This window comes from Nelumbo lutea, chromosome 2 (assembly GCF_056320005.1).
Source record: "Nelumbo lutea isolate HS-2025 chromosome 2, American lotus-T2T, whole genome shotgun sequence".
In the NCBI taxonomy this organism is placed as follows: Eukaryota; Viridiplantae; Streptophyta; class Magnoliopsida; order Proteales; family Nelumbonaceae; genus Nelumbo; species Nelumbo lutea.
In genome coordinates, this window is record NC_142685.1 from 46,017,040 (window position 1) to 46,073,955 (window position 56,916).

The 56,916-nt window shown below is 42.4% G+C and overlaps 1 protein-coding gene and 2 pseudogenes across 6 annotated transcripts; 1 reads left to right on the forward strand and 2 right to left on the reverse strand.

The window, feature by feature from the left end:
• Positions 1–18,044: 18,044 nt before the first annotated feature.
• LOC148870343 (uncharacterized) lies at positions 18,045–27,990 on the forward strand (annotated as a pseudogene).
• A 1,716-nt stretch (positions 27,991–29,706) lies between these two features.
• LOC148870344 (UDP-xylose transporter 1-like) lies at positions 29,707–32,269 on the reverse strand (annotated as a pseudogene). Its single transcript, XR_016107745.1, has 7 exons — positions 32,013–32,269; positions 31,230–31,414; positions 30,943–31,010; positions 30,721–30,850; positions 30,448–30,609; positions 30,011–30,282; positions 29,707–29,912 (listed from the first exon to the last, which is right to left on the reverse strand). The product of XR_016107745.1 is annotated as a UDP-xylose transporter 1-like (transcript).
• Positions 32,270–37,008: 4,739 nt separating this feature from the next.
• LOC148870345 (uncharacterized) lies at positions 37,009–54,574 on the reverse strand. Of its 5 annotated transcripts, none has more exons than XM_088971538.1 (16): positions 54,117–54,574; positions 50,655–50,807; positions 48,778–48,846; positions 48,489–48,600; positions 48,287–48,409; positions 45,995–46,099; positions 44,657–44,740; positions 44,459–44,574; positions 42,339–42,440; positions 42,140–42,253; positions 41,960–42,016; positions 40,270–40,336; positions 40,127–40,180; positions 39,526–39,600; positions 38,550–38,585; positions 37,009–37,325 (listed from the first exon to the last, which is right to left on the reverse strand). In XM_088971538.1, exons 3-16 carry the CDS (start codon positions 48,795–48,797, stop codon positions 37,239–37,241), a joined length of 1,152 nt encoding a protein of 383 aa, XP_088827664.1. In that variant the 5' UTR covers positions 48,798–48,846; positions 50,655–50,807; positions 54,117–54,574; the 3' UTR covers positions 37,009–37,238. The 5 variants fall into 5 exon arrangements, with proteins under 5 accessions (XP_088827664.1, XP_088827663.1, XP_088827666.1 ...); XM_088971537.1 differs by lacking the exon at positions 54,117–54,574 and adding an exon at positions 50,879–51,027; XM_088971540.1 differs by lacking the exon at positions 54,117–54,574 and adding an exon at positions 50,879–51,027 and having other exon boundaries at positions 48,778–48,965.
• Between the last annotated feature and the right edge of the window lie 2,342 nt (positions 54,575–56,916).

Genomic DNA, 56,916 nt, shown 5'->3' on the forward strand with positions numbered 1-56,916 from the left:
CTCAGTTCCTAAACAACGGCAACACAATACTTTGGTGGAGTCTTTTTTGGGCGGTGTTAGTTCGGATAGTTTGTAATTTTGCCTATCCATTCAAGATTTTATGCTTGATTGTATCAAATATCAAACGATGGAAATTAACTATTTTAAAACAGAGATCTCTCTCAAAGGGTTGATGAAAATCGATCACAGTGTTTTCAAAAACCAGATCAGACCGAACGGTGAAAATTAACTATTTTAAAACACAGATCTCTCTCAAAGCGTTGATGAATTAATCAGAGTGTTTTCAAAGCCAGACCGGATTGAACAGTCAGACTAGAAAAATGATGAACCAGTCGCCTCACCAGTTTTTAAAGCCAGACCCTAAAATCGTTTTTTTGGTCAAAAACCGTTGATTTTGGCGGTCGAACCATCGATCCAAATAATAATTTTTGACCATTTTTTGTTTTTTATTTTTATTATTAGAACGACTATCCATTCAAACCGTTCAACCTGAGAACCAGTCCCTAGGATGATTCCCTGTCAAGTTCAGTTTTAAAAACCTTGATTGATCATTATCAAGGTGTTCTAATGGATAAAGAGTTGAAGTAACCATGTTAAAGTTAGGACTTTAGAAAGCTAAGAAGGACGAAATGGTCTTAAAAAAATAATATTGGGTAACTTGGAGTTCTAAAAATATTTAAATGAAGGGTTAGACTATGTTGGAAAAACTTACAGCCAATAAACTGGTATGATAAAGAGATAACCAATCAGGTGGTATCCATTAAATTTTATAGGGTGCTTTGATTGGTGAAAACTCTTTCCATATCATATCTTTCCCCTATCATAGATTTTCCCTTAAGGCCCCGTTTGCTTTTAGATAAATTATTTACCCAGGTAAATATATTTACTCGAGTAAGTGTTTCTCAAGAAAGACTTACCCTACCCATGTTCTTTTATTTCCCATGTAAATAAAACAATGACCATCTTAACCATAAAAACCCATTATTAAAAGGGGCATCTTTGTCCCATTTAAGTATCGACAATTTTACTCTCATGTGAGAAGGTTATTTATCCAACTAGAAGATAGGTATCACTTACCTGATGATACCCAGGAAAATACAATCCAGCCAAGCTGTTTGTTTTTATCTGATTTAATTATTTTCCATTCTCTAGTATTATCTCCTAGTACTTGTAGCTTTTACATTTTCAGTTGAAAAAGTAATTCTAACAATTGCGTTGGATAAACTAGATAGCACCATCACCATGAGATCAAACAACAATTCAAAGTGTCACAGGCAATGTGGTATCTATAGTTATTATATCTTCTCTTTTCTTCTTATTTTAGATACTGATATTTTCCGCTTAAGGAAATAGATGAAAATGATGAATTAACTTGTCATATATGGTAGGTTCCTTGATATTCCCCAGATTATAACTAATTATGTCTGATACCTATAAAGTAATACTTTCTCAAAGAATTTTATATATTCATGTATATCAAAGGAATGAGAAAACCAGATTAGGTACATTAATATAGCTTGTCAAGGGCCACACTGGTTGTTTAATTCCTTTTCCTTCTAAGTTGTACCATCTCTATGACCAATCTGAGATGCCATCCAATGTGGTTTCTATCAACAAGGTTCAAAATATCGTTATGTATCAGTTGATACATATCGTATCGGGCCTTCTCGATATGCTCTTATAGGGGATGTACCGGGACAGGCCATGATTCAGAGGGTAACTGGCACTTAAACCGATCCCTCTGAACCAATTTAAAAAATATATATATAAAAAAAGCATCAATACAGGCCGGTACACCCTACCGATGTATCGGCCTGTATCAACATTTAGAACCTTGCAATCAACAATGATCATGGCTTGTGGTTTCAGTAATATAATCTACAGTTCTCATCATTATTAGACAAGGAAACTTATGGGTTAATTTTTTTATCTACTGTATTTTGATCTTTGAGGATAAGTTAGGATTTGAAGATTCTTTAGGTAATTAAACCATTGTTATTTTCATAATTCATCTAATTTAGTTTAGATTTACACATTAGATTAAGTCAAAATGTTTAGGTCTTCTAATGTATGATTCAACATTTTTTGGATAGAAATTCAACATCCAATTTGATTATTTGGGATTTGGATGTTAAAACCTTCATCTGTCAATCCCATTCCTCTTCCATTGCTCATGCATAAGTTAAAAAGAATTAGTTCTTTAAAACTTCGAAAATTCTCTTTATTTTAATGACAATAGATTTAGTTAAATCCGATCAAAATCCAACTTGATGATCACAACCTTAGATGTGTTCATTCATAGCGGGGGTAGCTTTTATGCTCAATATACTTAAAATTGGTAATGCAACGATAACAGATCTTTCTACCACCATCAGTAGTGTGGTTTCAAATCCTTTTATTATCATCTCTCTAAAAGAAAAGAAAATTGTGTAATTATTTAAAATTATTGACGTGATGTTATACTATTAAATATTACGTGTCGTATAGTTTTGTGATTCACTCCAATTTGCGCGTCAATTAAATTCCAAAATCCAAATGGGAAATGGGGCTCCTCTCTCTCAATCGCCTACTAGCCGGCTAGAAAGTACTAATGACATACATTAATTAGGTTTGCGAATGGCTTTTTTCTTACGTGCTCTTTTCTTTTCGTTTCGTATTCCAATTTCCAACTCGCGATTGCATGAGACGATATCAACCATCCACCAACAACCAAACGATGCACCATTCCTTTATGCCAAGTGGCAGGTAAGAGGCCAATGTCAAATAAGCCTATCAAAATCTTCACTTAATTATACTTAATAAATCATTATTAAGTTCAAGTAATCAATTCATTCATTGGTATGACAGGAGATACCTCTCTTCACTAACTGCACTATAAATGATTAAATGTACATGCTAAAGGCAGAGCTTTTCCTTTTGAGCTTTGGGCTCTGAACAATACAACAGAAGAAGTAATGTTTCGGATATTTGATAAGAAGTGATTTAAATACGAATCTAATATATATATGAGGAATAGCAGATTGGCAATGGAGTGGGGATCATACTCTCCGTATCATCCCCGGTTTCAGATGAAGGCAGATTTTTCATCAGGGATCCGAATTTCTAAATTTTTAAAATTAAAAGTATTTAAAAAAAAAGATTTATTTAAAATATAAAAATATTTTAAATATTGTATTATAATATATTTTAAATATCTAATATAATATACTCGGGTCAAAGCGGAGGTGGAAAATTTACGCTTTCATCCCCAATTGAGTATCTGTATCATTATCAATCCCATCTCGGACCTATCCCATCTCCGACCTAATGAGTTCGGAGAAGCAGGTAGCTGATGGGGACAGGGAAGAGCACAAAGCATAAAATTGGTCTTGATAAGCACAAATCCTGAAATTTAAACACAATCATATCTTAGTTAGCAGCTAATGGAACTCTTACATCTGAGGTTATAACTTAGAGATCGATCGAATCCATTGAATCTACAAGAGCATCAAAGGGCAGGCAGGCCAACAACCAAAAGAAAATAAAAATAAAACTATATATTTTCAGATGTCTCTTCTGAAACATTACAAACTCTAATTTGCTGGCTTCATGATTCTATGTTTTAAGAAATGATCGATGGTAGCTAATTCAAGTTACCTGTAAACGAATGCTAGCTCTTCTTACCTACCTGTCTCCATTTCTAATATAATATTTTGTTACTTGCTTCTCTGGTCCACCATATAGTCAAGTGATTACTCAAGTAAGGATTAAGTTTCCAAAATCGTCTCCATAATTATTATGTTAATAATATAATTATTAATTGCCTTTCTGCATTATACATATGACTTCCATTTCCAAGGAAGTTGAATGAGCTAACATGGTGTGGATTAAGGTTAAAAGTATCGTTACAGATAGGGCATATCAGCTTGTATCAATATTTTTTTATGTTTTATTTATTTATTTATTTTTTAAATTAATTTAAAAAATTTTGATTTAAAGTTTAAACCCTAACTATCCTTTAAACCGTGATCTGACTTGACTCAATACAACTCCCGTAAGGACGTATCAAAAAACTATCAGCACAATACGTATCCGCCCATACAACCTTAATGTGGGTGGTGGCGTGAGTGGTGAGCTACCACACCGTTTTATCCAACAGAAATAAAAAAGAGGTCGCTCACCGAATGTGCCAAACAGATTCAGTATTCTGGAATCGTGCCAAAGCTGAATTGTTCACGTAGTAGATCAAGGGTGGTGGCCCGAAGACGAGGCCGTCACCTAATGTTGGCTATGGCAACATGAGTCTAATAAAAGTGATTCTGACCTGTCACATGGCATGAACCTCTATCGTGGTCGTGGGTGACATATACAATAATCAATGATTGCCACCCGCCTTTAGAGAAAAACTTTGTAGTTGTCCAGCCTGGATCAGGTGCCAACTGATCCAATTCCAGTATTCTTATGAGGTTGATCAAACATAGGAACAGTCAAGCCGCTCAAACTCACACGCTAACGAACAACATTAATATTTTTGTTTTCATTTGTTTTTGAAATAGTTACATCAGAAAATAAACAAATAAACAAAAAAAAAAGTTCTTTAACACTTATTTTTAAAGTAAAAAACAAGTTCATTTTGTTTTAAAATAAAAACAATTGTTTTAGTATAAAAATTAGGGTAAAATAAAAAATCTTTCTCTGACAATTATAAAAACCTTCCTTATAATTTTATTTTAACAAATACCTCCCCTGAATTTTTAAAAAATTTGACAAAAGCCTCCCTTCTATCACTAACTCAGACGAAAAATGTATAAATTTACAAAGTTACCCCTAATTAATAATTAGAGGGTGCCATTTTATATTTGTTAAAGTGAAGCAAAATTTCGTCCCAATGAGGAACATTAACGAGAGGTCCAGCACAGCACAGGCTCTCCATGGTTCCACATTGAGATCACCTCCTCCCAAGCTTATCAAGTACATCTCTTTATTAAGTTCTCCTAGTAATCTAACAACTGAAGATGAAGCAAGAGTTTCTGCTATGAAGCCTGATGGAGCGCAATCCGGTTGGTCTTAGCTGTCTGCTGCCTTGCTTTCGAACGGGGTAGCAGGGAACCTGAAACGGAAGAGATGGGAAAGCTCCAGGGGGAACCCGATGTAGAGGCTCCGAAGCTCAAGTTAGAATCCTTCAAAAGCAAGGTAATACCAGATAGCGCAAAGTTTGCATACCTCCGTTGTCGGGGGGCAGGGGGCTCTTATAGTCACTTCGTGTACTCGTCCCGAGGCTCTTGTCAGGTCGGGTATGATTACCCTTGTGCTTGTCAACTCAACCGTCGTCCTTTCTGCTGAGACAGAACCGTCACTGCCTAACCGTCTAATTGGAGATAGCGGCGTCAGTGGCGGTGGTAGGTGGCTGTTTAGAGTGCTGCTGCCAAACGTCAGGTCCCAAGTCAATCAGGCGTGGTGCCCTCGGTCACGGACTTCCCTAGTGTCAGGCATGGTACGACTTGTTTGGCTTTGGTGCCCAGAAGATGATGCGAAGTGCTGAGTGAGGCGGTCTTGAGCTCGGAGGTATCTCAAACTGTTACAAGGTGGGTCAGTTCGGCGAAGTGTATCCCGAGCTGTTACAAGGGTCAGTTCGGCAAAGTGTATCCCGAGCTGTTACAAGGTGGGTCAGTTCGGTGAAGTGTATCCCGAGCTGTTACAAGGTGGGTCAGTTCGGCGAAGTGTATCCCGAGTTGTTACAAGGTGGGTCAGTTCGGCGAAGTGTATCCCGAGCTGTTACAAGGGTTAGTTCGGCGAAGTGTATCCCGAGCTGTTACAAGGTGGGTCAGTTCGGCGAAGTGTATCCCGAGCTGTTACAAGGGTCAGTTCGGCGAAGTGTATCCCGAGCTGTTACAAGGTGGGTCAGTTCGGCGAAGTGTATCCCGAGCTGTTACAAGGGTCAGTTCGGCGAAGTGTATCCCGAGCTGTTACAAGGTGGGTCAGTTCGGCGAAGTCTATCCCGAGCTGTTACAAGGTGGCAGTTCGGCGAAGTCCATCCCGAGCTGTTACAAGGTGGGTCAGTTCGGCGAAGTGTGTCCCCTTGTTCCCGCCTAGGCTTGGCCCCTTTTTCCAAGCTGTCGTTTCTGCCACGTGTCACATAATAAAGAGGTCGGGCCAAATCTTCCTTCATCAATTGCCCCCCACTCCTTGCGCCGAGGGTCTTGCCATGGCGCAGGGAGTTTTCGCGAGGTAACTGGTGGATTTGTCCCGTCCTTCAAACCTTCACTGTATGAGACGCTTTTGCTAGGGTTCTTTTGGTTTTCGAGAAGGCTGGAAACGTGCTTACTCAAGAACGCTGGTGGTTGTGACTACGCGTTTTAAATTTCAAACCAACTTGCGCTGCTGGGACGTGATAGCGGGTCATTTCAAAAAGGCACGCTACTGTTGTACGTGCGCGGTCGACTGTCAGGGAGACGTGCGGCGCGTCAATTTCGAAAAGACGTGTGTCGAAGCGATGTCGGTTTCAAAAAGATGTGCTGACGTTTCGCTTTTCTCGGAAAGACGTGCTCCCGTCACGTCTCGACCTTAAGGGTTGTGCGGTTGGTAGGAACGTGGGCCGTCGGATCGTCTTCGGTCTGCACGGTCGATTCTTGGTTACTATAGATATAAATAGTGGGGGACCCCGGTTGGTGTCACTTCTGCGGTTTGTCTATTGAGTTCGCGTCCAACCCTTCAGCTCGCGTCCAAGTCTTTTCCAGCTCGCGTCAAGGCCGGTACAGTTCACGGTTCTTTGGTATTTCTTCAAACCTTCCGGTGAGTACTTTCTTGAATTCGTCTTTTCCCCAATGTCTAGCTTTGATAGCTCAGACGACTCTTCGAGTAGGGCCGATGTAGGTTCCACCAACCGAGTCGTGTCCTCAGACTGCCTCAGTGATCCTGAGGTGGAGTTTGAGGACTACGAACCAGTAGGTCGAGTCGCTTCGGGCAGTTTGGCGTCTACCTCCCGCCGAGGTCGAATGCTAGACCGGTTTGGCCCTTCGACCATGACGCCTGAGGGGCTTCAATCCATACTTTTGTCTTACAATCTTCCTGGGGGGTACACATATTTTATTCCTTCGGGTATCTTTCCTTGGGAACATGGTCCCGACGAGATCGTGATTTTTCGAGAGCAGCTTGCTGCAGGGTTGCGACTTCCTTTCCATCCCCTTCTCGTCGAAGTCATAAACCACTTTGGTGTCACCATTGGCCAGCTTCATCCGAACTCTATTCGAAACCTGGTGGGGACAATTTCCCTTTTTTGCGAGCAGAACTTTCCCTTAGACTTAGAGATATTCTCCTCTATCTTGATGCTCAAGAGACAGGCGGGTTCTCTTCCAGGGGGGAGATGGGCGTATTACCTTACTCCTCGACAGGGTTTCAAGCTTCTGCACGATCTTCCTAATAAGGTCCCGGCTTGGAAGCGGGACTACTTCGGCGTGCGAAGTGCACAAGGATGGCCCTTTCAGACCGGGTGGGGTGAGGCCGCTCCCGATTTGGGCGTAACTCTTGATAAAGAGACGGTGAAGGGTCTCCAGCAATGGGCACGGCAAGGCTTAAAGTGCCACCACTACTTAACGGAGGCCAAGCTTTTTGCAGCCGGCCTGAGTTTGGGTAGGTTTCTGGCTATGCGGCTCTTTTTTTTTTTTTTGATGTCGAACTCGTTTCTGTAGGTGTGATGGATGCGGAGAGAACTCGTGGGGGGCGTTTGTTCCAAGGTATGAAGAGGAGGAAGCGGGTTGCCAAGCGAACTCATAACGAGCTGCCCCTGGATGAGGAGCCCCAAGCCCCAGACCATACGCCAGAGGTTCTGCCCAGGGAGCCCGAAGTGACTCCACCGGTGCACGAGACTACCGGGGCGCCTTACACTGAAACCACTCATACGGGCGCTCCTACGTACTCAAGTGCTCCTGCTCACTCTGGGTCTGCTCATACGCGGGAGCTCAAGGGGAGTTTAGGAGCGTGTTGACGCCGAACTACACTCTTCAGAAGAGTAGGGACACTACTTTCCCCGAGGAGGTCGCGACGTGGACCGATCTTCCCTTGAATCAGGTCGCTTGCCGCGCCGTAACACATGCCATGGTGGTAAGTTAGATTTTGTCTTCCTTTTTTATTTTGTTGCTTCTGCTGTCATTTTGCTCACTTGTTTCTTTTGGTAGGTGAATTCTTCGATTCATGCCTTGGCGGCCCAAGTGGAGAGGAGCTCGCGACAGGTGCGAGCTGCTGAGGCTGCCGCTCATGCGGCTGAAGAAGCCTTCCGTGCTGCAGAGGCAAATACTCGGGCTGCTGAGGCGGCTGCTTATGCTGCTGAAAAGGCTGCTCGCGTCACGATGGCCAGACAGGCGAGGTCTCAGCGTGACGCCGAGGCCATGGGGGTAGTTGTCAAGCATATGGCGGACTTGAAGTTGGATTTGCAGCATCAAGTCGAGTATCTTCAGAAGGACATTAGGGAGAGAACGCAGGTTTTTTCCCAAGGCATTGAAGACGCCTAGAAGAAGGCAGTTGAAGACTACATTGCCTCCCCGCGTTTTGACGATCTGATGGTGGACTCTTACAGGAGGGGGTTCAAGTTGAGCCGGTGGATGATTCGGAATACATACCCTGACCTCGATGTAAGTGCCATAACCACTTCGCGTATAACTCAGGAGATGGCCAATGCTGCCGATGGCGAGCCGAACTCTGAAGGAGAGGCAGGGCCTTCGAGTGTTGTTGAAGTGCCTTTCGAAGGCGAAGAAGTGGCTCCGGGCATGTAAATTTTTTTTTTTTGCTAGTGTACTGTTTCTTGCAATGGAGTGTCTTTTTCCCCTTGCCCATCTTCCCCGAGCTGTTTCTTTGCCGGGTTTTTAAATTTTTGTGGTCTTTTATGCCGCGAACTGATTTTTTGCCGAGCTGATAATGTGCTGAAGTTCCTCGGCTTGCCTTGTGGCACATGGCCTGATTTCGTCCACTTCGCTAGGTGGTTTATAGGTAGTATCGCCTCAAGTTCACGATGTTCCACGTTCGGGGTACTCATTTGCCTTCCAAGGTTTCGAGTTCGTATGCGCCCCCGAGCGCTGTTTTTACTTTATAGGGCCCTTCCCAATTAGGTCCAAGCTTGCCAACGCTGGGTTCGGGCACCATAATCTTACGGAGGACCAGGTTGCCGACTCGAAAGCTTCGTTGCTTTACTCTGCTATTGTAGTAGCGAGCTACCTGCTGCTGGTATGCCGCTGTTCGGATGTGCGCGAGGTCCCTTACCTCATCCAGTAGGTCGAGGTTGGTGCGTAACTCGTCTCCGTTTGTCTGATCGTCGTATGTTTCTAATCGCAACGTTGGTATTTTGATTTCTGCCGGGATCACCGCTTCAGTGCCGTAGGTGAGGTTGAAGGGGGTTTCTCCCGTGGCTGCTTTTTCGGTCGTTCGGTGAGCCCATAAGACACTTGGTAGCTCTTCGGCCCACAATCTCTTAGCTCGATCCAAATGTGCTTTCAGTCCGCGCAGGATGGCTCTGTTCATCACTTCCGTCTGACCGTTTGCCTGTGGGTGCGCGACTGACGTGAAATTTTTCTGAATCCCCATGTTCTGGCACCACTCTTGGAACTTGATATCCTCGAACTGTTTTCCGTTGTCGGAGATTAGAACCCGAGGTAATCCAAACCGACATACTATGTTCTTCCAAAAGAAGTTCTGTATATTTCGAGCCGTAACAGTTGCCAGAGGTTCGGCTTCTATCCACTTCGTAAAGTAATCTACTACAACAACTAAGAATTTTCTTCCGCCTGTTGCTGGTGGGAATGGCCCTAGGAGGTCGATGCCTCATTGTGCAAAGGGCCACGGGCTGGCGAGGTATTTGAGGTCGGAGGCAGGTTGATGGTGGATGTTAGCGTGCTTCTGACACTTGTCACATTTTCTGACAAGCTCGACAGCTTCTGCCTTCATCGTTGGCCAGTAGTATCCTTGTCGGAGTGCCTTTTGGGCGAGTGCTCTGCCCCCCAAGTGTCCGCCGCACAGGCCTTCATGAGTGTCGCGGAGTACGAACTCGGCTTCGGTAGGTCGCAGGCACCGCAAATAGGGGAGCGTGTACGACCGTCGGTATAACCGTTCGTCTATTATGACGTATTTGGCCGCCTGGCGCTGCACCCTCTTGGCCGCATTGCGTTCTGCAGGGAGGGTTCCGTCTATCAGGAAGCTCGCGAGTGGATCGATCCAGCTCGGCTCTGCTTCTAAGACGGGAGCGACCTCCTCTGTCCCCCCGAGAATACTAGGCTGAGATAAGTCCTCTATGTACACAGTTCTCATATTGTTGTGACTCGTGCTGGCTAACCGGGACAGGGCGTCGGCCTCAGTGTTTTCGGACCTCGGGATTTGCCTGATGATGTGTGACCGGAAGTTGAGCAGGGCTTCTTTTACTTTGGCCAAATATGCAATCATGGAGGGATCGCGTACTTCGTATTCGCTGGTAACTTGGTTTACCACGAGCTGAGAATCGCTGCAGATGACCAAGTGTTTTGCCTTAACCTTTCGCGCTAGGTCCAGCCCGGCGATCAGTGCTTCGTACTCTGCCTCGTTGTTGGATGCCGCGAACTCAAAGCGTAGTGCGTATTCTACTTTTGTGCCGCTCGGGCCGCACAAGACTATTCCAGCTTCGCTGCCTTGCCGGTTCGAGGAACCATCCACATGAAGGATCCAGGGCTCCTCATCCCAATTCGCTCTTCGCTTGACCAGGAGAGATGCCACACTGGGTGCTACTTCACGGGGTTCGGACTCTATGGGATCAGGAGCTTCGGGTTCGCCGCAACTGGGGACCTCGGGCTCGACCTGTGGGGCTTCGTGGCTGGAAGTGCACTCGGCGATAAAATCTGCCAAAGCTTGGGCCTTGATAGCGGTTCTCGGTTTGTACTAGAGGTCGTACTCACTGAGTTCGATGGCCCATTTCGTCAGTCGACCGGAGACTTCGAGTTTGAGTAAAACTTGTCTAAGAGGTTTGTCAGTTAGGACGATGATGGTGTGAGCCTGGAAGTATGGGCAGAGTTTACGAGCTGCTACTACTAGGGCATATGCTGGTTTTTCTATCTCCGGGTACCTTGCCTCTGCTCCCTGCAAAATTTTACTAACATAATATAGGGGTCGTTGGACCTGGTCTGTTTCCTTTATTAGTATCGAACTGACCGCCTCGTCTCTCGCCGAGAGGTACAGTTCTAAGACCTCGCCCACCTCGGGCCGGGCTAAGGTTGGCACACTAGCGAGGTAACCTTTTAGTTCGTCGAACGCGAACTGGCAGTCCTGGGTCCATTTGAACCCTTTGCCTTTGACTGCCTTGAAGAAGGGTAGGCAGCGGTCTGCTGACTTAGACAAGAAGCGGCTTAGAGTGGCTATGCGGCCGTTTAGCCTCTGAACCTCTTTTACTTTCCGAGGTGGTTTCATATCTAGAATGGCTTTTATTTTGTCCGGGTTGGCCTCAATACCGCGCCGATTGACAATGTAGCCTAGGAACTTGCCCGAGGTGACGCCGAAGACGCACTTGTTGGGATTCAACTTCATGCTAAACTGACGCAGGATTTGGAAAATAGAATCTATGTCTTGTATTAACTCTTGTGAAAATTGAGTCTTGACAACAATGTCATCTACATAGCATTCTATCTTCATACCAATCAGGGGCCGAAATAGCTTATTTACAAGTCTTTGAAAAGTTGTCCCGGCATTTTTTAGTCTGAAGGGCATGACTTTGTAGCAATACAGGCCGAACTCGGTCATGAAGCTGGTTTTCTCCTCATCGGATGGGTCCATCCTAACTTGGTTGTAGCCCGAGTAGGCATCCAGGAAGCTTAGCAACTCGTTTCCCGAGGTCGCATCCACTAGGAGGTCAATTCTGGGGAGGGGGAAGCAATCTTTCGGGCAAGCTCGGTTCAGGTCGGTATAGTCGACGCACATGCGCCACTTGCCGCTTGCCTTTTTTACCAAAACTGGGTTGGCCACCCAGCTCGGGTAGTGGACTTCCCTTATGAAGTTTGCTGCGAGGAGCTTCTCGACCTCCTCGTCGACCGCTCTCCAGCGTTCTGGGGCTAAGTTGCGTTTCTTCTGTCTAACGGTTCTGACTACAGGGTCAGTATTAAGTTTATGAGTTATCAGTCCGGGGCTAATGCCGGGCATGTCGGCCGCGGACCAGGCAAAAATATATAAATTTTGAAGTAAAAAACTCACTAGTTCGGCTCGTAGGGGGTCTTCGATGGAAGCTTCGATGCTTAGTGTGCGAGCTGGGTCCGAAGCTGAAATCGGGATTGCAACTGTTTCCTCCGTGGGCGAAGCTCGCTCCTCACCTTGCTCCGCCGGCCGCTCCAGTTCGAGGTCGTCGGCCGCCTTGGTTTTTCCCTTTAGGGCGGCAACGTAGCACTTGCGGGACTCGAGTTGGTCGCCCCGCGCTACCCCTATACTGAAGTCCGTAGGGAACTTCATGGCCAAATAGTAGGTGGAGACCGCCGCCCGTAGGATATGCGTGATCGGCCGCCCTATTATGGCATTGTATGGGGAGGGGGTCGCGACTACCAGGAAATCATGGTTGAGTCTGACTGCACAAGGCCATGTGCCGACTTCCACAGGGACAGTTACTTTTCTGAGGGGCCTAACTTCCTATCCGCTGAAACCTACCAGGGGAGTGTTCGTGGGCTTCAGCTCGCTCCTCTTTAACTGCAGCTGGTCAAATGTTGATTTGAAGAGGATGTCCGTTGAGCTGCCCGAATCTACGAGTACGCACCTGACCTCGAAGTCGCTGATCCTTAGCTTAATGACAGCGCGTCATCATGGGGGTAGTGGACTCCTCGCGCGTCGTCCTCCGTGAAAAAGATTGGTTCTTCGGTCTTTGGTCTCTTTGGGGGGTTCCGTTCTTCGAGTGCCGCTTCGCGAACTGAAGTCCGGGCTGCTGCCGAGGTACACCCCGCTACCACCGGACCTCCCACTATTACATGGATGGTTCCCTGAACTGGCCTCTCTTCCGGAGGCTGCTTCTGCAACGGTTCGGCAGGTCTGTTGCTAGACTCGGGGGCATCCTTTTCGTGCTCCCCTTGCCGACCTGCTTTATTGTTATTGTTGTGTTGTACAAAGTTTCTCAAGTATCCGCGATGGATGAGTCCCTCTATCTCGTCCCAGAGGTTATTACACTGTTCGGTGCTATGACCATGGTCTCTATGGAAACTACAATACAAATTCTTGTTTCTCTCATTCGGATTTCCTTTTAGGCGAGGTGGCCACTTAACGTACGGAGCGTCTTTGATCGTCATTAAGATCTCTGTCCGCCTCGTGTTTAACGACGTGTAGTCCGTCCGAACTGCTAGGGGGGCTCGGAAGGACTGGTTCGGCTTCGGCTCCCGGGTCGGGTTTTTTCTATTCACCGGGTTGGAGAGCTCGCCTTCTCTCTTTCTTTTCTCGTTCCCGCTTTCGGTTCGTTGGTTGATTTCTTCCTCTGTCCTCATGAACTTATCCGCGAGTTTGAGGAATTCGGCCACGGTCGCGGGCTGGTTGGCCACCATGTGCCATTTGAACTCTTTGTGCGTCACCCCTCTTTTGGCCGCCGCGAGCTGCACTGCGGGGTCCAACCGCGGTATTTGCAAGCATGCTTCGTTGAACCGCTTGATGTAGCCCCGAATAGATTCTCCTTCTCTTTGGACCACTCCGAAGATGCTTTCCTCTGTTCTTGGGCACCGTCGGCTGGTGATGAAGTGTGTGGTGAAGACTTGCACGAACTGGGCCCAGCACTTTATCGACCCGGGGGCCAGGTTCCTGTACCAAGTGCGGGCTACCCCCCTGAGGGTGGTGGTAAAGGCCACGCACATGCACGATTCGCTAGACCTAGCGAGGTGCATTTGGGACTGAAAGGTGTCAACGTGGTCGTTGGGGTCGAAGGACCCGTCGTACTTGTCCAGAGGTGGGAGCTTGAAGTCTCTGGGTAAGGGGACCGCCAGGAGTTCCGATGCAAGGGGGGAAGGAACAGAGAGAGCCGGGGCAGCCCCTACCTCGTCCGAGCTCGCGTCTTTGCCTTTGAATTCTGACAAGGCGCGGGTGGCAGTTTGGCGACTTCGCCGACGCCTTCGCCGTTGAGCGGGCCTTGTGCTGGCGCTGCTGGCCTCCGTGTTGCCGAGCTCGATGGGCCCGGAGTGCTGGTAGTTTGCCGCTAGGGCGCTGAATCATTTTTCGGTGAGCGGGAGCTCGGGCTTGGAGCGCCGAGGTGCCGACCTCACGGGCGAGGTTCCCGACCCGCCTGCGGGTTGCGAGGCGGGGATGACATTTTTCTCTCTTTGGCCTGGGGATGAGGCCTGACTGTTGGGGTGGTTCTGGGGCCGGGAGGCCTTGCCTGGAGGGGGCGCCCATCTTGCGGGGAGGCCTTGACCGGCCTTAGAGCGGGGTGGCGAGGTGGAAGTAGTGGTTGGTTCAGTGGCAGTTGGGGGAACTGCTGTTGATAGTGATACTGGGAGATGTTGTGCAGCACTTGGTGCTGGTGAAGCTGGTGTTGCTGGAACTATTGCATTTGGGGCTTGCATTGCCCGCATGCACTGCATCAGGTCCTCCAATCGGTTTTGGCTAGCTGCCAGGGGGACGACAGTTGGTTCAGTGAAGGTTGTCTCAATGGGGAGAGGAAAGGGGACGCTTGTGGTAGGAGGGTTTACGGGTGCCACTGCTTGTGGCGTGTTCAAGATGGGGATCCCATCCGCTGAAAGGGGGATGGTGAACTGTCCAATGCACTCTACGGGGACCTGAAATTGCTCCCCGGTGGCGTTTGTCTCCGTGCCACGTCCGGTGTTGCTAGAGGAGGCCATGAGTGTTGGGTTTTTTGAAGAAAAAAGGGGGTATCGAAGTTTGGAGGGAGGCTTTTCGAAGCATTTCTCATAGACGGCGCCAATTGATGGAGCGCGATCCGGCTGGTCTTAGCTATCCGCTGCCTTGCTTCCGAACGGGGTAGCAGGGAACCTGAAACGGAAGAGATGGGAAAGCTCCGGGGGGAACCCGATATAGAGGCTCCGAAGCTCAAGTTAGAATCCTTCAAAAGCAAGGTAATACCAGATAGCGCAAAGTTTGCATACCTCCGTTGTCGGGGGGCAGGGGGCTCTTATAGTCACTTCGTATACTCGTCCCGAGGCCCTTGTCAGGTTGGGTATGATTACCCTTGTACTTGTCAACTCGGCCGTCGTCCTTTCTACTGAGACAGAACCGTCACTGCCTAACCGTCTAACTGGAGATGGCGGCGTCAGTGGCGGTGGCAGGTGGCCGTTTAGAGTGCTGCTGCCAAATGTCAGATCCCAAGTCAGTCAAGCGTGGCGCCCTCGGTCACGGACTTCCCTAGTGTCAGGCATGGTACGACTTGTTTGGCTTTGGTGCCCAGAATATGATGCGAAGTGCTGAGCGAGGCGGTCTTGAGCTCGGAGGTATCCCGAACTGTTACAAGGTGGGTCAGTTCGGCGAAGTGTATCCCGAGCTGTTACAAGGGTCAGTTCGGCGAAGTGTATCCCGAGCTGTTACAAGGTGGGTCAGTTCGGCGAAGTGTATCCTGAGCTGTTACAAGGTGGTAGTTCGGCAAAGTGTATCCCGTGCTGTTACAAGGGTCAGTTCGGCGAAGTGTATCCCGAGCTGTTACAAGGTGGGTCAATTCGGCGAAGTCTATCTCGAGCTGTTACAAGGTGGCAGTTCGGCGAAGTCCATCCCGAGCTGTTACAAGGTGGGTCAGTTCGGCGAAGTGTGTCCCCTTGTTCCCGCCTAGGCTTGGCCCCTTTTGCCGAGCTGTCGTTTCTGCCACGTATCACATAATAAAGAGGTCGGGCCAAATCTTCCTTCATCAGAGACATTTCGCTCTGTTTTCTTTCCCCTCTCTTCTCTGTCATTTCCTCCTACCTCCATTCGCATTCAAAGAATAAAATGGTGTGTTGTGGTATCTGCAAATCTCGAGTTCAGTAAAGGTGGACAGTTGATAGAAAGAGAGAGGAGGCAGTTGAGGAACAAGCAGAGACAAAGCAAGTCCACCAATTGGAGAGAAGAAGTTGTTGGAGAAGCCCAATAAGAGGTACCCTTCTTGGACCGAATAGCTCAACCTCAAAAACCTCGCTCTCTTGGGTCCTCAATGGTGGGTCGTTTGGGTTTCCAGGGTTACTAGGTCAAGAGGTTGTGGAAAGACTATTTCGCTCCCTCGCCAGAAATTTCAAGGTATATGCTCCTTTAGTCAAGGTGAAAAGGAATTTAAAGAATGGCTCTTCTCGATCAAACCAAAGACCCTCTTTCCCGGTTGTTTCTTAACATCAGTACTAAACAAGGACATACACTATTTCATCAAAAAATATGATGGAGTTGGTGGCTTTGTTGGATCAAAAATCCTAACTGTAATCAACAAACAACACCATTTTACGAGAAAGCTATTGAAATTCATTGCAGAACTTAGAAAACAATCACTTCACCTATCTTCGAACATTCAATCGAGAAATCAGATTAAGAAATTGTTGCACTTTTGAAGCTATCTCTGCACACCATTAAACCAGCTGTTGACATAAAACCACTACTCAACCAATCAATCAGAGATAAGCTAAAAGGTTGCTTTACCGTATGAAAATCTATCCCATCTATATATACAAGATCGAGCAACAAATTTTTACACCAAAGAATCACGGACTCTTGGTGGTGAAATTCCCCCGATCAAGAGTAACAACCGGGATCCAGACCAATAAATCTGCTCCTGTGGTTATAAAATTGCTTATCTGTTTGCGTTTTTCTTGCCCACAAAAATACCATTTTATGAAACCACCTTCGCTCTAAAGAATTAGAAAACCGCTTTTTGCTGCTTCAACGGACCTCTTTAAGCGAGCTTCTATACTATCTCTCATTCCTTTTCGTTCCCTTCTGCCAATTTCCTCCAAACACTCCCGCGAGATCACCAGAGAAGGTCGTTGGGTCGTCTCTTTCGTTATCTACTTTGTAGCAGGTAGACCTGTTGGTTCGAGTAAACCTGGTAGAAATTTCTGCTTCCTTTTTTATTTTCCTCTCCCATGTGTGACGCATATAGGTGAAGGTGGAGCCGGGAATTTCATCAAAACATTAAAACATGGTTATTTCAATTATTTTGAATGTAAAATAATTTAAGAAGGGTAGAATGAGTATTTGGAAAAAAACTGATGCATCAATCTAACTTTTTCCGTCTGAGTCAGTGACGGAAGGGAAGGAAGGTTTTTGTTAAACTTTCTAAAAGTTCAGGGAAGTATTTCTTAAAATGAAACTATAAATAAGGATTTTATGATTGTCAGAAACTTCAAGAGAGGTTTTTATATTTGAATAATCAAATGAAAACAGGTTTTTGGAAGCAGATTCAAGAATATATTCTTTGTTTTCAGTTGTGAAAGCAAAAAAGTATATACAATCAAGAACACGTTTCTTGTATTTTTATTTTAAAAAATAATTATTTTTAAATAAGATCGTTTTAATTTGTTTTTTAAACTGACAATAATAAAGACAATTCACGTTATAGAACACCCTCCAAATACTACTTGGTTCACACGCCGATGACTGGACCCAGTACCTGAAAAGCCTAAGATGGTCACTCGGAATCAAGCCTGCCCACTTTAGTCTCTCAGTGGTAAGGTAGCATTGGCTCACCACTGCAGGCTCTCTATGCCGTGATGAATTCAATAGAAGTAGGACAAACATTTGAAAGTTTGGATCCAATAGGGAGCATTACTTTCGTCTTTTGCAAACTCGCGTTTTCATTGGCAAAAGGACCCTCTTAGCTTCCTTGCACTGGGTTTGTGTTACTACTCATGTAACCAACATCTAGCCTCTCAGGCCGCATTTTCTCATGTAAATTTTATTAAGGCTGCGTTTGTTTAAAATGTAAATGTGAATCGTGGTAAATTTTATACCCCGGTTATCAATGCATGTAAAAGTCCATTCTTGATTTCTTGTCAAAAAATACATCGAAAATTAGCGAAAATTATACATCGATAAAATCGATGTAAATCTACCTTCCTCTCTCCAACGCTTACCTCGCGTCTCTTCTGTCCAACGCTTCAGGTCTTTGTTCGAACCAAGAAGTGAGAACCAGTGCGATGGCGGCATCCCCAACCGGCGAGTTCTCCATACTCGAAGATGGGTCAGCCGTTCTCAGTAATCTGACTCTCTTTTTAAACGTCGTTAGAACCTGACGGTAAGCTGGCTCCGTGAGTTAGTGTGGTGCCGGAGTCGATCACGATGCCACCGTTACCCTGGTTGTCTAAGGCCCAGATGGAGGGGTTGATCGGAAATCCCACGCCGTCGATGAATACGGTCTTGATCCTTATATAGTAGAACGAGGGAGAGAAAGCAGCGGCATCCCCCACACCGTCAACGGTTACCTCGCGTCTCTTCTGTCCAACACTGCATATCTTCGTTCTAACCAAGAAGAGAGAACCAGTGCGACGACGGCATCCCCCATCAAAGAAATTAAAACAAACTACATCTCCCGCTCGATTGATCGCTGTTGAGTGTTGCCTATTGGTGATAGGAAAAATGGAACCGCAGCAACTGTTGAAGGGGCAGGAGGTGGCCATAGAATCATCCACCGTACCCACCTCTCCTCGTTATCCAATGCCACATGCAGTCAGCTTCCACCTCTCGGCTACCACCCCAGCCTCTGTCCCGCCATCAACCTCCCTCCAAACAACTCCCAACAAGCCATCATCCTCGCTCCCGTCCCTCAATCTCAAAATGTCTTTGCCATCTCTACTCCTTACTCCTTCCAAGTTCCTACCAAGAAGATAACCAACCCAGATGACATTCGCCACTTCCACGACTCTCTTTCCGGCAAGAACTTCCTGGGCTTTGTCGTCGTCCTTAGTGAGTCCATCGACGGCCACAAAATTTCCAACCGCTACCACCAATCTCAAATTGTAAATTCCATCGTCACCCTCCTCAAAACACTTCTCCGTTGGGTCAACGAGATCCCACCGGTGCAATAGTCCTCCCGAAATGGTAACTAATGAATTGGTTTTTGGTTGATGGCCAACTTTTTGGGCTAAATACCTCGTCGTTTGGTTTGCTTTCAAGTGGCCGATGACTCAGAGACCGAAGTGGAGCTGCCTGTAAGGTGCTGGGCTGACCAGGTGGAGGGCTGCCTGTGAGATGTCGAGTTGCTTAGGAGCTGAGTTGCCCAACTGGCGAGCTGGATTGATAAGCTTCGTTGATCTTTAGAGACTTACAAGGAATCAAATGTCAAAGGACCAGGGGTGGCTAACCTGGTGAGGTCGCTCTGATGCTTAAGTCAGTACTCTCATAGTAGACTGCGAGCTAAAAATCATGAAGTATGAGAACTAGACTTTTTTTACTTGCTTGCTTGCTCACCTTGCCTTCTGGGGTTGGTGCCTTTATATAGGCATTATTTGGCGTGGGCTTCACGCACCATATCAAAGATTTCTATAAGTTCGTCTAAGTGGTTCGAGATTCCTGGAGGTAACCGCCATGCACGTTGACCACCCTCCAAATCGTTCGGCACGTGGACGAACCTCCAAGGATCATGGGAGTGTGAGGATGTGCATGTCGAATTCATCGGCGAGCACGTCTTACAAGTTGCCATGTCGTGCCTGGGCCAGGCCGCTAGGTCGGTGCCTGTGGCAGGCCGCCAGGTCGTGCCTGGGCCAGGTCACCAGGTCCGTGCCTGGGCCAAGCCGCCAAGTCGTGCTTGTGCTAGGCTGCGAGCTCGGTGCCTGTGCTAGGCCACCAAGTCGTGCTTGTGCTAGGCTGCCAGCTTAGTGCTTGTGCCAAGCCACCAGGTCGTGCCTGTGCTAGGCTGCCAGCTCGTGCTAGGGCCAGGCTGCTAGGCCGCGCCAGGGCCAGGCAGCCAGGCCGCGCCTGGGCCGCCAGGTGGGACACCATCAACTTGGCAAAGGCAAGTTGATGCCAAAGTGGTTCTAGATGTCACCTAGTTGTTCTGAGGTGCCATGTGTCACAATATGTTATGGGCCCGCACGTAGGATCTTGTCATGGGTCGGTCTACCGGGAGAGACTCTTGTCTTTCCTTGCCCTTGCCCTTGCGTACAAACCCTATTGTGGCAATCGCATGGGTGATTTGTTTAAGAGATCACCTGAACTCTCCTAACACCTTTCTTGGTTGAAAACCGAATGCCTTTACTTCAATTCGTAGCTCCTTAAAAAGGAGATTACAGAAGGAAACTCCTTGTTGGATTCGGCTAGGCTAGGTAATCAAACTTAACTCAAACTCCTAATTACCTACTCCTAATGGTAACACAACTCTTACTTAAGATAAGATAAGATAAGGATAAGGGATGAGGAATGGAGTAGCTGGTGGCAAGTTGGCGAGCAAAGCTAATGTGGTAAGATAAGTGCGGACCCACCCTGATGAGCTGTCGTGTGGGTCTTGCCCTACTACTGCTGCCAATGATGCACGCGTCTCACAATGCTGCTGCCGTGCGGTGCGTGTTGTGCGCTGATGGGCGGTGCATGTTGCGCGCTGCTGGGCGGTGCGTGCTGTTGTGCGGTACTGTCAGGCGGTGCGTGCTGCTGTGTGGCCTGCTTTGCGTGCCGCTGCCTATGACTGTGTCGTAGTGTGCTGTCGGGCGGTGTGTCCATAACATCACACCCCTCCTGGACTACGAGCTTGTCCTCAAGCTCGAGTTCGGGGTAGGCGCTGTGAAGATCGGTTCAGGGGATCCAGGTGGCCTCAACTGATGGTAGTCCGTCCCATTCTACTAGAACCTCGAAGGTACCCTGATTGATGCACAACCGTACATGAGCCCGAGGTAGGAGGATGGGTCTGCCATCCTTTAGAGGTGGTAAAGGAGGCACTTGGTCCGGGGAGTCCCTGTAAAAGGCTTCAAGAGGGACACATGGAATATGTCATGGATTCTATTGTGCTCTGGTAGCTCGAGTTGATAAGCAACCTTCCCGATCTGCCTGAGAACCTTGAAGGGCCCGTAAAATTTTGGGGCTAGCTTGGGGGGTCCTCGACGCCTGAGGGAGAGCTGCCGGTAGGGTTGGAGCCTCAGCCAAACGAACTGTCCCGACTCGAAAGTGACTTCGCGGTGGTGCTGATCGTAGGCGTGCTTCATGCGTGCCTGTGCCTGCTGTAGGTGCAAGGAGACTTCGGTCAGGAGGGCATCACGACCTTGGAGGTTGTGATCTACTTCTTCCAGCCGTGTTGAGCCTGGCTTGTACGATAGGATACGGGGAGGGTCTCGGCCATATACAACCGGGAAGGGAGTCATGCCAAGGGAGGAGTGGTAGGACGTGTTATAGCAGTATTCGGCCCACGGAAGGCACTCCACCCAGCGCCCGGGCTGGTCTCCCACAAGGCAGCGGAGGTACATCTCTATTGCCCGGTTCACCACCTCTGTTTGGTCGTCCGTCTGTGGATGGTAGGCAGAGGAGAAGGCGAGGTCTGTTCCCTGCAGTCGGAAGAGCTCCTTCCAGAAGGCACTGGTGAAGATCGGCTCCCTGTCACTTACAATGGACTCGGGTAGCCCATGTAATCGGAAGATGTGGCCGAAGAAGGCGTGGGCCACTGAGACCACGTTGTAGGGGTGAGATAAGGGAAGGAAGTGGGCATACTTTGAGAAGCGGTCCACTACTACAAATATCACCGATTTCCCTCCCACCTTGGGTAAGCCTTCGATGAAGTCCATGGAAATATCTGCCCAGATCTGAGTGGGGAGGGTGAGGGGTTGGAAAAGGCCTACTGGGTGCAAGTTTTCCCACTTTTGCTACTGGCACGTTGAACAGTTCTGGATGAAGTCCCGTACTGAAGCCTTCATGCCCCGCTAGTGGAAATCTGCATGGATGCGGTGCAATGTTTTCTGGATACCCTCATGCGTGGCATTGTGTATGCTGGAGATAACGGAGGGAATTAAGGGGCAGTCGGTTGGAAGATAAATTCTGCCCTTGTACAATACCAACCCGTCTTGTATGCTCCAATCGGAGTTGGCCGTTCCCGCCTGTATTGTCCTGAGCAGATCGCTCCATTTGGGTGACTATGGTAGTTCATTCCAAATGTCTTCCAACAGGGAGGCTCGGGGCTGTGAGATTGCATTGAGTAGCATGTCGTCATCATGACGGGACAGGGCATCTGCGGCACGGTTCAAGGCCCCCGCCTTGTAGTCTACCTGGAAGTCGAATCCAAGGAGTTTGCTGACCTAATGCAGCTGTGGCGAGGTGGTGAGACGTTGTTCCAACAGATATTTGAGGCTGTAATGGTCCGTCTTGACTATGAAGGATCTGCCCCACAGGTACGGCCTCCAGTGCTGCACTGCCTTAGCTAGGCCAATAAGTTCTCGTTCGTAGGCGGGCAACTTAATGTGGCGGTCGGCCAGCTTGTGGCTGAAAAAGGCGATTGGGTGCCCTTGTTGCTGTAGTATCACGTCTCTGTCGGTGCCGGAGGCGTTGCACTCCATTGTGAACTCAAGATCAAAGTTTGGCGACTGTAGAACTGGTGTGGAGGAGAGGGCTTCTCTTAATTTTACAAAGGCTGCTTTAGGTGTACCGTCCCAGAGGAAGGCGTTTTTCTTGAGCAGACTTGTTAGCGGGGCTGCTAGCAGTCCATAATTGTGAATGAACTTGCGGTAGTAGCCGATCAGCCCTAGGAAACCACGGAGGGCCTTGGCGGATTGCGGTCTGGGCCATTCTTTGATGGTTTGAATCTTGGAGTCATCCACAGTGACCCCTTGAACGCTAATCACATGTCCTAAGTAAAGGACCCTGCATTCCCCAAAGGAGCATTTTGACCGTTTGAGGAAGAGCTGATGTTGCTGCAGGAGTTCAAGAACAATTCGCAGATGCTGCACGTGCTCTACCCAAGATTTGCTATAGACTAGGATGTCATCAAAAAATACCAAGACAAATCTGCGGAGATGGGAGTGAAACACCTCGTTCATCAGGGCCTGGAATGTGGATGGCGCGTTGCTAAGACCGAAGGGCATGACCATGAACTCGAAGTGGCCATGGTGTGTTCTGAAGGCCGTTTTCTCTACATCTTCTAGGGTCATTCGGACCTGGAAATATCCTAATCGGAGGCCTAGCTTGGAGAAGTACTGCACTCCATGGAGTTCGTCTAACAGCTCATCTACGACTGGGATGGGAAACTTATCCTTAACCATCTAGCTGTTAAGCTCTCTGTAATCCACACAGAATCTCCAAGTCCCGTATTGCTTGGGCACCAAGAGAACTAGGGAGGAGAAGGGGGAGCGGCTGGGGCGGATGATCCCTTGCTGTAACATGTCTGCGCACTGCCTTACTATTTCATCTTTATGCCCGATGTGGGTAGTGGTAGGGCCTGACAACAACGGGATCTGGTCCGGTTATCAGAGGGATTTGGTGGTCGCAAGCTCTGGGAGGGGGAATCCCCTTGGGCTCCTTGAATACTGCAGAGAAGTCCGTAAGGAGCCTTTCCATATCTGTTGCGGGTGAGTCCCCACCTTGGAGTGTATGTACCTGCGCCCTTGTTCTTATTCTGGTTCCCCGCCATGTGATTGGTTTGCCATCCAAGTGGAAGGTCATGGTCAGGGCAGCGAAGTCCCATAGAATTGGTCCAAGCATGATCAGCCATTTCACACCTAGGATGATGTCAAATTCGTCCAAGGATAGTACGAATAAATCTGCTTGGAAGGACTCTATTACAACCTGAATTCTGGTGTCTTTGCAAATTCTGGGGCTGTGAACTCTTTCCCCGTTTGCCACGGCCACCTGTAATTATGGTCTTCTTTCCATGGGCAGTTCTAACTTGCGGGCCACTTGCTCGCTGATGAAATTGTGGGTGCTACCTGAGTCTACCAGAATATGGACTGGCTGCTCTGTTATCAATGCTCTTAGTTGCATGGTTTGGGAGGTCTTGACCCCCGTAATGGCATGGAATGAGATTTCTGGTTTTGACGTTGTAGGTTCGTCCTCTTCCTCTTCGGGTTCTTCTACTAGAAGACAAAACAACTTCTTACACTTGTGGCCAGTGGAGTATAGGTCATCGCAGTTGAAGCACTGCCCCCTTGCGCGCCGTTTTGCCATCTCGGCTCAGGTCAGCCGCCTAATGGGGGGTGCAGACATGCTGCTTCCTATGCTTGACGCCGATCTGGAGAGGTTGCCCACAGGCAGCCTTGGTTCTTTGCTGGTGATCGAAGAGGGAGTCACTCATGCTGTCTTCAAAGGCGTCCATGTTGCTATCGGCCGTCCTATATTGAAGCCCCCGTGGGAGATCTGCATCTTCCTTTCGAAGGCGTGTGCGAGGTTCATAGTTGTGACTAGATTAGGGGGGTGCTGCATCTTGACGTCCACCCTTAGGGGTTCCACTAATCCTGCTGTGAACATATCGACTTGTTGGTCTGGGCGTACCGAGGCTGCTCTGGTGAGAAGAGTTTGGAACTAGCGCTGATAATCCGCCATAGTCCCAGTCTGCTTGAGGTTGATCAGTTCACCCAGCGGGTTGCTTGTCAATGGGGGTCCAAACCGGAGGAGGCAATAGGATTTGAATCGTTCCCAACTAAGCCTAGGTTCTTCCTGCTCTAGACAGTAGAACCAGAGCTGTGCCTCTTCTGTGAGGTGGAAAGCGGCTAGATTGACCTTGTCTCTGTCATCGGTGCGCTGGTTGCGGAAGAATTGTTCGCAGCGGTGCAACCATCCCAATGGGTCTCCAACGCCGTTGTAGGACGGAAATTCTAGCTGACTGTATTTGGGGATAACAGCGGCAATCGGGGTGGCCGTCTGATGTTCGCCAGGCATTTCTTCCCAGCCCGGTCTACGACTGTTGTTGGTGGCGGTTCCTTATGAGTTTCTTTCCCTATTGGCAGGGAATGTCTCCAGCAAGCGTCGAAGCTCCCGGACATCATCCTTGACCTCACGTACCTCCATGCTGGTCTCTGCAAGTTTGTGCTCCAGTTCGTGGACCTTGGAAGACAACGACTCTTGTTCCCCCATGACAGTAGACTCTGATACCAGAATGTTATGGGCCCGCGTGTAGGATCTCATCACGGATCAGTCTACCGGGAGAGACTCCTATCTTCCCTTGCCCTTTCCCTTACGTACAGACCCTATTGTGGCAATCGCGTGGGTGATTTGCCCAAGAGATCACCCGAACTCTCCTAACACCTTTCTTGGTTGAAAACTGAATGCCTTTACTTCAATTCGTAGCTCCTTAAATAGGAGATTACAGAAGGAAACTCCTTGTTGGATTCGACTAGGCTAGGTAATCCAACTTAACTCAAACTCCTAATTACCTACTCCTAATGGTAACACAACTCTTACTTAAGATAAGATAAGATAAGGATAAGGGATGATGAATGGAGTAGTTGGCGGCGAGTTGGCGAGAAGAGCTGATGTGGTAAGATAAGTGCGGACCCACCCTGATGAGTTGTCATGTGGGTCCCGCCCTACTGCTGCTGCCGGGCGGTGCGTGTTGCTGTGCGGTACTGTTGGGCGGTGTGTCCATAACACAATATCATTGGAGGGCCAAAATTCACCCTCATCATTTGCCCCCCACTCTCGAGTTGAGAGTAACTCGGTGAAGGGAGTGAATTTCTCATTTTGGCCCGGAATGGATAATTCGATGAGCTCGCAAGCGTTGATTCAATTCCTTAGGCTCTGGGAGCGACTCGCAGTTCGCTCCTTGATTTTGCTCATGCCGAAGAGGCGATTGGGTCTTATGTGGTGAGGAGGTCTTCGCTAGTTCGGTATTTTGGACCTTAGGCTCTGGGAGCGACCCGTGGTCCACTCTCCTTGATCTTGCCCATGCTGAAGAGGCGACTGGGTCTTTGTGGTGCCGAAGTCTTTGCCAGTTTGGCACCTTAGCCCTTAGGCTTTGGGAGCAAATCGTAGTCCACTCTCCTTGATTTTTCCCATGCCGAAGAGGCGACTGGGACTTGTATGCCCATGCCGAGGAGGCAACTGGGACTTATCATAGTGCCGAGGTCTTTCATCAATTCGCCAGCTCGCGCCTGTGCCAGGCCGCCAGGCCGCTAGGTCATGCCCGAGCCAGGTCACGCTTGTGCCAGGTCTCACCTATGCCAGGCCACGCCAAGGCTAGGCCGTGCCTATGCCAGGCCATGCCAAGTCAGCTCCTTAAAGCTACGGTTGCACTACATTAGCCTCGTTAGTGACGTCGGTTACCCACTCCTACAAGAAGCTACTAGGAGCTCGACCTATGGGGATAGCACTACTGACTTTAGGTCACCAGATCACACGGGAGCCTTGGAAGGCTCAACCGGCAGGGGCGTCCATGCAGTCTGTTGGCCGCCTACTCTCGTGGAAGCCACAAAGAGCTCATCTTTGTAGAGGGTGCTTCGCAAAGAGGACTGATGAGGCTTTATTCGAGTTGAAATAAAGTTGGTAGAGCTGCTTAGTTTGTTAGCCATCAACTTCCTACATATTCTTTGAGTTCACAAAAGCTGGAAACTAGAAAGTGAGAACTTAGCTTTTAGCCTTTCGGAGGATGAGAACTTAGCTTTTTATAGCATTTCCCACAGACGACTCTAATTGATGAATCACTTTTTGGTTGATGGCCAACTTTTTGGGCTAAGTACCTCATCATTTGGCCTACTTCCAAGTGGTCGATGACTCAGAGGCTGAAGTGGAGCTGCCTAGGTGCTGAGTTGCCTGTGAGGTGCTGAGCTGCCTAGGCACCGACCTGATGGCCTGGCCCAGGCGCGACCTGGCAGCCTGGCACAGGCGCGACCTGGCAGCCTGGCACAGGCGCGACCTAGCGGCCTGGCACAGGCACCAACCTGGCGGCCTGACCCAGGCGCGACTTGGCGACTTGGCACACGCATTGACTTGGTGATTTGTAAGGCGTGCTCGCCGACGAATTCGACATGCATATCCTCACACTCACACGATCCTTGGAAGTTGGCCCACGTGCCGAACGATATGGAGAGTGGTCAACGTGCATGGTGGTTACCTCCAGGAATCTCGAACCACTTAGACGACCTCGCAGAAATCTCAGATATGGTGCGTGAAGCCCACGCCAAACAATGCATATATAAAGGCACAAACTCCAGAAGGCAAGGTGAGCAAGCAAGCAAGTAAGAAAAGTCTAGCTCTCATACTTTGTGATTTTTAGCTCTAAGTCTACTATGAGAGTACTGACTTAAGCATCGCAGCGACCTCGCTGAGTGAGCCACCCCGGGTCCTTTGACATTTGGTTCTTTGCAGGTCTCTAAAGGGCAATGAATCTCATCAATCCAGCTCGCTAGCTGGACAACTCGACTCCTAGGCAGCTCGGCACCTCACAGGCAACCCTCCACCTGGTCAACCCAGCACCTCATATGCAGCTTAGCACCTAGGCAGCTCCACTTCAGCCTCTGAATCATTAGCCACTTGGAAGCAAAACAAATGACGAGGTACTTAGCCCAAAAAATTGGCCATCAACCAAAAATCGATTCATCAATAACTACTCTTATCAGGATTGGCACGACCGTATGATTGAAAATGTTGAATCCTTGATGCTTCAATTTCTCCCTGACGATCTCCAATCTGCCACTCTCGAGCTCATTCCCTACTTCACCGATAGTTTCGGTAATTCAAGCCGCATCGACTACGGCACGGGCCATGAGACCAATTTCGCTGCTTGGCTCTATTGCCTAGCTAGGCTAGGGCTTCTAAAAGAAAATGATTACCAGGCAGTTGTTTCTCGAGTATTCGTGAAGTATCTCAAGTTGATGAGAAAGTTGCAGACGGTTTAGTGTCTGGAGCCGACAGGTTCACATGGCGTTTGGGGTCTGGACAACTACCATTTCCTTCCTGCCATTCATCTTTGGCTCATCTCAGTTGATCGACCACAAGTAAGTATATGAAGCCCAAGCCCATTCATAATCAGGATATATTAGATAACTTTTCGCATGAGTATCTCAATCTCTCCTGTGTTTCCTTTGTGAAGAAGGTTAAGAAAGGGCTTTTCGCTGAGCACTCGCTATTGCTTAAGATGGCGGTATGCTTAATATGTACAAGGCGGAGGTTTTGGAGAAGGTCCCCATCATGCAGCATTTCCTATTCAAAGGGCTCATTAAATGGGACCAGGGTGATCCATGAACCAGCTTTTTCAGTTGGACATTTGCATCTGTAGTTCATCAGGCTTCAGGGATCGATCACATCAGGTCAACTCAGACATACCTGCGGAGCCAAAACTTCATCACTGATGCACAACAACAATGGATGTACAGATCGATGCATGCATGGGAGGGATTTGGTTTTGTTTCTTGTACATCAAGTAAACTCAGACATACCTGTGGAGCCAAAACTTCATCAGAGATGCAGCGGCTGTTGCTCTGTTGAGACCTAGTTTTTATGCGAAAATCAGCAGTAGTAAATTTTTTTACACCCTAGACAACCAAAGAAGATAAGCGTTCGTTTTCAAAATCAACGGGTTTTAATTACTAAATCGGTTCATCTTTTTCATGGAATAAAATTTGAATTTACACTTCAAGCAAATGCAGACTAAGGTAATCTATGTTGATGTTGTGCGATGACTGCTCCCTATTGGTGGATGACTTGGCTTCTAGCCAGATGGAGAGCTAAGTAAATCTGCAAAATAAGATCAGGGAACCCGGGGTGGCTAGCCCGGTGAGGTCGCTCTGATGCTTAAGTTAGTAAGCTGTTACGAGCTGAATAACTTTGAGAATGTAGAGAGCAGAGAAATCATGTGTACGTCATGCCATTGGGGTTAGAGCCTTTATATAGTTGAGCATTCATGGGGCACACGAAAGAGTTTCAGGATATCCGAGATGTGGAGATGGAGTTCGCTCCGCTTCCGAAGGAACAACATACAAATAAGGCTTATCTCATTCCTCCTCCGATTCCGACGGAGTGAGGATAAGTGCTTATCGTGATCCCAGAAAGGTCGGGGTTTGTTAAGTTATCGTGATCTCGAGGGATTCTGGAGTTGGTTACGTGTCGATTTGAGTTGTTGGTTCTGAACTGGTACTTCAGCCTTTTAATTTCGAACTAGTTTGAGTACCAAGGTGCCTCGATGTCGAGGTGAGACTTGCATTGAGGTGGCTCTGCTTCGAGGTGATCCTTAAGCCATGGCCTTTGCGCCGATGTGACTGAATACGCGAGCTCCATTGTTGCAAACTAAACTTGTCAGGCTGAATTGTCATCTCTTGGTCAGGTCGTGTCCACGTGTCCCCTTTTTATTAGGTAGGGCCAAATCACTCTTCATCATATATCATGCGTAGCATATATAAAAGACAAATGGCCCATTCTGATAAAAAATAAAAAATGGCCAAAACTATTAAACAGTTCAAATGGTTTGACCACTCAGATCAACAATTTACTAACCACATCAATAATTTTGACAAAATAACATCTTTGGGGTAAAATGGACCGGTTCCCAACTTTCCAGTCTGATTATCCAATCCGGTCCGATCCAGTTTTAAAATCTAATGCTATATACAAGAAACAAAATTGACCAAATGAAGTCGAATAGAGTGATTGCTGGCGTCTTACTGAGCAAAAAATTATATATTTATATTATAATCATGCATATTATACATAAGCAACGTGCTTTCATTAAGTAGGCACATTAATTCATTAGATAAGATGTCATACAAAAGAACTAAAGCAAGACATAGAATCCAAGGGTGAAGACTGAAGAGTCGAGTAAAGGTCGACGTCAACATTAACTTTTCGTTAGGTAGAACATAAGACACCCTGACGTGTTTGTCACACATTTGGCCCCAAAACAATAACTAAAAGTTATGGCACTGCGAAGAGGAAGGCCCAATGAACGAAGAATTTGAAATCTTATTTAAAGAATCATATAATCATTTACACCTACACTCTTCAAAATATCTGAAAGGCCTTTTTAACCTTTTTTTTTTTTAATATCTATTATCTTGTTTTAAAATTTAAACAAGGGAATCCTTGGAAGACTTGTTTGCCTCGTGACTTTCTTTATCTTGGAGGCCCATATTCTTACCCCCCAGCAGAGGCGCAGTTTCTTTGTCTTCGATCTGTATCAACATCAACACCAAATTCTTCAGTTCTAATTCCAGTAAAAGTTGTTCTATAATGTGTTTGTGTGTGCTTGGATAGAGAGAGAGAGAAGAACCTGAGAAACAACTGTCAATAAATGGTCAGCAATCTGTTTCTTTTTATTTTCATGTGTGCAGAAGTAGGAATACAAACCCATCCCAAAAATGACAATGAAGATGCCAATAATGTTCCTTTCAGTAAAGGGGTCATGTAGCAATGTATATCCAAAGCCGAGAACGAGACAAGTCTTTAGATGGCCAAGCACTTGGTACGTCACTGGGGATGTTTTGCCTATTACCAAGAAGGTGCTAAAGTTTCTGATATCAAGCATGAAAGGATGATGAATGTCTGCATATATATTAGAGGTTTAATTACATCATATATATATACATGCATCATGATATATCCAACAAACCCATAGGACGTACGTAAAACAGTCATCATGCATCTTCACAAATAATAAGATGCATGATCATGAGGAATATAATTAAATTAAGATATATGGGTCATTACCAAGACCAGTGGGGAGTATCCGAAGGCAAAAACATTTTGCTTAGTGAGGCACTGATCTACAAAGGGACCTGAGACGAAAAGTATAGCCGCTTGAAATGGCGCAGACTGGTAGAGCAGCTGCGTAGACGATACATTGAGCCTCTTTTGTATGGTGTTTGTTAGCTATGTACTGGTTAATGATACAATTACGTACGGGAAAAATATTGCTGGAGAAGAAAGGAAAGAAAAATTGGCGTACATATGATATATATACATGAAAATTGAAAAGGATACAATTTGACCAACACATGTTGCAATAGCCAGAATTGAAAGGGTGGATCCAAGGAGATTGAGTTGGAGATCAGTTATGGATGCAATTCCTACTCCAACAAGCAAAAGCAAAAGTGAAAACTTTATCTTCTGGCTGCAAAAATAAAATATTTATAGCATTAATAAATGAGAAACTGTTTTATTAAAACAAAAAACAAAAAACTAATTGTCTCATCAACACCCAACCTGAATTGCTTTTTTAGGAAGACAGTCTCCAATAACACAGTGAAGGGTATAATTGCAAGTTTTGTCATCTGCAAAAACAAAAATCAATTGCCCCACGCAACGCCAATTGTACGGTTACAACATACAATTAGAAATAATTGCAAATTCATTAACACTACTCTTTGCTTGTTTAAATAAAATAATGCATGTGATCATTTGTATTGTAACACCATCTGAATATATCTAATCTGATAACAGCAGCAAGTAAGAAATTAAATTGAAAGATGGATGGAATGAAGAGGGGAGACCTGGTAGAAGCCAACGTAGTTGAACCCAAGGCTTAAGTTGAGGAGTCCAATGGATACACCATTCAGAATGCCAAACAGCATCACAGTCTTCATGTCAATGGACTTGCTCTCGAACACATTGAAGCGTTGTGCCACGTGAAGAGTGCAAAACGTAACCATGAGATGCCAGCTAGTCAGGCTTGTAGCTGCAATGTAATTATTGTATATATCTACACCACAGTCAGTCAGTCGGTCACACAACACACATGTATGCATTTTATCTGGGCTTGAAAACCTGCACCTTGGCCCATGGACCTGGACGTCAAGGACCTACACTGTTTTGTTGCCTGATAGGACTCTCACTCGTCACTCCAGGTAAGCCATTTAGCTTTCTTTGACTGGGAGAGTTTAGAGACTTAGAGGTCAGGCTCGGATATTGCTCGACGTATTGCTTAACCAAACAAGTCTGGTCCACAATTATGAATTATTCGTGGATTTGAAGATTTCCACCGAGACGGTAGCACGTTCCAATCAAAATTAATTATATATCAACAGTTAAACTTTGATTGCATAAGAAATAAGAACAAATGGACAATGATAAGATTTTTTTTTTTTTTCATTTAGAAATTAGTTGTAGTTAGGTAGGTCTGTCTAACCCTAGTCAAGCCAATCCAAGATGCCAGAAAATCCTTTCTAAAATTTGAGCATTGCGATTTGGAGTTGGAAGTTAACATCTATTTCATTTAAACGGACTAATAGGACCCTTTATATATATATGAACACTGAAAGATAAAGACTACATACCAAATGGGAAACCGAGATTGCTCATCAAAGCTTTGTTGCAGATGACAATGGCCACTGATGATGCCACGGATAGAACCAGAGCTCCGATAACACCAAGTTGTAAGCTTGGTGTTTCACCCATTTTGCTAAAACCCTAAAACACAAAACAATAAAGAATAGAGAGAAGGCAGCACTGTCACAGAAGGACCCCAATGGATAAAATTCTTATTGAGGTTAAAATTAGATCTCTTTTACGGAGGACTTTCGTGGAAAAACAATGGAACTGCAAGCTACATTGAATGAATTGAAATGAAAATTTGCGGATCGAAAAGGATTTCAACTGGGGCCATAAAGACCTCTAAACCAGTGGGCATAATTAATTTGACATTTGTCCTTTATTCAGAGGATCAAGACCCAGTGACCCACCATCAAATGGATTAATGCACCATGGACATGATGGGTTGGGTCAAAAATCAGCTCCAATTGAAACAAAGGAAAAAAAAAAAAAAAAAAAAGTTCTGTGACTAGCAGTAGCAGGGGATGAGTCGTCATCTGATGGATGATGGGTCATCCTGCTATTCTAAATATGCAGCAATTTGCATTTGGGCCTAAGCTAGAACCAGCATGAATATTAACATGATCATTGATCAGATGACTAATAACAATTAATGATATCATTTGGGCATTCTCAATGGCAATATCACTCCTGTTCTGCTACAAACAAAGGCGTGTACAACGGGCTACATAACCAATCAAGAGTGGGCCCCTATATAGCCGGTAGCCCTACTACCCTAACACATTATAATGTAAACAGTAAACGGGATCTGCCTTTGTTTGTATAGCAGATCCCGGCCCGGAAGGCCGGAATCATCATTTTTATTTTAAAACCTGAACTTGATCGCCGCACGACAGAATATCAACTGGTATACTATGCCTGAGTATTTTGTGAAGAAGAAGAAGAAGCATCACATTAAGCTTTGAAATTGAAAAACGGAAAAGAAAAGTCATTAAAAGTTGAAACATATTCCAGGGAGAGAGATAGCAGCTGCAGCACTTTGAAATACTGAAATTCCTTTATATACTGTAGCTCTTACTACTCCTATACAAGTCCTTGAAGAAATTAGCTAACCAGCTGTAGTACTTATAGTCCTTCCTTACATGCTACAGCTCAATGGGATCACCCCAGCCAAAAGTACCGTGGGAGCTCCTTTCAATCACTGAACGATGTAAAAGCTACAGACCAGGCATCTCATTAACTGGACTCACTGAACCGTCGATCCCGGGTGGAAAATTGAGGGTGGATATTTGCCACTGTCCGGCGAGGATGGACGCGCGGAAGAGATGGATGGAGCTCAAAACAAAGGTTCAGAACTCAGAGAGAGAGAGAGAGAGAGAGAGAGAGAGAGAGAGAGAGGCGTGGCTTGCAGGAGAATATAGCTTTTTACTTTTGCTTTGCGCGCCCTTTTATTTTAGATTTTGTGAGGTTGGTGCTTGGTAGTGACGCCGTCAGTGTTGGAGTCTATTAGTAAAATTATTTTCTTTTTCTGCAGCTGGCAGGCGCGGCCACTTGGAGAAGGATGTGACGGAAGATGAACCGATTAGACGGCCTTTTCCTAATTTCCCCCTTTACCGTTAAAAGAATCAGTTTTACAACTTCAGTGACGATAATGCCCCTGCTACACTTCAAGAATTCCATATTGTATATGTATAATCCATCACATATCATTAAAACTAGAGCCTGTCTCCACGCATCGTGATTGGGCACCATGCTATTTGATAAATAACTACTTATGGTATTTGCTTTGTATTTTCAAACCGCCTTTGACCCACACAGTTGAACCGCTGACATAATTTATTAAAAATTTTATAATAAAAAATAATATATGCGTTCATAATTTCATGCATGGATTGCATTATAATTTGCATTGTTTTTTTATTGAAGATGGCATTTGTTAACCTAGGAATTGAAGATGGCGATTATATATCATTTGCAAGGTATCTTCTTCATCTCCTTGCGAAGTCCACTTGTTCCTTTTTCGTCCTTTCTCTCTTTTGTATAATACTAATTAGTTTCCTACAACTGTTAATTTCTTCTGTATTAGATTTTCCTATTTTCCATGAGTTATTGAAACCTCTTCCATAAAGGTAGCAGTCTAGCCGTTAACGTTCTTCAGTATATCACTGAGAAGCTTTCTGAAGAACCCATTTGCAAGCTTTGTTTGGCTTAGTTTTTGAGAAGATTTTGATTCATTAGGGAGGGGTGCTGGCTTATTTCTCTCTCTCTCTCTAGTTATTTGTCACCAGGTACACAGTGATGCCACTGCATATACAGACATCCTTCATCAAGTAGGACCTTTCAGATTAGTGAAATAATTTTTCATCAGTTTGGAGGGGAACAGAGGACACAGAAGGGTATTAAAGTCCTCATAATTCATAAAGCTGGCTTTGCATTGTGGTAATATACAAGAGCCTTAATTATTCCCTTCTTTTTTGTGAGAAAGAGCCTTGATAGTCAAGTAAGTAAGGTAGGACAGTAGGATAATGTGATAAACATTTAATTCTTTCTTTCTGGGGAGAGGTATCTAGCATTTGAAAGCAAAGTTTGCCATCCCCAAGCTCAATATTTGGTTGGTGAAGAAACTTCAATCTCACTCAAAGAACCTTTCCATGACCTCTAAACATCAGCAGTCAGGGAAAGATAGAGAAGCCCCTCTCTTATATTCCTCATCCTTTACTGACCACTCCTACAATTTGGCACACCATTGAGCCAATAAGTGATAATAAAATAATTAATTATATACATGTATACATTTTTTTTTCATTTAATTGGGAGATAATAAAGTCGACGTATATCTTAATCTTCGTTACATGACATAAAGTTGTTGAACAAAATGTCATAAAAAGGTGTGCATTAATTCTTAAATAGTTAGCAAATGGTTAATTACTTAAAAGGGAGATTGCTAACCATTCAAGATTTTTTTAATACATCAAAAGAATTTCTTAAATGTTTAGTGATGGTGCACGATCTGATGCTCCCTGTTGGCAAATAGCTGGGACGGTCGACTGGTCAAACTGCAAGAAAGTGATGATCAGAGTATTCAAGGTAGTCACTCTGATGCTTAAGTCAACAAAAAGCTTTGGAAGAGCTAAAAGCAAGAGAACTAGAGAGTTAGTGAATTGTGAGAGCTAAATCATGTGTACATTTCCTATGAATGGAGATGACTTTATATAGGCTACCTGCCGTGAGGCTCACGAAACGCGTCCGAGATCTTAAATCTGTCTGATTCAAAGGTGGTTTCATGCCCAGAGATAGACTCCGCGTAAGTAGGTAGTGTCTATCCAGTCGCATCTGAAGTGGGTGGCGTGATAACCGGCTCTTCCGATATGGCGTCGTGATACCGGGGAAATTGGAAACGATAACCTACTAAATGAGGAAGTCACCCGGCACGTTAGACAAGCCACTAGCTGAATTCAGGTTAGGTTGGTGGAAGCAGGTCGCCTCTTACGTTGACCTAATGTTTTGCCAGGCTATTCGCAGTTTGATTTGCTGAGGTCATCAGGGTGGGTGCGAGGTGTCCAAGCTGCTCCTGAAGTTTGCTTATATCTGAAATATTTTGAGATGCCACGTATCATCACATAAATGGAGGGCCAAGTTGCCCCTCATCGTTAGCAAAATCTTCATGTGGTCTCCCTAAGAGGAGTATTAAGTTGTGTTGAACCTTTCAAAACTGTCACACTGGTCTTAGAAACTTGCCCAGGTATATTTACCCAAAAAAATTAAAAAGAAATAAAAAGAAACTTGCCCACTATAGACATCAGATCATAGGCAGTCGGTTCGTAGGTAGAGAGGTAGATTCGGATTTTCCAGCTGCTAGATCCGGGACCAGGACCATCATAATGTAGACAGAGGTCGATTGATGTACTTGCCTCCAACAAACAAGTTAATTGGGGTTGTAGTTTTTTTTTTTTCCCTGTTATACCCAAATGAAGTGCACATGCAATACTGCATGTGGGAGAGTTGGATTCAAGGAGTTGAAGACTCGAAGTAAATTATTTTATATTATTTCGTAAATCTTTGAACCTAATTGTCTATTGTATGAGGCAATTAATATATGGAATGTAGATTAATTGATTGATGCATGTTTCTTATTTCTTTGGGGGCTCGCATTTTCACAAGGTAATGCTGCAACCATGGTGAGAGTAGAGTAGCAGACGTAAACCCAGAACGCTCCCAAAGGCGGAGCTGACGAGCTCTGAAGCCTCTAATTGTTTCTTTCCTATGCCGTTGTTTCTCCCACCAAGAACTCAGCTTTCGACGCTTTAGAAGAAGAATACAATACACATTGTTGACTGTGTTTCAGGGTTGCTGGATCCATCTTAACGGCAACAGTAGGGTTTTCGTTCTGAGCCTGAGGTGTATTTTGACATTTTAAGCACAATAAATAAACCGGTACCATCAAATTTTGGAAAATCGTGAATCAAAACCACCAATTTGGTTCACCAGTTTCTCGATTTTTAATATTTATAATATATTATAAATAAATAACATTGTCGGTTCGATTAACCAAAATTTGCATCTATCTGCATCTAATCATATCTTTAGATTCAAATCCTATTTCGAGCAAAAGAGGGAAGGATTAATAATTCATTTTGGATTAAATTTATACATTAACCATAGGATCTACTGAATGTACATCTTGAGTTCCTATCTGCTGAGAATATGGCAAAATTTACAATTCAGCCACCCCGGCGCAAACAACTTCCTTCTTTCAATCTTAACACAAACTTCGCTTAATAATTTGCTAATGTCTTGCAGAGTGACCATGAAAAACGAAAATAAAATTTTTGAAACTAGGCTCGGTGTTAATCTTCTAAGTAGTTTGTTAAAAGATGACTACGTGGGCAAGTTCTTGAAAGAGGTAAACTAGGAAACACCAGGCAATCGTATGCAATGATTTCAAGCGGAGATTAGAAGCTTCCAAATTTTGTGACAACAAAGCAAAAGGAGATAACAAAATTAAATGGAAAAGAAGTAATTAGACTTTGCACTAAGAGTATTTTTATGAACAGAGTGAAATTTTCTTCCCTTTCATAAATCTAGATCCAAACAGGAACATGTGGCCAGTTATTCTGATAAAGGAAGAAAATTCCACTTAAAAAATTGAATATCTGAATACATTCACAAAAGGCGACGAACAAGGAAACAGAGCACGGATAGAAGTATCCAAGTCATTTCAAAGTCATCCCTTAACTCATCTGTGACAAGTATGCCTTGTCTGCATTGGCAAGACGATTTTGGAACTCCGCCCACTCACTTCTACACCTCTCCCTTACCTGTTTTGTAGGAAGAGAAACAAAAAATTGATTTAGAGAACCTCGTGCACTTTCAGTTGATTCACAAAATGAAAAAGAATTGGAAAAGATAAAGACAACTTCTCATCTCCATATTAAATAATCATAGCCACATGACACAGGGAATAAAGGAGCTTAAAAAGTTAAACTCCTGATATAGAGGATCCCCCCCCCTCTTTCCCTCTCTCCAAATGCAATGGAGCTGAAGAAGCAAAAAAGAAACCTTTCATGAGTTCATTGGTCAAATAAAAAGAATATATTCTATCTTGGATCAACATTGGTGATGACTTTTCTATCTTCTAAGAGTAGTGTTGCCATGAGAATGCCCCACCACCTCTTTTCCTCTCTCCAATAAATACATAAAAATATTCTTTGATTTCCTTTGATCGTGTAGTTTTTTTTTATGTAGGCAATCTATAACTTCAGACCAATTCAGTAGGGAAATAGGACATGTTTCGGGATGGCAACACAGTGGGTCCGGGGAGGGTTTTGTAAATTCTAGACTCAACCCACCTCCCAACTCGTATCTGCCCCAAAACCCATGACAGGTTGGATTTTGAGAATCCAAACCCTCCCCATACATGAAAAATGCAAAACCCTCCCCAACCCTACCCTCTCCACCTTCAAGGGTATGGACAGGTTGGGTTTAGAACCCACATCTAATTTCCTATTATTTCTTGTCATATATAAACAATAAATAAGTAAAATAACACAAACAAACAACAAAATTTCTAATTATTTGATTAAGACATGTAGAAAACACGTATACTATCAATTATCCTTCACATAAAATTCAAAATATTATTAAATTCAATACCTAGTATATAAAGTTGATATGCTTTCCAACAATATGTGGGTTGGGGAGAGTCGGGTTTAGCCTAATACTGTACCCTACCAGTACCTGTACAGGTTGTAGAATCCCAAAACCCATCCTTCAAGCAAAAAAAAAAAAAAAAAAAAAAAACACCCCATTAGGGAGAGTAGGGGCAGGTACCCACTGGGTAGGGTAGAAATTGACATCCCTAGACATGCTTAGGAGGGCACCCATAGCTTTCCAACATTCAATTGTAGGTTTGCAACATTGCTCAGATTTGATAACATAAATGGATTCTGAATGAATTCCTAACATAGAAAGCTAACCACATTAAAGTAAATGTATCTTGTGGAGTAAAGAAAACATGAATATCAATTGGTCAGAAAGCATACCCCTTCCCATGCGGCTTTCCCCTTCTGGGGCTCACCCTGCAAATCCAGATAAAGTCCAAGTCATGAAAAAGTTAACTTCAGGAAGCAGGTCAGATAACTTAGAAACAAAGGATCTCATGGAAGTACAAATTATGCAACAATGACAGGAAGGTATCATATATAGGGAATGACAGAGACAAAAAATGGATGGTCAGTCCTGCCAAGATAACAAGTCAACGGATAAGTTCATTGCAGACATGAAAAAAAGCTGCTGATTCTACATTTGTCAGTCACATATGGGGGCAACTTGGGCCTGGTTACCCAAACCTAACCGAAAAGTTGGATTAGGTTAAGGTTAAAAAATATGAACCTGGTTTAACTTTTGGTTTGGGTTGAAGACTTGTGCATCTTGGCCCAAACTGAAACCTAAGATAGATGCATTGCATATGCCCCAAAAATTCTAAGACTAAGAATTTTTTGTTTAAGTTTAGTACTCCTGAAGCACCATAACTTTGCCCCCTACTAATGTTTAAGTAACTCTAATTGGCTAACGGTTAACCAGCCTGAGATGTGAATATATTTTAAAGCAAAAAAGAAGTTTGAGAAATTGACAACCTAAACCCAACCCAACACAACCTGACATTACCTTCATTGTAGGTTAGGGTTGAGGAATTCTAGATTGGGTTACATTATGGTTTACTATATTGCGTTGCAGGTCAGATTAGATTAGGGTTAGGTTTGGGGGTTCAACATCTTAGGTTGGGCTAGGGTTGACCTCAACCTGACCTAACCCAGCACAACTTGAAGCCCTAACAAAATGTGACTGTTCATATTAACAGGTAACTATTAGAAAATTACACAGCACAAAACCCCACTTGACATGTGAAGAACAACCAACAAATTCATTTTGATGCTTAGGTTACAACTTGAAATCCTTGTCAATTGTCATTAGTGATAACTGTTGCCATCACTTGAAAGTTAACGGACAGTATCTGACCTGGTTCCCCAAAGAAGGTATGACTTGATGAACAATCCACTGAGAGTCAACCACACCAATCTTCTCATGAGCAGGCTGTGCAGATTAAAGACAGAAAAACATGTAAGGAATGAATGGCAAAAACAGGAAAAAAAAAAAGCTGTTTGTAGTGATAAGTATGATCAAATTTGACAGGGCATCAAGATACCCCACTGGACAATTGATTGGCCCATCCTGCCTACAGGCAAAATATCCTTTCTTTAGTGGTGAGAAGACTAATCCAAAATGCCAAATATTTGTCAAAGTAGTTATTTTTATTTAGAGTGTCAACCACTCATAGGATCAGATGGAAACCTCCATGACTTGAAGACAATTCAGTCTTTTAAAATATTTGATTTACCAGATCCAAGAACCAGAAAAAAATTACAATATAATGTCACCTTCACAGTGTACCATTCATTTCATAGAAAAAGAAAATGCAGCAAAATTGTTTGTGTAGAAAATGATAATTGAGAAAAAATAAATGGTATGACTGATTGACACAAGGTGGATGAAATATAATCAAGTATAGACAGATAAAGGAAAGCGAAGGGAAAGGATGGAATAAACAGAAGCCACTGACCTCCACACATCTTCTTAGTGCAAAGTCCAATCCCCATCCATGTACCAAGTCATTCTACAAGCACAATATCTAACTTACTGTAACAGTAGCTGAAGACTTAAAGGCATTCAACTGAAGAGACAATGAGGTGCCAGATATGGTACCTGAATCATATGCCACACACAACGCCAAGCCTTCCGTGAAAACACAGGGGCCATAATTTCCACAAAACTGAATCAATGAAGAAAACAAAATTTACTACCAAAGCAGAGAAGTATAAATGCAAGAAACATGGGTGAGTACTGCACAAAGACAACCTTCTTTTTCTTCTGTTGAAAAGAGTATGGATTAATAATCAAAATATTCCATAATATTCTCCCTAAAGAAATTTTTATTTCCTCATGTACAGCCACAAAATATAACCATAATGTTTCTGGACACATTTCAATGCTTCAATGTTTCATGTCATTTCAATCAAACTTCATTTCTGTGGTTATTAAAATAATAATGTCTATCTATATGGACGAAAAATGTTATTCAAACAATAATTTTTTTAGCAAAGTTAACTTTTATTGAAAATACACTGCAAGAATCATCCCATTATTTCTGAGACCGACACCCTTTTCTGTAATTGATTAACTGTTTTGTGTTTTTAGACACGGTTTTTGTGTGCCACGTATAGCTCCTCCATATACATGCTGGAAGAGCTACCTGTCTTCCCTTTCTTTCTGTGATTAATTCAAATATTTCATTGTCTTCTTAAAAAAAAATTATGGGGACTGACTTCGGCACACCCAACTTTTGATCAACTGGGAACATCCCTAGTGAAAAGACAAAGAAATCCCTATTAGTAATGATAAAAATAAAAATAAAAATGGAGGTGCTTTTCTCTGTTAAAACATGCATTTTTTACTAATGACTGGAGTGTGCTCCCATTATCAAAATTGGGATGCTCCCATTCTGGGGGTGTATTTTTAGACCAATGATTAGGGGTTTCCTCTTTATCAAAAATGGTAAGCGCCAAAATAACTCCCTACCACCACTACCACCATCATCATCGTTTTAAGCCCTTTTTTTTTGAGTTTCATGGTTATGGATGGCAATTTCTTTGAGTTTTTCTTCATTTCCTTTTTGACAATATTTAAACTCATGCATAATGTAGTAACCAGGCATCAAGTCCTAATCTCTGATGCTCATTTGGTATAGTTGCGCAAATCCATGTCTAAAACATATATTCCATGTTGAAGCAAGATAATTTGCCAACAGCAAGTAGCTTTCTCTATTTGCCTTCTTTTCCTTGTCTTGTATGATAACTTATAACAACATTTTATTTTATAGGTGTTATCTATGCTTCATTTATCATTTCTTCGAATAGAAAAGAAAATTTTCAAGTACTTGGAAGTTTTCCAATGTTTCACAGTTTCTTACAATATCTTGACACAAATTTCCTGATCTTTTGTGAAACAACCCCTCGATACAATTCGATAAAGCCTCATCCCAACTAAACGCCACTGATTACATGAATCCTATTCTAAACAATCCCTATTCCACTATTTTTAGGTGACCATTTCCACCAAATATGCTAATTGGGTCATTTAGTGCAGTCTAATCAACCCAGAGATCTCCGTGGAGAATGAGTTTAAAGACCAAAAGGACTCCCTATGTTCCTCTCCCCATCCTATAGGGCTGATGTGGATTGGATAATTAAGCATGTCACTGATCCAGAGGGTCCCTTAGTAGACAATTTGGATCAGTCTGAAGCTGCCCATGTAACAGAAATAGGGTAGGTATCCCTACTTGACCCAATCAGGAAACCATTTTTCCCAGAGGCAGAGAGAGAGAGAGAGAGAATACGCTGCACATGGAGGCAAATGTGGATCACTACACCAGCCAGGTTTCTCTGTTGTTTCCCTGCATACAAATAGGACAGTAAAATGTTACTACCATAAGAATTATAGTTATGTTCCCAATAATTAAAATAAAAGGATTGGCAAAAAAAGTATAAAAAAGGATACAATATCATAGTTATCCTACTTGTGAACTTCACTGTCACCTCTCCTTTTAGTCATCTGCCATGTCAGTCCATTATTTGGCTCAAGTCCTGGTTGGGATATCTCCAAGCCATGTTTCTTCACCAGCTCAAGGAACCTAACATCATCAACAAAATTTGAAAACATAGAACACAGCATGGAAAAACACAAGAATCAATAATTAATTAAAACGGTCCCCTTACTTCTCTGCATTGAAATGTTCAACTCCAAGATCTTCATCCCAAATAAAAATGTAATCATAAGCTGCTACTACATCAGGATGTAAAAATCGTTTTGCATACCACCTACACCAGATAAAAAGGATGTAGTGGGTCAGAACAAAGGTTATTGTGCATATGTGAAGGTAAAGGTTTACATCTGAGGATGCAGAAAACATAATCTGGACTCTACAAGAAAAAGCAAACACTTGCAAAGTGAAAATAACTAAGATTCAGATCCCAGCAGAGGTGCATCATCAAGGACGATGATCTAACAGGCACTAGAGGTGTACACCTCCAGTGGAGGTGCTACAAAAAATGCCTGGAGACGTATACCTTGTATGATCTTACCTTTTCTCAAATATATATATATATATATATAAATGAAGCAACAGTTTTATTGTGCTCTCCATTATATGTTTACATAATTCTTAGGATTAAAGCCCTCCATATTTGTTTAGTATAATATTAAAATAAAATGTTAAAATAGAAGTGGAGGCACCATAGCTTTGATTTCTTTTATGCATTATATTCATTTGAATATGGGAGGACACTCATTTATGTTAATATTGTGCAATTTATGTGAATTGCTCATTCTAAAATTTTGATTTGCAACTTTGCAAGTATTATATTGATGGCTGGTGATACTTATATAATTATGATGATGATACTTAATTGAATGCTTTCTTGTATTTTAAGAAATTGAATGGTTTTATTTTAACAGTTCAATATTTAAATATGATGGTTTTGTTTTAAGAAATTGCAAATATGATATTTTGTACTTCTCATAAGCTTTCCCGTTTTTATGGGATATCTAGGGTCTGCTTAGTTCATAGTCTGAAATCGGAATCACAATCCCTCAAAATCAGAATCAGAATCAAAATGGTATATTCCCATAGTCTGTTTGGTTCAGAATCAGAATCACAATCCTCTTGAAAGCTTCTCCTATGCCTCTTTCTATAAAGTATTAGACTCTTCCCCTACCCCTCTTCCTTTTCCCACCCAAGGCCATATGGGATGGCCCTACGTACCCTGACTAGGATCTTTTTTTTTTTTTTTGAAGCAGCCTTGAAGATAATTAACACTGGTGAGTGGTGACATGTTGTAATGTCAGTGAAAAGCTTGGTGGGAATGTTACTCATTCTTGTTTTACCCTCACTTTGAGCATATGGAACCACCTTCCCTTTCTTTGGCATTACTTGCTCTCCACCAGCTGATATATTGGAGCTGTTCAAACTCATTTTACATCACTAAGGAAAGGGGAAAATTATATAGAATAGAGGTGTTCAATAGTAGCTATCATGGAGTATCTAGACTGAAAGAAAGACTTGTATTTTTTCGAATAAGGAGCTAGAAGATTCAACTTCAATTCACTTGGTTTCAGTAAGGGTTTTCCATTAGATCTATATAAGGGATGGCTAATAATAGTAGTTTTACACCTATTAAAAGATAAGTATTGCAAAACAAACTTGGACAACTCCCCTTGAAGCCATTATCAAGTTAAACTTTGATGGTTGTACTCTAATCCTAGTTCTTTGGGAATTGTAGGTGCATTCAGGAATGCATCTGAAAACATCCTCTTAGGTTACTTGGAATCGGAAGGGGAAGGACATTCTTGAAACTTGAAAGGAGTAACTTAAACCCCTGCACCAAGGGATTAGATTAACTTATTCTTTTGGATGGAAGAATGGAATGGAAGAACCATGGAACATGAGACACCATATAAGAAAAACAAAAGATTTGGAAAATAGATTGAACAACTCATTCAGATGGAATCCAAGATTTGCCAATGATATTGCTGACATATTAACAAGGAGTAGGTGGGGCTGAGTTGGTTTGGAGGGGCACCTGGCCTGGGACTAATCCATAGGGCAGATTGTAGCTTCTCTTCTTTATCTTCATCTGTCATCTTTTTTTATCATTGTGATTATATACTCAGCATGTTGTTGTGCTTTTCACCTCCTTTGGATATATTTCAAAGTGGGGTTCAATTTCACTTCATGTTATTAACAAAATCTTTGATCATTGAAAATTATACAAAAACACTTTTCCAACCAGAAAAAATAGAACAATAAGAACTCCAAATATATGCAAGAAAATAATACCATTTTGTTTGCTTCCTCACACTAACATGAATTGCACGTTTTGACCATTCAAATTGATCCCATTCACTTGTCCGGCCATCATAATGGAAAAGCAAAATTGTGAAATCCTCAGAAAACTGCAATGATATGTGAAAGAAATAAACCTCAGCATCTTTGGAAAAGAAACAAGAAGATCAAAGATAATGATGTAGACAGAACCTTTTTAACAGCTGTGTCAATATTATTCCTCTGATCAAACCCAACTGTGAATGTCACCAGGTACTTTGGCTTGGTTTTGAGATCCTGCAGTTTTCAATCATTATAGATAGGTCTTATCATCTACAGACTTTCACCCAGAGACAGAAGAAAAAATGTGCCATTTTGAAGACCGAAACATTGTCACTTATGTCTGAAACTAATAAGATAACTGGTTATCCCCCTTTTATTTGGTTTATGCCTCTTCATAACCATGTCCAAAGGGAAGAAGTTGCAACTGCCGCCCCATCAAACAAATCTGACATGATAGTCCAATTAGACTTCAAACACAGACTATTTGGACGTAAAAACAAGCTTTTATCTCATAAGACTTCATAAGTATCAATAGGGCTGTCAATAGGTTGGTTATACCTGACTGCCCAAACTGAACCAAACCGATTATGTCGGTTCAGGTCCCATGATTTTGTTCTGATTAATAATTGGGTCAGTTACGGTTCCTGCCTGTCCCAAACCAATTCAGACCCAAACCAAATATTTTATGTTTGGAATGGTAAATTGGATAGATAATATTAGTTAAAAATGTTTAATTTATTAACATATAAATAACTTAGTATTTTACTATCATTTTTATTAAGGTTATATTATCAAAATATAAGTTTTAAGTTATTATTTAAATAATAAATATAGTTTTCAATATAGTCAGGTTACCCAATAGACTCGACTATTAACCGGGATGGTTCTGGATCCGTGATTTTGTCCCAATTAATAATCGGTTTGGGACTAGGACCACCCTGTCCCAACCCAAACCTGACCCATTGGCATCCCTAAGTATCAACTTAGGCATCCAAATACCAAAAAGTCTGATAGTTGAAATCTCACTGTGGCTTGCTCATTGGTCATTGTGACCTATATCTTCCTTGCAACAGATGTATGCACCTGTGCATAGATAATCTGGAGAAGAGGAAAAGATACAAAAAGAGCAGCTAAAGGAAAGAAGACAACGTTATATGTATTTATACATAAATAATGTCATATAATGTACATATTTAATATGATATATTTATAAGGCATAGGCCCAGAAGCCCAGCCTGGCCAGTTCCATGATCACCCTCTGTACACAACCACATGTCTCTGCCCTGTCCATTCTCCCTATTTACCCACCCAGAGCCCCTCCAATCATGAAGACATGCAAAAAAAAAAGTAAAATATGGTAAAAACACATGCGCATACACACACATGCACACATGCATACATACATGTATATAACTATATATATATATATATATATATATATATATATATATATATATATAGCTGTTACCAACAGTAATGAAAATATACCTCATTCGGATCACCCCATAATCTGCGCAAATAAAAATCTGTTTCAGGCACAACTATACCAGGGGGCAATGACTCTGCACCACGAGGATTTGTTGGAACATATATCTGGTGCATATCAGTAAGGCACTAGGAAGTTAGCAGCCCTAAAGAAAATATAAATATATATTACATAAGCAATGATGCATTAAAATTGCTACAGTAGAAGCTCCCACAAAACAAAATGCTCAAAACAAGAAAAATATTTTTCAATTCTAATGCATCAATCAAAAGCAAAAAGGTTTACTGGATTGATATCCAAGTTGCTCCAGTATTCAATGGAGTAGAAAATATTTCTTAATCTTAACTATTCTTTCAATTCTCATATCATGAAAAGTTCAATACAGGAAACAGCATTAAACATTTGATAGGTAATCCAGTGAAATGGAAATTGCAGTGTGTGAGGTTGTTCAATCAACATCATAACCCAGGTCACAGGCAGGTCAGTAACCATTAGGCTAGTACTTGGGGACAGCAAATGAACTGCCTTAAAGAAATTTAAATTTATTGCTATATTTTTTAAATCTGGACCAGGGGCAAGCACTGAATCATTTGACCATCATATTATTCCCTTTATCTTCCTTTTAACATTTTCTTCACTTATTTAGCACTTCTTTTCTTTTTTTTCATTGTTTTGTCACACCAGTTCAGGGATTGAACTGCTCAGCTATGAACCATCAGCTCCAGTTGTTTGGCATCCACTCCAAGTTTAAAAGCATTGGTTTATTCAGAATCAATCTGGAGGTGCCAGCTCAGAATATTGACCAGTGAAAAACTCCTAGCACTTAGAGTTGACAATTACACTGATTGATAAGAATGATGCCATGTTCACCCTAAAGAAAAGTAATATGGGAAATAAGTTAACACCAAACTAGCTCCCTCTTTAGGAGGTCTAGGATAGACTATAGGGAAGAACCTACATCAAAAATCTCCTTATAGGTAGGAAGGGTGCCAAGTTGATCAGAATTGCCAAAGACTCTTGGAAATCAGACCTATCATTTCTTTGTGACTTTCCATTGTTTAATGACACTTTATTAACTGGATAATAAATGCTTCACACCGGCATGATCATACTTTCCAATATGGTGTCAATCAAGCACTTCTCCAGCCCTTTGAAATAGGTGCAAAGGTGACATTATAGTTGCATAGCTCAAAACAACCACAAAGAACTTGATAATTGTTCTGTTACAAGTGATATTGATAAGCTTAATGAAGGCAATTATAGTCCCATGATAGATAAGCAGAAAGAACAAGTTTGAAATTTAAAAAACAACTGCAGAATAACGCAAAATGAAAAAAGAAATCCATTTTTGAAGTCCTAATTACCAAATAAAGAAATACATAATATTTTTTGAAAAGGTAAAGAAATATATATCATTGTTTGGGACAAAGCTGGGGTCTTGGGATACAGGACCTGATATGGGTCTAGGATCCTCATAACCTGCCATCTGATGGGTCTTACCTCTTTTTATCAGTGGTGCAATCAAAATAGATTTTATGATTGTATTGGAAACTACTAATGTTATAATTCTGAATAACAGGGGCATAAAATAGTATACACCATATTTAAATGCAATAAGGGGAAAAGATAATCCTGACAATACTAGCGCACTGCTTTTCAATCCAAGAACAATAAATATAGAAGTTAAGTCTGAAACTGTAAATGAAATCAGATGGGTCCTACTTAGAAGTTCAGCAAAGCCAAAAATCATTTTCTATGGAAGGTTTTCGTGCATTTAAATAAATTGGGGAGAAATGTTTTTCCTACAGTTAGATGGAAATCCTACGAATAATCTCCTAATCAGATGGTTAAAAGTCATCTGGTTAAATTGATCTATATTGTAAGCACAGTTTTGTTGGGATAGTTTGAAAAACCCAGCCCTGATTCTTGAAAATTTTTGACAGGTGGCAAGTTATGGAGGCTCCAGACCCATGTATCCCACACCCAAGGCATTCCCATATGAACAAGTTTTAAAACTGAAAAGAAAAAAGGTAATAAAGACCCACCCTCTTAAGGAAATGGCAGCCCTTGACAACTTTTTGAATCCATAACATGGTAATTCAAAATTTTATTGCAAAATGGAATAAAAAAAGAATTAGTGAACTACCACAATAATCAGTATATCTCAAACTCATGGTTTTAAGGACTGGTTAGAAAGGAAATGACTAACCTTTCAAAATTGCCTACCTCATGTAAAGTACAAATAGAGCATAACGTCATAACCAACTACAAGTAAATGTTAAATGGATGAGTACCTTTGGAATATCCAAATCTGAAGCGTTGTTTTTACTAAGATCAGGCCTAGAAAATCTGCCAGATCTATTTTCGTCAAGAACGGCCACATCGATGGACGATAGAAAGCCAGAGTGTAAGTTAAGCTGCAAAGTTTCACAAAAAGACAGGTTATAAAGGCCTCATTATGGAAAATATGTGATGACAATGGTAATCTCAATATACCTTGGAAACTGAAATAGACGGAAATGAAACACCAACAAAAAATCCAAAGACAACTCCCATAACAGTTGCAATAATAAGTCTGGCACTGTCATTTGATTTTTTAAGAACCCCACTGCAAGGAAAACAGAATAACCAATTAAGTTATTCTGAAAAATATCAGCATGAAAATCCAACTTAAAAGTGTGTAGAAGGTCCTAGAAAAGGAGATTCCAGAATATTCACTAGCAGTTTATAACCAAGAAAAGTAAATTTCTGGGTAAATATAGCTCAAAGAATATGGCATACACACCTTCGGTGGATGGTCCCCATCTCGGTAGAATGAATCAACTCAAAAGTCAAACCAACAGTATTGACAGAGCTGTAGAATATTGTGTCAAACTCGAGAACACATTTTGAACCAAATACAGCATTCTTCAGTAAGTATTGCTCTTTGAAGAAAACCAAACAATATTCTATGGATTGAAACCAAAGCAGGCCCTGATTAGAATAAAAGTAACCACATAAATGATTATTTTCTGTGAATATATATGGTAAAAGAATGTCCATTTCTCATCTGCCCCCACCCCTCTTGAAAGCTTATAAACCAAAAATCAACTATTATGTCTTAATTATGTTTCTTCAAATTATTGAAGCATTGTCATCAGTGCTCATCATGCACAAATAGTAGATATTTTATCTATCTTGTGTTTGACATCAGGGAACTTGATCATGGAATAGTTTATGAGTAATCTGATGTTGGCTCAGTAAGCAGCTTGTGGCCAGGAATCAGTCCAGTGGTATGAACTAAGAAACCACTAAATTTAATGTTGGACCTCAACTTGTGGTTCTCATTACCTTTCCTCCTTTCCCCTTTTCCAAGGTTTAAAATGTCAGTGTTGTTGGAAATATTGGTCATCCAAATATAGGAAGCATGTCAGAAATGTTGTATGGAAATATTGTAAAAATAAAGACATGGTGGAAACATTGTGAAATAGGAAAAAATATGGAATGTTATTTTATGAAATGATAAAAGAAGCATAGGTAGACCCTTATAAATTATTTAAAAAAAAAAAAATGGCAGATCCTTTTAAATTATTATCTTGTTCCAAACCGCTGAACAAAGCTAAGAAATTAATAGGCAAAATAATATGCTGCACAATTGTCTTCTAAATTTTAAGAATCAAGACCACATAATAGACTGAGTCCAAACAAAATTTAAACTCATATAAACAAAATTGAAAGTACAAGTGGTTCTAATAGATCAACCAAATAATCCATCACACAAACAAAAACTAAAATTTAATTTCATGTCTGAAAAGAATTTTGAGTTGGTTCAAAGTGATCATCCTATCCATTAGGCGGACAGTAATACTGCTACTCTACATGTCTACAATATTGCCGCCAACTAATGCTATAATACCATCTCATGTACTCCATATAGCGTGACAGTTTTTACTAGGGAAATATATCAATTCCAGTAATATTTTATGTTGGTACCTATGGAAATGGAAATATATCATGGAAACATTAAGAAACAAGTACACATTTTAAACCATACCTTTTTCTTTTCAATCAATTACTCACCCCTAAAAGAATCAATCAATAAGAATATTCTTCACTTCCATAGTTATCCTAATTCTAATTTAAGCGATACAATGAAAATTTTGTGTAAGCCAAATTAAAAACAAAAAACCTGTGAATCTCATTTGTATCGGCATCTATTTGGGATTTTTTATTCCTAATTCTGCATTGAATATCAGCAGAAAATTTTCCTGATTGTGTTAGTTTCACGCAACAATGAATTCTGTCGAGAGGCATGCCATGTAGATTGACTATAAATTACGGCAATTAAAAACAGAAAACAGAGGCTATAAATAGTCAGGAAATGACTCTCTGAAACAGCGTTTCATTCAAAATTAGGAAAAATGAACGAATTAAACTAGAAAATAACTCCAAGAGAAGATTCAGATAAGTAGAACGAAATTACATCAATAGTCTATGAACCCCAGAAATTCAAGAACATTCTGCAAGAAACAAATTAGATTTCATAATTCATGAATCAATCGATCGCCTGAGAATTGCCATCAGCAAACAAAACACAAATCCAAACCATGGCTATATGGAAAACCAATAAGACATGGGAGATTTTTAACTCAACATGGGGAAATTTATGGTGAGGAAGCTTACAAGTTTCGTGGATCGTTTTACGGGAAGAAAAGAGAGGTCAGTTGAGAGTCGTTGGGCAGAATGACGACGAGTTTCTTCCTCTTCTTCCTTTTCTCTTCTGCTTCGTCTACTTCTTCAAACTCTTCAAATAGGATCTATAATTGCTCGGTAATACTGTAATACGGGGCAGAAATTAGAAAATGATCTCTCAATGGTGACGAGGGAAACCGACGAGACCAACATACCCTTGTTAAAAACTTAAAACAAAATTGTTACTACAAATTTGCTGATGTGGCAATGCCTTGTTTTTGTCTTAAGGGACATAGCCACATAGGGTCTCTGACTCAATGTAGCAAGCTTAGTGACTTGGGATCCATCGAACTCCGCTGTCCTCAGGTTGGTTGGTGGGGGTTATGGGTATTTATGGTGATGGTCTGATGGAGAAAACTTTGGCTGTTGGAAATGTTCTTGGATATGCCACGTCAATCCATTCAGTCTATTATTTATCTTTTTGGTCAAAAGATTGTTGAGCGAAATTACTCTTTTACCCCCACACCTATACTAACGTGTCCTGCCAAAAACGTTCTTTAATCTTTACGGCCAATGTTTTTCTGGGGTGGGGTGGGGCGGTGGTCTCTACCTACATCTACGGCTCTACCCCCGTTGCGTGACCCCATAAGTCATAAGTCATAACCCGACAAAACAAAGCAAAAACTCCTTAGTCGTTCGATTTGAAGATCGAAAATCTGCTGGAGAGTTAGGATTTTTTTGGTGCTTCGCGGTTATTGGTCCATGCGAGGGGATTAGAAAAGGCTCCGGATCTTCTGCCCACGCCTACCCACAATACACAATCCCCGTGAATTGGATACATCTTCTCCTACATACTATTATGGAGAGGATATTAGTCTTTTAGAAAAGAAGGGGGCGATCATTATTGGCCCAGCTCAGCGCGCAAATTACTGGGTCCGGGATGGGCTCCGGCCCGAATCTGCAGTGGACCCAAAATTTATAAGACAAATTTCTTAAATTACTTTTACTGTTTAATTAATTGACAAATTGTATAACTATTGTTCTTATATCTTTTGACAACTGATTAGCTCTATTTCTACCTTGCGTGGACATCCAAATTTTCCATGCAATGGTTACCCTATTAAGGTAGCTATAATATTGGTTAAATTTTTATCAAGTATCAATGTGGCTGAACCATGGTTACCGGACCGGAATAATTGGGAATCAGTCAAGTGACTGGTTCCATTTTACCCCAGAACCGTTATTTCCCCCAAAACCATAGATTTGGTCACCGGTTCCGTTTTACCTCAGAAGTGTTATTTCCCCCAAAACCATAGATTTGGTTAGTAAACCGCTGACCCGGGTGGTCGAACTGTTCGAACCGTTCAATGGTTTAGCCAGTTTTTATTTTTTTATTTTTTTATTAAAATAGATCGTTTGTTCATTTCAAACAGTCAAACCGTTCGACCCGGGAACCGGATCCCTGTCAATTCGTTGTCCGGGTCAGTTTTAAAACCTTGGGCTGAACAACTCTCACATTACTCTGGATTGTTTCGATGAAATTAAATAGAATCAAATCATCATGATAAGTTCAATATTTTTCCTTCAAGGATAAACTTGATTGATACGTTGAATGGATGTATCTCCCCATTTTTAATAAAAATGTGATCATATTTATAAAAATCTTCCAAATTTGAACCTAAACAGGGATGTAGTATGTTATAGGATTTGAATGCTATTTCGTTTTACACAATCAATTTAGAATCCAAAATAAGAGTTCACTCAACAAAGTAGTTAGTTTATTATTTTTTTATTTTGTCTAAATTTCTAAATTTTGAGTTAACTTGCACTCTCTTTTGGTTTCTCTTTTATGCTGATTTTTTTGGTTAATTTGTTTTGGGTGTATAGCAGATTATATGAAGAGAAGGTGATTATACAACCTTATAACTTGCAACTGAGATAGTGGTTTGACTTTTTTTTGTAATGAAGAGGAGTTTAAATTAGAGAATGATCGAAAATATTTGAAGATACATTTCCATTTGTGTTATTTTTTCATGCTCAACTGTTAGGTGGTGCTATTGAGTCATTTTCATTATGTTCACTTGCTAGCTTAGTAGCTTTGAATGATTACAACGCTAAAGCTGGATTATAAATTCATAGTGAATTTAGTCATTATTATCGTTGTCAGGTTGTTTTTGTGTATTATTATTTTTGGTACTTGAAAATCAATTTTTTTTAAATCACTTCAATTCAAATATGTAATTTTGACTAGGTAGGGATGTTCATTATATGGTTCAAATCGCAAAACTGAACCGAACCAAACCGAGTTTATGGTTTGGTTTGGTTTATACCTATAAAATGGTTTCTTTCGGTTTGAGAATTTCTAAATTATGATTTACAGTTTTGGTTTGATTTATTTAATTTTATAAACTGAACCAAACCGTAAATTATAAACCAAATTCATATGATATATAAATATTATATATAATATAGCTAAATGGAATACATAAAATTATAAATATATAATGAATGTTTTATTTTATAATAAAATAATAAATAAAAGTTTTTAAGTTTTACTTTCTAGGGAGCTATTTGGGCTTTCTAATTGGGTCAAACCCAAAAGAACATACAATGGCCCAAAGTCCCCAAATCGAATTAAAAATCGCACCAAATTGTAATAAAACGGTATGATTTGATTTAGAAAATTCTCAAACCGTAATTTACCAGTTTAGAGATTTTCTCGAGATCGCACTAAACTGGACCGTGAACACCTTGGCAACTGAAACATACACGCACGTGCACCCCACTAGTAATTTTTTAAAATCTAATACTACCTTCCAACCCTCTCGACACCTAACCAACGGCGGCGACCTCTTCCTACTCCGACCTCTCTCTCCTCTTTCTCACCGATTCTCTCTCTCTGACTGAGCTTCTAATCGACGCCCCCGTTTTTCTATTACCAGAACTACTTCGAAAGTCATTTTCCGATGAGTTCACTAAGCTTCTTTTTCGGTTCACCATTAGGCGAACAGGGGAGCTCTCCTCTTAATCCAACTTGAATCCGGCGAACAAAGCCCCATTTTCAACGACCCGATTGGTAGGCTCCACCTATCACATACGACATTAATGGACTAGACGATTCCACGATTGCGAGACATAAATCTTCTCCGTTGCTACATGACAGTGGAGAAGAGGACTCTGATGGTAGAGAACGAGGGCGATACAGGTGACTTTAACAATGGGTTGGTGGAACCATGGGCCACTGCCCGAACTAAGGTGGTGATACAGGAATGGACCAGGCGATGGTGGGATGGCAACCGAATGACCACCTTCGCTTTCTCATTCTATCTCTGCATTTTCACCACCCCCCAAATTTAGTCTAAATCGAAGCTCGGAGTCGGAATTCGAACACAGATATAAGAAATTATATTTTGTGAATATAGAGATGAGTGAAAGAGATTTGACTTGCTGTACCTTGATATTATGATAAGAGGGAGACGGAGATATAAGTGGAGACGATGCTGCTGTGAACACTCCATACATGTCTGGAGGCGATATAGTAGAACATCAGATTTTGAGGTACTACGATTTTCGTCGTCGCTCAAGGCCAACCTGACGGTGTAAAGGATCAATTCGGAGGAGCATCTCTCTAGAACTTCGATGGGCATTGATGGTTTTGAGCGACAAGGCGTCGGAGTTCGCCGGCGAGGCGGCGGAATAGGTTGCGGTGGGGGTCTAGTCTTTAGGACTTTTGCCGGACTTCGTCGCCCGAAACTTCTCTCTGACAGGTAAAGAGAGAGCGAGACTGAGTTGTTAGAGAGAGAGGAAAGAGGAAGGAAGTTGCTTTGGTTGGGGAGTTGGAGGGGAGAGAAGAGGAAGGAAGGGGTGATTGCCTTGCGAGTCCGACTTACTCTTCCTTGTGGCGTTGGTTTGCCTTGGTTGTGTGGGAATGCTGTCACTTACTCTTTGTGAATCTTTCATTTTCCTTAGAAACTTTCTTTTTTTCTCCTATTTTATGTTTTGTTGTGAAAATAAAAAAAAAATAATAATGGGTAAAGTAGTCTTTTTATAATTCCGTCAACCGTGTTAGTATTCTGGAGGTTTTAGACAATTCCAAAATACTCAAGGATATTGTAAGACAATTAAACAAAAAATGGTACAGTTTATCAATTAGCAACAATAGGGTTAGTTTAAAAAATTGCCCAATTTATAAAGATAAACTACTTTTTCTTTATAGTTATTAACTAAACCAATTATATTATAATAACGAAAGAGAAATGTAATTATTTATATCTGGTATCCAGGGCGGATAACTATCAAAATAGAAAAGTTTCTGATTCAGAGTTTTGGCCTTATGGGCCATTATATATGCTGGCTGGTTAAACTTTCTATTTACAAAACATTGGCTAATAGACAAAAGCATAGTTTTTAAAAACGAATCGGTGACCGAATCAGTTAGGGTCCGGTTATCAGTTCAAACGGTTTGATCGTTTGGAAGCCCGTTCTGATAAAAAATAAAAAAAAATTAAAAAATTAGAAAAGAGTCAAAACCGTTTAAACGGTTCGAATGATTAACTGGTTGATTCAACGATTTATTGACCAAAATTAACATCTTTGGGGGAAAATGAAACCGGTCCTAGTTTTTCCGATCTGACCGTCTGGTCCAATCCAATTTTGAAAACCATGGACAAAAGATTGGAGCAGAATTCTGGTCTTTTGTAAAAGCCACAGGCAACACCAGTGCAATAACACGTTATTCTCTAGCGCCCGAATCATTAGTAACGAGGTGAACAGACCAAGAGATGACCCAAAAGAGAACTGGAATGCAAGAGACAGCACCCTAGATAGCCCAAAGTTCAGCTTTCACTATTGACCCACGCCAGCTTCTTCCCACCGATAATGCCTAAACAGGAGAGAAATGGGGTGAGACAGATTGCTCCAAAAGTACAGGCATTTTCATTAGAAAGGCCCCCATCTGAAAATATAATGATATTAGTTTGGGGTTTCACTGCCAACGAGAATTTCTTGTGGGGCACCTCTTGAGGTGACGTGATATCAGGTAAAGATATGGTAGATATGGTTCTCATCAAGTTTTTAATTCTCATGATAATCCAATTATCCAATATCTTCTTTTCTTTAGGCTGTGTTTGGTTTGTATAGTTTTTCTATATTTTTTTTCATTTTCCTATTTTTTCCTTTTCTTATTTTTTCCTTCAAACTAAACAGTCTTAAAGTGAAATTTATTACTAGCAAACCAAATATAATAAAGAACCATAGCATACCAACTTAAAATTAAGGAGGTGTTCTTTTTTTGGATTTTGAGAGGGGAGAAAGTTGGTCAATATGGGATTTTGGTTCCCATTGACCAATAATCCCATGTTCATTTTTCAGATTTAAGTGATACCTATCTTTTAGGTGGATAAATAACTTTTCCACCTAGGGGGAAAATTGTTAACACTTGAATGGGACAAAAATGTCCTTTTTAATAATGAATTTTTATGGTTAAAATGGTCATTACCTTATTTACCTAGGAAATAAAAGAACATAGGCAAATGCTCTTACCCAGGTAAATGTTTCCTAGGAAAGCTCTTGATTGGCTGGTTACATAACAAGCTTTTATGAACTTTCCCCACCCCAAGAATCATGAGACAATTCTTGGGGTTAAAATTATGACTATGCCCTTATCACCGTTGTGATTAAAAAGTATATATATTTCAAACTTAATATAAAGTAATTAATTTAATAATAAAAGTAAAATAATAATAAAGTTAATAAAATACATACATAAAAATAGCAAAAAAAATAACTCATTAATTTAATAAAAATCAAATTTTATATTATTAATAAAATATTAATGATAAATCATAAAAATCAAAACACAAGGGAAGGTTATTCTTCCCATGGTTGATGCCTTGATGGTTCTACGTGTCCCCATTAGAACCCATAACCTATGCCCTACACGTCTACTTCTGCCACTAGCAGATAGGAGTGATCATGGGCCAATCTGAGTCTAACCCAAATCAATCCGAGTTTTTGTACAGCCTTGGGATTTTTAGGGTTCTAGATCAGGCTTGGTAAACTTGAATTTAACCTAAACTTGGATTGGGTTTTATTTGAGGACCCAGGTAATCAAAATTGGACTGAGCCTGGTCAATTTAGCCACAACCCGCCCAATCCATAATACCCATTTCCAAGCACAAAATTGTATTAGCATGAACATATATCATGCCTGCATGCCATGTAATTAGGGGTCCTTATCTTGATTTTGAGTGGT

Bases quoted from the DNA above. Each gene is read 5' to 3' on its own strand.
- LOC148870345 (XM_088971538.1), bottom strand. From the start codon at position 48,797: ATGGGGACCATCCACCGAAG. The intron at 44,575-44,656 runs GTTCTGTCTACA...ATATCATTGCAG, and splicing joins TTGACACAGCTGTTAAAAAG to TTTTCTGAGGATTTCACAAT. The intron at 42,017-42,139 runs GTAGGATAACTA...ATTTGTATGCAG, and splicing joins GGTGACAGTGAAGTTCACAA to GGAAACAACAGAGAAACCTG.